General features: G+C 36.7%; 2 protein-coding genes and 3 pseudogenes across 2 annotated transcripts; 2 read left to right on the plus strand and 3 right to left on the minus strand.

Annotated features, from left to right (window-relative positions):
* Window positions 1-3,639: 3,639 nt before the first annotated feature.
* On the minus strand, window positions 3,640-4,566 carry Olfr624 (olfactory receptor 624). Its single transcript, NM_001011865.2, has one exon. The coding sequence runs from the start codon at window positions 4,564-4,566 to the stop codon at window positions 3,640-3,642; it is 927 nt and encodes a 308-aa protein (NP_001011865.2).
* On the plus strand, window positions 16,266-17,219 carry Olfr625-ps1 (olfactory receptor 625, pseudogene 1; annotated as a pseudogene).
* Window positions 25,109-25,654, minus strand: Olfr626-ps1 (olfactory receptor 626, pseudogene 1; annotated as a pseudogene).
* On the minus strand, window positions 33,113-33,835 carry Olfr260-ps1 (olfactory receptor 260, pseudogene 1; annotated as a pseudogene).
* On the plus strand, window positions 50,133-51,083 carry Olfr243 (olfactory receptor 243). Its single transcript, NM_001025386.1, has one exon. The coding sequence runs from the start codon at window positions 50,133-50,135 to the stop codon at window positions 51,081-51,083; it is 951 nt and encodes a 316-aa protein (NP_001020557.1).
* The last annotated feature ends 10,393 nt before the right edge of the window (window positions 51,084-61,476 follow it).

The following is a 61,476-nucleotide window of genomic DNA, read 5'->3' on the forward strand; positions in this document are numbered from 1 at the left end:
AACTGAGGCTGCACTTTCACCAATGGCCTCCCATGGCCTCTCACAGTGCCAAGCCTCCGCTGCTCTGCTCAACTCCTTCATGCCTTCAAAACCAGTACCACCTGGGTGACCCTTACACAGTACCAAGTCCAGCCACAGCACAATGTACAACTTTGGCTATATCTGGAACACAGCCACTGTGCTCTCAGAAAACACTTCCCAGAAGATGTCACCTCAATGATGCTGGTCTCTTCTTAATCACCGCTAATTTCTTAGCTCCAGCTAACCAGCATCAATAGTCCCAGTAATGCAAAGTTTTTGCTTTAGTAGTTCTGGTATCTTGTTAATCACAGCTGATTCTTCAGCCCCAGCTAACCAGAACTACAGAATCTTCACAATCAAAACAGGAATGGCCCTGAAAAGAGTCTTTAATTTTCCCTCTGAAATTTCACACACCAGAGCTCCATCTTCTGCAGTGTTCTCAACATTATCGTCCAAGCTCCTACACAACATCTGACAGAGCACTTAACACCGATCTTCTAGCCCAAAGTTCCAAAGTCCTTCCACAGTCCTCCCCAAAACATGGTCAGGTTGCACAGGAATACCCCACTTCTGGTACCAATTTGTCTTAGTCAGGGTTTCTATTCCTGCACAAACATCATGACCAAGAAGCAAGTTGGGGAGGAAAGGATTTATTCAGCTTACACTTCCATACTGCTGCTCATCACCAAAGGAAGTCAGGCCTGGAACTCAAGCAGGTCAGAAAGCAAGAACTGATGCAGAAGCCATGGAGGGATGTTCTTTACTGGCTTGCTTCACCTGGCTTGCTCAGCCTGCTCTCTTATAGAACTCAAGACTACCAGCCCAGAGATGGTCCCACCCACAAGGGGCCTTTCCCCCTTGATCACTAATTGAGAAAATGCCTTACAGTTGGATCTCATGGAGGCATTTCCTCAACTGAAGCTCCTTTCTCTGTGATAACTCCAGCTGTGTCAAGTTGACACAAAACTAGCCAGTACAATAAACTAAAGACATTTTCAAACAAGTTTTATTTTGAACTTCCAGTGAACTCATTGGGTATAACTAATCCCATCATGGGTCGGGATTGGTATTGATGCTCAGAGCACAGATGATCCTGGATCTCCAACCCCAACTTTAGCCACTACTTTGTGTTTTTCTAATAGATATAAAGATTCAATTCCATACAGATGCAGAGTTATCTCATTTTCTAAGTTTTGATTGTTGTTTTTCTTTTATTGAAAATAGTTTTTTCACAGATAATCTATCTTGATTACTCTTGCCACTTCCTCTCCTCCTCCCCATTACTTTGCATCTTCCCTACCATCCAAATACACCTGCTCTCGGTCTCTCATTAGAAATCAATCAGGTTTCTAAAGCAAAGTAATAAAAGAAAGTAAGATAAAATAAAAACTAACACATTAGAATGGGGAAAAGAGAAGCAGAAGTCAAAGTGCCCAAAGAAAAGCTCACTAGATCAACCTCACCTAATACTTGGGGCTGGGCAGTGTGCAGAGCTGAAGAAAATGGTTTACTTTCATATTTCCTCAGAGATACAGTGTTAAGGATATAAGTACACACTAAATAATGTATTCTCCCAACTAGGGAGAAAATTTTGCTCTTATGTCATTCAAAATTTTAACATATCCTTATTGAAAATCATAATGATAACAAAAATAACAAGGAGTACATAAAAGGAAATGGAGTTTTAAAATATAAAACAACACACTCAATATTTTAGAAAATGACTTCTTTAGTATTGTTGAGTAGAGTGTTGCTTGCAAGTAAAGCTAGCTGGTCGACTAATTTACACTTATGTGGTGCTTCACAATGTCAAACCACAGGATAGAAATGAGGGAGCTGGTGGTCAGGGGCTTGAGATCATTAGAGTTAATGAACCAAAATCACCAGCTTAAGAGGCTTAGACATTGGTAGAATATGCTAAATTTTCATTTTGGTAGCTAATGCGGCACGCAATGTGTCTTTCAAAGGTCACCACAACATGAATTCCATCTAACAAGGGTGAATCACAGTTGTTGATTGTGCTTTGATAATCATACTATCAATTAGCAATTAATCTGAGTGCATATATGTTAATAATATCCTAATAAAAGTAAAAACAGACTTTTGTGGGTTTTACGTTTTATGAACCATATGTTTTATTTAATTAGTATGGATTTTATTGTTTGTATGAGGATGTTTTCTTACATCTCTAAAAATGTGCCTCGTACATGGATGGTGCCCATAGAGGCCAGGGTATACCATTGGATACGCTGGACCTGGGGTGAAAAGATGTGAGGCATTGTGTCAGTGCTAGGAAACAAACCTAGGCCAACTGCAAGTGCAGCAACTGCCTTCTACTTTGGAGCCATCTCTCTGTTCTCTTTGCTCTTTACATTTTACATTGGTCACCTGTCCATTTAAAAATTCTGTTAAACAAGAACAATGGAAAGGAGGAAAGAACCATAGTTAACCTGATAATGAAACAGATATAAAATATTTTATAACATCGGACATTTTATGACACCTTCAGCACTTAGAAATCCAATTATACAAAACAAAATAGCATCTACATGAAAAACGCAGTAGAGATAGTATACTAGAGGCATATAAACATTTAAATATTTTCTATAACAGAACTTTGAGGGAGATGTTGTTAGGAACATATAAATATTCCTAATGAAGTATAATAAAGGTATTTATTTAATAGATAAATATAAAGGTGTTTATCTAAGTATACTCAAATTTGAAATGAAATAAGACAAAGATATGAATTATAGGTAAAAATTTTCAAGTCACCAAACTCTCTATTTATAGTCGCTATTACGTCATTATTCTATATTGGTAAAGCTGGTATCACAAATATCTACTGTGTCCTACTCTATCATTTAGTACAATTTAAGTAGAGGCTTCTGTTTCCAACTTCATTACTATTCGTATGATAGAATAAGGTAGATATTTCACTGAAGATATGCCAACATCAAGATTGAGTTTATTTTATTATGTTTTAAATTATTAAAAAGGACTCATGTCTAGCTATTCAGAACCTCCTATAAATCCAATTCAGATTCTAAAGACTCGACTATCAGGAGGCACCTTTATTTATATGAGCCTATTCTATCATACACATATATAAAATTATAAAGAAAATAATCTTTTTTATAAAAATCCCAACCTGTTCACCATACTCACATATTATAATGCCATTTGGATAAGCCACGAATCAGAGATAATGTGTATAAACTTCATATGGTGACTAGAGTAAGAAGAATCAAAAAATATAATTCAGTAATTTCATAAAGAATATATCCATAAAAATTACCTTTCTCCTAAAAGGAAGAAATAAATGTATCCTATATCCATTGACCATAATATGGAAAAGATTTTCCAGTAATTGAAACTCATCCACTCATACTTGTCAGCACATTATACACAAATAAGCATATATATATATATATATGAATTTTATATGAGTCAATATCAATTATTCATGATGGCTGTGGTAAAAAGTAGAAGAGAGTATTTGTAAAATGTAATTTGTCAATGAAAGATGAGTTAAATAGTTAAGTTTCAGTTCTTTGCAGTCCTCTTCTGAGAGTGCACTTCTTTACTTTTAAATACAATCACTATGGACCTGAGGACTTAGATTCCATTCAAGGAAAACAGTCTCTGAATTCTCACTCGGATCTGCTGAGTCTTGATACTGTATATAATGGGGTTCATCAAGGGTGGGAAAAGGATATAAATGTTGCCCATGAGGACCTGAACCAGAGGAGAGAGATGCTTCCCAAAGCGGTGAACCATAGTCAGACCAATAATGGGGATGTAGAAAACCAAAACAGCAGAGATGTGAGATACACATGTTTGCAAAGACTTGATTCTCTCCTCCCTGGATGCAATCGATAGAACTGTGTGCAGGATCATCACGTAGGAGGCAAGAATGAGCACTGCATCCAGTAACAGGGTGCAAATCACCAGAGACAGAGCATAGAAACTGTTAAAGCGGATATCTGAACAAGCCATTCGAATCAAGTCTTGGTGCAGGCAGAAAGAGTGGGAGAGGAAATGAGGCCTGCAGTAATTTAAGAACTTCAGGCGGATAATAACTGGAGGAATGAGCATAGAACTCCTACATAAGATGGCCACTCCGATTTTCAGGATTCTGTCATTGGTTAGGATGGAGGAATAGCGTAGAGGGTTGCAAATGGCAATGTAGCGATCAAAGGACATGGCGAGGAGGACAGAGGACTCCATGAAGGACAAACCATGGATGAAGTAAGACTGTGCAATGCAGGCATCAAGGCTGATCTCTTGAAGAAATCCCCAAAGAATTCCCAGCACCGTGTGCACAGTAGACAGCCCCATGCATAGGTCTGTGAGGGCTAACATGGCCAGGAAATAGAACATGGGCTGGTGCAGACTTGACTCTGTTCGGATTACATGAAGTATCATGCAGTTTCCCAGGAACACCATTGCATAGATGGTTGAGAAAGGAATGGCAAAGAAGTAGTAGACTTCCAGGCCAGGAAATCCAGTAAGAACAAATCTAGAGGTACTTAAGTTTGACATTAAGAAAACTGACTTGATAGAAAGTACAAAATATTTCTGGAGGGCTATTCTGCAGTACACATGCTATATTCTACTTTCTAATAATAACTATCTGTTTGAAAAAATATCAGTTTCCATAAACAGTGAAACTGAGACATGTTCCTTGGTTGTACATCATTGCAGAAACCTATGCGGACACAAACGTATTCAGACCTAGTGTTATAAGAAACAGGAAAGCAGGGAGTTTTATGTCAAAACAATAATGTCTATGGGCTCAGGGGATGTAGATTGTCTACTGCACTTCTAAGAGTCAGTCCTAGAGGACATGAATGCTTGGTCACAGTGATGTCATGGTTGGCACACTCCTCAGAAGAATGTGAAACCCATGGGCAATTTTTGTCATTTGTATTACAGAGGGACTTTTACTGCCTTCAAGTCTTAAATGATCCCTTTGGAAATAGACATCTGTTTTAGAATATAAACTACTATTGAAAAAAGAATCAAAGCAACTTTAGTTGAATCTGTACTTTTTGGTGAGCACTGTGGTGCTTAGCTTTTATCTAAATTATTCATTTATATAAATTATACTTTGTAGTTTTCTCAATCTATATGGTATATCTTTTATCAAATCACTTTATTGTTATTTTTATGCCCTCACTTGTAGCATAAAAAAAATCCACAAGGATTTTAAATTGGGTGGTTCAGAAAATGTATCGTATTTTTTCTCATTGGTGTGATGTCCATTTTGAATAAATTAGGCATTTGAGAATGTGGCACATGTTGGATGGTGCAACAATACAAAGAAAGCAAATCTGGGCATTGCATCTTATACGTCTAAGCCCATTACTGTATCTCTGAGAACATCCTACTTCGTACATAGTTAAAGAACCATCATTCCTGTCCAATCTGTCACTAACATGACTACCTAAATAGGAGTTGGAAAAACAATCACAAAAATAGACAACGGAAATGTCCATAGGAAAAGTCACAGACCACTTAAAAAAACTGCTGAGAACAGGAGAAATAGTTCTTCTCAGAGAGGAACATACTGCTGGCTAGTTAATTCCAAATGGTCAGAATAAAATAATAAATACAAGGCATGTTACATATACTGAAGAAGTTGTACTTAAATGAATATATATATAAATATATATCAATTAACACTAATAAATTAACACAACTACATCATATTTTAATGTTGTTTGGAATCCCAAAGTTATAAATATCTATAATGTTCAGTAAGACAGGAAGTCTCCCCACTTGCTGAGGGATTTTACTATGAGAGTCATCCATGTTAATTCCTGCTTAGGCTTTGGTTTGAATATCACATATAATTTCCTTGTTTTTCCATCAGATGAGTAGTTGAAATAGCAAATGTATCTCTATGAGTATATATATTTTCTGTACTTATACCTGCTATATTTATGGTTATAAAAGATATTCACCTTAGAAAAATTAGCCTCTACAATGGAAAAAATTAAAAATCAGATTTAAAGTATATAATTCAGTTTTAAAAGAAAGTATATAAAGTCTTGAAAGGAAGATGGGGCAGAGTATTATTCAGTCAATGTCATGTTTACCAAGAGCTATAGGTCTGGCAAGATAGCTAAGTTGAGGTAAGGACTTGTGGAGCAAGCCTGCCAACTTGAGTTTGACTTGTGGGTCTCATATTGGAACAGAACAGGCTCCCAAAAGTAGTCACCCTCTGACTCTCTCTCACATGTTTTGTGTCACACACACACACACACGCACACACCAATAAATAAATTTTAAATTTAATTGAGTTTCCAAGCATTTTGTTTTTACTTGAACAATATATATTCTATTATTATTCTTCGATAGAGTACTTGATAAATATTAATTAGCTTGTGTTGGCTAATTGTGTAGCTCAAAATAACATGCTTGTTGGTAATCAGGCTGCTTGTTCTCTTGAGAAGGCAGTACTGAGAAACAGAGTTGAATGATTCCCATAACTGTGGCTGTGTCTACTTCGTTTCTCTTGTATCAGCACTTGGGGAGATTTCCTCTAAGGAGAGTAGTTGTTTGGCTTGTAATGAAATGGCCCCTTCTTCCTTGTGAAATCACACAAAAACCCTGTCACACTTCTTAAATCTAACAATCCATTTTATATTAAACATGATCACTCTGAATTTGTTGTTGTTGTTGTTGTTGTCTTTAGGAGCCAGGAGGGGTAAACATTTTTTTCTATTCTCAATATTGTAAAAACCCATGCATGTTTTTACAATTAAAGGATATTTCTGTTAGGCAAGATAGAGTTTGTTTTTTTTTTTTAATTATTTAGACTGTTTATAATTGTCATCACTAATATAATTGCTTTACAAATGTGCTATTTTGTTAGCTTTCTATCTTTTTTCCCTTTCTTGGTTTTCATTACTCCACGTTACACACTTTATTAATTTACTAATTACACTTTTATTGTATAATGTTGTTAATCTACATAATATACATAGTCAACTTACCGACCTGCCTTTAACTTACACTATGATGACTCCCAAGTAGTTTTCTCTCATTTGCCTTCCAAGGCCTTTGTGTTATTTCTGGTTGAGTTTACATGTTTAATTCCAAGATATTTTATTATTTATAATTAAATAATTAATTGTATACACACCAGGATAATTTAAATAAAAATTTAAAAATGATACATAATATGAACTCTTTTTGCTGATTGAACCTAGAATCTCATGTGTTCCCAGACAAGCTTTGCATCATAGTTATGTCCCCAGGATTCTTCTCTTTAGAAGTATTTAAATGTCAGTGTTATGTGTGTGTGCATGTTCATGTATAATTGATGCCCATGGGCATCCCAGGACATAAGAGAATAACAGAGGACAACTTTGGGTTTTAGTCCTTTTCTACAACTTTTTAAAATGAGGCTATCTTGATGCTCACCACTGTGTACATAAGGTTATTTGGTCTACAAGACTTCAAACATTCTCCTATGTTCATCTCCTATGCTGCCACAAATGTACTCAAAACAAATACACACTGAAATCCCCTTACTATGTACAAAGCATTTTATCTATGTAGCCATATAACCAACTGCTATTTTTAGTACTTTTTGAACTCATATATTTTGATCATATTCCTTTCTTTATCCCGACAACTTGAAGATCCATACACACTGAACATTATTCCTTTTCATTTTGAATCCATCAAATACAGATTCTGCTGTGCATAAACTCTTGGATATAAGGCCCTAACCATAGAGTGGTCAACCTGCCAAGTACTGCACCTCTATGAAGACTGACCTTTCTTCTTTTGAAGCTATTAATTGCCAATGCCTCATTAGTTAATAATTAATAAATATTTTAAAATAATAACTTTAAGTATGGATTATCTCTTTTATTTAAAATTTAAATGTATTCAATTTATTTTATGTCTGACTATATTGCCTGCGTGTTTGAATATTCACTACATGTGCTTGATGCCCTCAGAGTTCCAAAGAGAGTGTTAGATAAAATGGTACTAGAATTATTATTGGTTGTGTGCCACTTCGTGGATGCTGGGAATCAAACCTAGATCCTCTGCAAGATCAACAGGTGCTCTGAACTGCTAAGTCAACAGTCCTGCCACTCTTTTAACTATTTATTAAGACAAGGTTTCACATATTGGCCCAGATTGACCTTGAACATACTGTAGCGCAAGCAGAACTTTAACTTGTGAACCTCCTATAGCCTACTCCCAAATAGCTGTATGACAGGTCCCAGTTTCATAGGATATTGTATGTTACATTTATCATTTATATATTTTCAAATTTGTTCTGGGATTTTCAGAATAGCATTATAATGGATTTGAATCAATTACTATAATGCAAAATTGTCGGGCATTCATCTATACCTCATAGACAGTAACAAATTGTTATTTAGGGAAAACAGAATTTCTTTCATTGCTTATTTTTACCATGTTGTCTGATTCGAAAAACGGAAAGTTTTTAAGGTACAAAGAGTTGAGTTTAAAGATAAATGCACAGTATGTGTTTCTTTCCCTACTAGGGCACACAGACAGTTCATTCTGTTTTACAATATTTTTATAAAAATATTTAAAAGTAAGACTGGAGTTTTAAAAAACAAATGGATTACTCCTACGGAGAACACAGCTTTTATTGTATTGTATACACTCTCATAATATACTTGTCTTCTAGGTATATTTAGACAATCTACTTTCACTGTGATTTTCCTTATAGTTGAATAATTATTAGCATATTTGAAATAAGATTCTATGCACTAATTTATTAATTTTCCCTTCCTCTCTTGTGTTTTCTGGAAATTTTTTTGCACATTTTAAAGCATTTTGCATTTGTTTCCCATTTTAACTCTAATTATTTAATGGTTGCACTGGAATTATTAATGTGCAGATAGAAAACATTTAAGTCCGTTGTCAGGTCCCAGTACACTATAGCACAGCAAGAGGCAGTAGGATGGATGTAGCATGAGCTCAACCTGCTGGAAGCACAGACCGGGTTAAATCCTTCAAACTACAGAGTCAAGGGAGGATGTCCTGGTTCACTTTGAGCTTTGTGGCAATTCTTTGACATTTGATTGATTCTTAAAATATTTCAATTTCTCATTATCTCATAGCTTTTGTATTGTTTTAAAACTGGCAATCTTAATTAAGGCAAACATCTGTTAGTGTTCCATATTATCAATTGGAAAATATATATATACACATATATTTTCACACACACACATATATATATACATATGTACACATACTTTTATTGTTATCTGATGTTCTTACTTTTAATCTATGTGTTTCAGTCGCATAATGGGCTATCAGGTTTCATCCATTTAGCATAATGAAAATCTATTGATAATAATTCAAGTAAACCTATACAAATTTTATAGGGTTTCATATAATACATACAATACAATATTATACTCAACACATTACAACTTCAAAGAACTACTTCTAATTATATTGATTACTCTAAATTTTTACTGTCAACAGTATCAACATGTATATACAATGGTATCTGAGACAGAAGCCCACACTTAATTTAAAGCTAGATGACTTGTTATTTGTGGAGATGAATTATTTGACTCAAATTTTTGAACTTTGATGTCATTAACTAACAAGTGGAAAACTAATATTAATGACAATATTTATGGGCTTAATTAATCATATATGAAATGTTATAATTGGTAAACCCTGAGGCTATAATTTTATAGATATAATGTGATGCTCAGATTTAACTTAGAAAGTCTTAACATTCCCTGAAGGTGAAATAGTGATTTGGAAAAAGGTTTGACCAACGTACCCAAGAAACTGGGTTTGAGTCTCAAAGAAAACAAACAATACTAAATTGTATCTTATGTCACCTCTGAAGACTCTGAGCTAATATTCAAAACATTCAATCCTAAGGAAGTTGCTGGTAAGATTAATCAGTGCCGAAGAGCAGTCCCTGTTCTTCTGGGGCTCCAAGTCTAGTTCGTAATGCTGACATCAGATTTCTCAGAGTCACTTTGTACTCCAGTCCTAAGGCCTTCAACATCTTTTTGAACTTCCAAGATACTTATACATATATTGCATGTACTCACACAGGTACACACACATACCCATGAAGTTTAAAATAAATTTAACAAGTCAAAGAAAAATATTTACATTAATTATATGTAAATGGCTAAGGAGTACACAGATAAGAATAAAGTGTAGGCCCATTAGCCCTAACAATAATATTATTTCTGCCAAAACAGTCATAATATACGTAGTTGGTTTTAATAGGATGTGGTTGAACCCTCAGAGTGGTCTCAGAAAGATGATCTTCCTGGAACTTTGATTATTTACTAGATCACTGGATTTTATATTTTTGGTTTTGTTTCCTTACCTAAGGACCTGGGCTTCAGAAGACTCCAAACATCTTCTCGATTTATCAACTCTACTGAGTCTTAGGTCTCTCAGGATTATGCCAGTCTTACCATGAGCAGTAGGACATAATTGATGAGAAACAACCCATCTTGCTGACCACCAGGGAGTCTGTATGTACAGATAGAGGGTGTAACACCGGACATTAGGAATAAGAGAATTCCTAGTGCTGTCTGCAGAAGTTGTCCTCTAAGAGTAAAAAGTTCTGATAGGAAAGGGACAGTGACAATTTTCCAGCCATTTCAGTTCCAGGTATAGTACTTGTCCAAACAGTGACTTTAGCTGTTTTAAGGTTGAAGATGGAATCAGGTGTTAGACTCATGAAATGTGTTAGAAATATTTGTAACTGAACATCAGATATAGTAGGGTATTACTATTTCAGTCCTAGAAGAACTCACTGATAAATAGATCATAACATTTGATAGGAAGTTATCATGTTGGAAATGTCTCTAGCATAGGAATTGCTTGTTTTCAAAAGTATTAATAAGACAGAAAGAAATAGGGCACTGTCAGCCTGATGTAGTCAATCACAAGTTAGGATCCCTATATGTGGAGAATAATCTATGATATGGTTTTAGATTCTACCTCACTGTGTTAAGTGCAACAGGAGTGTGCCTCACATCATTCGGTTTTTATTTCAAGACTCGTTCTCAACTCAAAACTTGTCACATCACACTGAATGACAACAACAACAACAGTGTAGTGGTGAAAACCCCCCACAACAGTTCTGTACAACAGAGCTATGTGAACTCTGTAATAAGATAAGAACATAATTACATCAAAATCCAGATGTAAGGCAATTTTACAGGTTATTGCTCTCTGAGTGGCAAATGAGGGGTTAGTTAGAAAGGGGTGAGCTGTGTTCTTGCCTTGTTAAATACTGGTTGTATGACTTAAGCAAGCTGCTTTTTCTGTTAATATCTCATTTTTATAATGTGTGGTGTATAAATCATACCAGTAATAATATTTTCATTAGTATGATGTCCAAAATATATTTTATGAGCTTTAAACTACAAAAATCATGGGGCAAAACTGATTGGGAAAGCCTTAAAATATTTAATTTAACAATATAAATAAGATAACATTTTCAAAGGCAACCTGTAGATTGATCAATCTAGACAGTTGATAGTTGATAGCTTATTCACTTGAAACACATTAGAAGTACCCATACAGTCTGTTATGTTATGTTTGAATGATTTTTTTAGTCTAGATGATGAATTATAATAGGACCAAAAACCCAAACCTGGTTCTTTTGATCTTTGAACTCCATATCTGTGATTGGGTTTTATATTTTGTTTCAAATCGAATGACAGTATGAGCTCTTTTAACTTCAGCTGTAACATTCATAAAGGTCAGAATATGGCAGTGTCTCAGCCAAGATCGTGGTGACTGTGAAGACCTGAAGTGAGAACTAAGAAATGTTCAGTTGTCTTTCTAGTGTCTTATGCACATTTGAAAAACTTTCAGATTGATTTACATATTTTTCTAGACATATAAAATACTTGACTTTCCTTTAAAGACAGAAGTGCAACTTACAAGACAGGCACTGTTATATTATTATATTATATTAATTATATATTATATTATATTATATTATATTATATTATATTATATTATTTACTTAGAAGGTTGTTTGTTTTCCAATGATGCATAAAGGGGATGAATCAAATTGGCAGGGAAGGTGGAGAGAAACTTGGAGGAGTAGAGGGATGATAAAACATAATCAAAATATACTATATATAAATATATTTTAATAAAGAAAATGAGTAGCTATTTATGCATTCTTAATAAATATATATTTCCTTGTCAAATTTTTAAAAGACAGATGGCAGACTGTTTCCAGTTCATATTTCCTCTAATCCTGGTGCTTGATGGCCTTTGTTTGTAGGGGAGTGTTGGGGGAGGGCATGTGGGACTTTTGGGATAGCATTTGAAATGTAAAATAAGAAAATACCTAATTTAAAAAAAAGCTAAGTCCATTGAGGTAATAGAGTTTGAATCTGAGCCCAGGTCTATATGGTTTCAATACTCAAGAGTTCAAATAAATAAATGGCCCATGGACTTACTATGGGGAAAAAAAAGATAGAACTATTCTCTAGGGTGATTTCTGAACACTAAAAATCACAAGTGATCTTACTTCTGATAAAACATGATAGAATGAAATCTGGCCCATGGGTTGGTTTCTTTCTTTATCTTAGATCGACTATGATGTGTTCATCAGTTATAGAATCATATCTGATATGATGAATGCATCAGTTATAGAATATATCTGCTATGATGCATCCATCAGTTACAGAAATGATTACTTGTTGAGTAACTGTGAGAGGCATTGTTCTGATTCCCTCATTTTATATACACAGCAGCCTAGTGAGATAACAATGGTCATTGACTCACTGTAATCCCCTCATATACACAGATGAGAAGTTGGACCCTGGAATTACTGTGTAGACAGAGTCTGAAGTCAGACTCTGGAACCCAATCCCTTACCAAACTGTCTTTTAATATTCTTCAGAGTGCAATACTTGTTCTACAGATAATGTGAACTCCATAAATATCTTTTAAAGAACAATTCACATGGGCAACTAATTACCATATATCACCCTAAAAGTGTAATTATTAATATTCTCATGAACGTGACAGCTTATAGAATGCAGAGATGCCTTTGTTTATCAACAAAAACTCAAGAAACCAAATAATTCGTTATATACTGTGGGTCAGGAATTTGAACAGACATGTGTAGCAATGAGAAATGGGAAACTGTGAGCATCCACTAGCAAGTCCCAGATGCCAGGAAAGCAAGAGGCTCCCTGGACCCAACAGGGATGAGATTAACTGAAGTGCCCAAAAAAAAAGGAGAGACATGTACAGACCATACCCAAGGTTAGGCAAGGCTCCCCGTTGGGGAATGAGGCCACAAAATCATCTCCAAATTTTTAACACAGAATGGCTCCTGTCTAAATTAAAAACAGGGACAAAGTGTGGAGCAGATACTGTAGGAAAGGCTATCCAGAGGCTGCCCCACCTAAGGATCCACCCCATATACAGACACCAAACCCAGACATTATTGCTGATGATAAGAAGTGCTTGTTGACAGGAGCATGTTAAAGCTGTCTCCTGAGAGGCTCTGCCAGACAGAGGAAGATGCTCAGTCCCATAGACAGAGGAAGATGCTCAGTCCCATGGACTGAGCACAGGGACCCCAATGGAGGAGTTAGAGAAAGAACTGAAGAAGCTGGAGGGGTTTGCAGTTCTATAGGAAGAACAACAATATCAATTCACCAGACCCCCCAGAGTTCCCAAGGACTAAACCACCAACCAAAGAGGACACACGGAGGGACTCATGGCTCCAGTCTCATCAGTAGCAGAATATGGCAATATCTGGCAACAATAGGAGGAGATGCCCTTGGTCCAGTGAAGGCTTGATTCTCCAATGTAGGGGAATTCTAGTGTGGTGAAGTGGGAGTGGGTAGGTAGGTGGGAGAGCATCCTCATAGAAGTAAGAAGGGTGATGGGAAAGGGGCGTTCTGAAAGGGGAAACCAGAAAAAGGGGATAACAGTTGATATGTAAATATATAAAATATCCAATATAAAGTAAATTATTTAAAAAATGTGCAATTTACTTTACAATATACTTCTTTATTTCTTGATTTTCTCTATGTTGATTAATGGCATCACTACATTTTTATCAAGCTATATCAAATAACTTGTGAACTTCGTTCATCACATATTATTCTCCGTGAAGAAATATCTATTTTATGCATTTATTTCTTTATGCACATATCTAACCAAACACAGTTTAGATGGTGGTGTCATTGTTCTATTTATGTTTCCGCTCTTGAGCCACCACTTTTTCCTAATGGGAGGCAAGAGCAGTAACTCTATCTTCTACTTTACTGGAATGATGTTTTACTCAATAAAAATTGGCTATGTAATATGCTGAAAACATACTCATAGCTATCATTGAATCTAAGATTAAATTAATGAAACAAAATATAAATTCTGTTGTTATGTAATACATCATTTTGTAACTGGAAGAGAACAAAAATAATCATCCCTATAAAATATTACTTTGAGATAACAAAGCATCATTTGTATGTATACATTGTGTATGAATATGAAAATGTGTGTATATTTATTTGCATACACATATATTTTATTTCCTGTAGACTTGATTAATTGTTCTTATTATCAAGGTTTTCCCCAAATGCAATAAATTCTGCTATGTAAATTTCAGAAGTTACAATATAAGTGTCCACTTTTATGTCTCATTTTGTTTAGACCTCAGTGTGCTAGTTAGTTGGAAGTACGTCCAGTTATGTTTTCCTTAGTTGAACTTTTAATTTAATTTTATTTAAAATTTTTTATTGGATAATTTCTATATTTACATTTCAAATGCTATCCCCTTTCCCGGTTCTACCCTCCCCCGGGAACCCCTATCCAACCCCCCTCACCCTGCTTATTCAAGGGTATTCCCCCACCCACCCACCTACCCACTCCTGCCTCCCTATCCTTTTTTGCCCCTCCCAAGGACAAGCTTTCCTTTGTGAGGTAAATATGTCTCTAATAAACAGGTTTAATGATAATAATTTCATGAATATTTATTCCTTTATAAATCTAGTTTCTACTATATTACTCACACATTGAATGTCTCCAAAAATTCCTATCCTGGCCTGTTCTGAGAGATAGCTGTGTGTTCATGATTTGAGTCCTCTGAAAGGAGTGAAATCTTCCAAATTGAATATATTTATGATCATTATCAGATTATCTTTAACATAGTAATACACTAGAGTGAATTTAAGATTTTTATCTTGTTTCTTGATTTGTTTACAATTCATTAATTTCTTCATTTTTATGTTTCCCTCCCCCCCCCCAGTGTCATTGAAATTTGTTCATAAAATGAATAAAGGAAAAAAAAGTAACCTGAAATATGAACAGAAACTAGAAGACGTATGTCACATATGTGAATAGAACCCAAGATAGGTGAAGATAGGGTAAGGAAGAGAATGTTTTTGTGTGAAAGATAAAGAGCATGTATGATGATTCCTAATAGTGTGGCATAAACACTCATTAGCTCAGTGGTGATCCTTGGTATGCCAGAACCATGATCCACAAGATGAAGATAGCCAAAAGCAGCAGTGAATGTGCTCCAATTACAGTTACAATCTTAAATAAAACATTGTCAGAGTTCTATATGCGATTTTATTCTAACTTCGTGAATAGTTCTCAGTCATAAACTCTGTAGATCACAACATAATCCAGAGAAGACAAAATGTTAGATGGCTGGTTAGTTGGAACATTGTTAACTACACTAATATCAAACGAACAAATAAACAAAAAATAGATCTAGTATCAAAATGCAAAACTGGTATGACATTCTTCAAAATAGGAAATACCTATATTTTTATATCAGTGATTTGTCAAATGAATTACTCAATTAAGGAAAAGGGCTTCTCTTTAACTATAAGTTTTATATTAAAATAGTTTATAGGTAATGGTTAACACTGACTCAATAGCTATGGTTACTCAAAAACAGCAGGTTTCTGACAACTACATCTCCAGATCTTGAAGAAGAGAACTGTGTTTGAACATCAGAAATGAATAGGGGAAATGAATGATCATAGGCAAAGCCTACCAGAGACTCTGAGGTCTAAAATAAAAGAAATACATATAAGACATGTAATGAAGGGTCCAGACTTAATCTTAGCCAACTGTGAGTATCACATTTAATCTAATAAAATAATCATACTATTGTCTTCTTTTTATTTTTGTATCATTGTTGTTGTTGTTGTTGTGCTTTGGCAGGCCCAGAACTAGTAGGCAAAATAAAGATGACAACATCTTCAAACACTTTAAATTATACCAATGTCAGAGATATCTGGTACACCATGATTGGGATCCCAGGATTGGAAGAATCACACATATGGATTTCCATCCCCATCTGTTCAATGTACATAGTGGCCATTGCAGGCAATGCACTGCTATTATTCCTGATCATCACTGAATGCAGCCTTCATGAACCCATGTACCTATTCCTGTCTATGTTGGCACTTGCTGATATCTTTCTGTCTACAGTCACAACACCAAAAATGTTAGCAATCTTCTGGTTCCAAGCTGCAGGCATCTCTTTTGCTAGCTGTGTATCTCAAATGTTTTTCCTCCACTTCATATTTGTGGCAGAATCTGCAATACTGCTGGCTATGGCATTTGACCGTTATGTGGCCATCTGTTATCCACTAAGATACACCACCATTCTAACCACATCTGTCATCATCAAAATGGGCATTGCAGCTGTGATTAGAAGCTTCTTCATCTGCTTCCCCCTGATCTTTCTTGTCTATAGGCTCACCTATTGTGGGAAGAGCATCATTCTTCACTCATACTGTGAACACATGGGCATTGCCAGGTTGGCCTGTGACAGCATCAAGGTCAATATTTACTATGGCATGATAGTGGCTCTATTTTCCATATGCCTAGATGCAGTGCTGATCATAGTCTCATATGCCCTTATCCTTTGTGCTGTGTTTAGAATTCCTTCTCGAGATGCCCGACTCAAGGCTCTAGGTACTTGTGGTTCCCATGTCTGTGTTATTCTTCTGTTCTATACACCAGCATTCTTTTCTTTCTTTGCTCATCGTTTTGGGGGTCACAGTATACCACTGCATGTGCACATTCTTCTTGCCAATCTGTATGTGGTAGTACCACCCTCTGTCAACCCCATTATTTATGGAGTGAGGACTAAACAAATTCAGGAGAGGATTATTCAAATGTTTTCTTTGGGCAAGTCATTTTGTTGATCTAAACCAAACAGATTGATTCTGTTCTTTATATTTTCTCAATAAAATATATAACTAAAGAGTATTTGAATTTACAATATAAATGTTAAGTCACCATTTCTGAGGGTGATTACAGCAATTTTGAGCATAAAAAAATGAGTAAATTATACTCAGAATGTATTTTGTTTATAACAAGAACACATTGCTTTATTGCTACTTTCATCTATTTTCATCTTTGTTTCAGCATATGTAATTCATACTATTTCAAAATTTTTCAATTTTATGTTTACACATAAAACAGGGGGAAATTGTTATAACCCTTGTTCATATATGAAACAAATTGATACAGAATCCTATATAATTTTGCCATTTTTTCTATTTTTTTCTAAAACTGGGGAATGAAGACTACTGAATGTCCAAAACATTTTTTTCAGGTTATCACATATATCAGTCACAGGGAATTTGGCTTCCAAGTGCTGGATTTGTATTAAAAATTTTGGGTTCAGGTTAAAAGTATTTGGTCTTCTTTCATTCTTATACATTCATCTCCAATTTTCTCTGATAGATGGGTAGATAGATAGACAGACAAACAAACAAAAGTATCCTACATAAAACTCCTAAACTAGTGCCAGGTATAAAATGACAATAATAACTTTGTTTATTGTTATTATTTTTAGTAATTTAAAATGAATATGAATCTGATAATACTAGAGATTTTTTATTGTGTTTTTTCTTTCACTGAAGATAATACTAGAGTATGCAAATGTTAAGTGTCTTCGCTATAAATATAGAAGAAAGACTGTCAGAGATAGATTTTAACCACATTACATTTTATATTAATTACAACAATCAAAATGGAATAAAGTCCCTAATTTTCTTTGTAATTAAATGTCATGGGAGCACGTAAACTCTTGGCCATTGTGTTATGGCACTGCAAACTGCAGAATTCTCATAGAGCAATACATGCAATTAGTGGTAAATGTACAATATTTATCAGAGAAAAAGTTTGATTGAATTTCAGAGAACATTTAAAGATTTTCCAACTGGTAATAAGGACACATGCTCTACTATGTTCATAGCAGCCTTATTTATAATATCCAGAAGCTGGAAAGAACCCAGATGTACCCCAACAGAGGAATGGATACAGAAAATGTGATACATTTACACAACGGAGTACTACTCAGCTATTAAAAACAATGAATTTATGAAATTCTTGGGCAGATGGATATATCTGGAGGATATCATTCTGAGTGAGGTAACCCAATCACAAAAGAAGTCACTGGATATGTACTCACTGATAAGTGGATATTAGCCCAGAAACTTAGAATACCCAAGATAAAATTTGCAAAACACAAGAAAAATCAAGAGAAGAAAGACCAACATGTGAATACTTCATTCCTCCTTAGAATAGGAAAAAAAAATACCCATGGAAGGAGTTACAGAGACAAAGTTTGGAGGTAAGATGAAAGGATGGACCATCCAGAGACTACCCTACCTGGGAATCCATCCCATAGTCAGCCACAAAACACAGACATTATTGAACATGCCAGCAAGATTTTGCTGAAAGGACCCTGATATAGCTGTCTTGTGAGAGGCTATGCAAGTGCCTGGCAAATAACAGAATTGGATGCTCATAATCATCTATTGGATGGAACACAGGGCCCTCAATGGAGGAACTAGAGAAAGTACACAAGTAGCTAAAGGGATTTGCAACCCTATAGTTGGAACAACAATATGAACTAACTAGTACCCCCAGAGCTCATTTCTCTAGCTGCATATGTGGCGGAAGATGGCCTAGTCAGCCTTCATTGGGAAAAGAAGGCCAAACTTGCAAACTTTATATGCCCCAGTACAGGGGAACGCCAGAGCCAAAAAGTGGGAGTGGGTGGGTAGGGGAGCAGGGCTGGGGGACGGTATAGGGAACCTTCAGAATAGCATTTGAAATGTAAATGATGAAAATATCTAATAAAAAATTGAAAAAATTCTAAGCAATTATATATAGAGGAGGCTCACATATTCACATGTACAAATCTGTTAGCTAATCCACTAACCTCTGTGTACTTGTTCACATCATGGAACATGAACATGAACTAGAACGATCATAAATGTTCATGAATAACTTGTTACAATACAACCCAAATTATAGGATAGTAAAACTGTTACAATATAAATCACAGTTAAGTATACACATGGAAATAGTATACTTTTTACAGAAAAAATCAAAAGAATATAAATAAAATTAGGTTTATGTAGGACTGTATATTTCCATCTAAAACAGTATGTTTACTTTGTTTACATAAAGTATGGAAGAATAAATAAGATTTCATTGCTAATCTAGAATTTTAAAGAAAACATTTTAGTGAAAAAAAAAATATGTTGAATACTTTAAGCTCCATGAAGTCTCTCCTTTTCAGAATGCATACCTAGGGCTACTGTTACTCTATCCCACTAGTCTGTAGATTTTCCTGTTATTTTCTTCATATGTTAGATTTTTATATACACTCATTGTCATGTGATGTCTTTCTTGATAAATTATCACCTAATAAATCATCCAAGATTCATATTTGCTTGATTTCTTGCATATTAAAATCATGTTTTAACTGTTTATTTGGTGTTGCTCCTCACTGAAGAGGCGACATTTGGGGATTATTGAATTTGTAAAAACAGACAGTGAGCATCAGCAACAGAATACAAGAGGTGGAAGAGAGAATCTCAGGTGCAGAAGATTCCATAGAGAACATCGGCACAACAATCAAAGAAAATGGAAAATGCAAAAAAATCCTAACTCAAAATATCCAGGAAATCCAGGACACAATAAGAAGACCAAACCTACGGATAATAGGAGTGGATGAGAATGAAGATTTTCAACTCAAAGGTCCAGCAAATATCTTCAACAAAATTATTGAAGAAAACTTCGCAAATCTAAAGAATGAGATGCCTATGAAAATACAAGAAGCCTACAGAACTCCAAATAGACTGGACCAGAAAAGAAATTCCTCCCGACACATAATAATCAGAACAACAAATGCACTAAAGAAAGATAGAATACTAAAAGCAGTAAGGGAAAAAGGTCAAGTAACATATAAAGGCAACCCTATCAGAATTACACCAGATTTTTCACCAGAGACTATGAAAGCCAGAAGAGCCTGGATAGATGTTATACAGACACTAAGAGAACACAAATTCCAGCCCAGGCTACTATACCCAGCCAAACTCTCAATTACCATAGATGGAGAAACCAAAGTATTCCACGACAAAACCAAATTCACATATTATCTCTCCACGAATCCAGCCCTTCAAAGGATAATAACAGAAAAAAACCAATACAAGAACGGGTACAACGCCCTAGAAAAAACAAGAAGATAATCCCTCAACAAACCTAAAAGAAGACAGCCACAAGAACAGAATGCCAACTATAACAACAAAAATAACAGGAACCAACAATTACTTTTCCTTAATCTCTCTTAACATCAATGGTCTCAACTCCCCAATAAAAAGACATAGACTAACAAACTGGCTACACAAACAAGACCCAACATTTTGCTGCTTACAGGAAACTCATCTCAGAGAAAAAGATAGACACTACCTCAGAATGAAAGGCTGGAAAACAATTTTCCAAGCAAATGGTATGAAGAAACAAGCTGGAGCAGCCATCCTAATATCTGAAAAGATTGAGTTCCAACCCAAAGTCATCAAAAAAGACAAGGAGGGACACTTCATTCTCATCAAAGGTAAAATCCTCCAAGAGGAACTCTCAATTCTGAATATCTATGCTCCAAATACAAGGGCAGCCACATTCACTAAAGAAACTTTAGTAAAGCTCAAAGCACACATTGCACCTCACACAATAATAGTGGGAGACTTCAACACACCACTTTCACCAATGGACAGATCATGGAAACAGAAACTAAACAGGGACACACTGAAACTAACAGAAGTGATGAAACAAATGGATCTGACAGATATCTACAGAACATTTTATCCTAAAACAAAAGGATATACCTTCTTCTCAGCACCTCATGGTACCTTCTCCAAAATTGACCACATAATAGGTCACAAAACAGGCCTCAACAGATTCAAAAATATTAAAATTGTCCCATGTATCCTATCAGATCACCATGCACTAAGGCTGATCTTCAATAACAAAATAAATAACAGAAAGCCAACATTCACGTGGAAAATGAACAACACTCTTCTCAATGATACCTTGGTCAAGGAAGGAATAAAGAAAGAAATTAAAGACTTTTTAGAGTTTAATGAAAATGAAGCCACAACGTACCCAAACCTTTGGGACACAATGAAAGCATTTCTAAGAGGGAAACTCATAGCTCTGAGTGCCTCCAAGAAGAAACGGGAGAGAGCACATACCACCAGCTTGACAACACATCTAAAAGCTCTAGAAAAAAAGGAAGCAAATTCACCCAAGAGGAGTAGACGGCAGGAAATAATCAAACTCAGGGGTGAAATCAACCAAGTGGAAACAAGAAGAACTAGTCAAAGAATTAACCAAACGAGGAGTTGGTTCTTTGAGAAAATCAACAAGATAAACCCTTAGCTAGACTCACTAGAGGGCACAGACACAAAATCCTAATTAACAAAATCAGAAATGAAAAGGGAGACATAACAACAGATCCTGAAGAAATCCAAAACACCATCAGATCCTTCTACAAAAGGCTATACTCAACAAAACTGGAAAACCTGGACAAAATGGACAAATTTCTGGACAGATACCAGGTACCAAAGTTGAATCAGGATCAATTTGACCTCCTAAACAGTCCCATATCCCCTAAAGAAATAGAAGCAGTTATTAATAGTCTCCCAGCCAAAAAAAGCCCAGGACCAGACAGGTTTAGTGCAGAGTTCTATCAGACCTTCAAAGAAGATCTAATTCCAGTTCTGCACAAACTTTTTCACAAGATAGAAGTAGAAGGTACTCTACCCAACTCATTTTATGAAGCCACTATTACTCTGATACCCAAACCACAGAAAGATCCAACATAGATTGAGAACTTCAGACCAATTTCTCTTATGAATATCAATGCAAAAATCCTTAATAAAATTCTCGCTAACCGAATCCAAGAACACATTAAAGCAATCATCCATTCTGACCAAGTAGGTTTTATTCCAGGGATGCAGGGATGGTTTAATATACGAAAATCCATCAATGTAATACATTATATAAACAAACTCAAAGACAAAAACCTCATGATCATCTCCTTAGATGCAGAAAAAGCATTTGACAAGATCCAACACCCATTCATGATAAAAGTTCTGGAAAGATCAGGAATTCTAAGCCAATACCTAAACATGATAAAAGCAATCTACAGCAAACCAGTAGCCAACATCAAAGTAAATGGAGAGAAGCTGGAAGCAATCCCACTAAAATCAGGGACTACACAAGGCTGCCCACTTTCTCCCTACCTTTTCAACATAGTACTTGAAGTATTAGCCAGAGCAATTCGACAACAAAAGGAGATCAAGGGGATACAAATTGGAAAAGAGGAAGTCAAAATATCACTTTTTGCAGATGATATGATAGTATATATAAGTGACCCTAAAAATTCCACCAGAGAACTCATAAACCTGATAAACAGCTTCGGTGGAGTAGCTGGATATAAAATTAACTCAAACAAGTCAATGGCCTTTCTCTACACAAAGAATAAACAGGCTGAGAAAGAAATTAGGGAAACAACACCCTTCTCAATAGTCACAAATAATATAAAATATCTCGGCGTGACTCTAACGAAGGAAGTGAAAGATCTGTATGATAAAAACTTCAAGTCCCTAAAGAAGATCTCAGAAGATGGAAAGATCTCCCATGCTCATGGATTGGCAGGAACAACATTGTAAAAATGGCTATCTTGCCAAAAGAAATCTACAGATTCAATGCAATCCCCATCAAAATTCCAACTCAATTCTTCAACAAATTAGAAGGAGCAATTTGTAAATTCATCTGGAATAACAAAAAACCTAGGATAGCAAAAACTCTTCTCAAGGATAAAAGAACCTCTGGTGGAATCACCATGCCTGACCTAAAGCTTTACTACAAAGCAATTGTGATAAAAACTGCATGGTACTGGTATAAAGACCAAAGTAGAATAGAATTGAAGACCCAGAAATGAACCCACACACCTATGGTCACTTGATCTTCGACAAGGGAGCCAAAACCATCCAGTTGAAGAAAGACAGCATTTTCAACAATTGGTGCTGGCACAACTGGTTGTTATCATGTAGAAGAATGCGAATCGATCCATACTTATCTCCTTGTACTAAGGTCAAATCTAAGTGGATCAAGGAACTTCACATAAAACCAGAGACACTGAAACTTATAGAGAAGAAAGTGGGGAAAAGCCTTGAAGATATGGGCACAGGGGAAAAATTCCTGAACAGAACAGCAATGGCTTGTGCTGTAAGATCTAGAATTGACAAATGGGACCTAATGAAACTCCAAAGTTTCTGCAAGGCAAAAGACACCGTCAATAAGACAAAAAGACCACCAACAGATTGGGAAAGGATCTTTACCTATCCTAAATCAGATAGGGGACTAATATCTAACATATATAAAGAACTCAAGAAGGTGGACTTCAGAAAATCAAATAACCCCATTGAAAAATGGGGCTCAGAACTGAACAAAGAATTCTCACCTGAGGAATACCGAATGGCAGAGAAGCACCTGAAAAAATGTTCAACATCCTTAATCATCAGGGAAATGCAAATCAAAACAACCCTGAGATTCCACCTCACACCAGTCAGAATGGCTAAGATCAAAAATTCAGGTGACAGCAGATGTTGGCATGGATGTGGAGAAAGAGGAACACTCCTCCATTGTTGGTGGGATTGCAGGCTTGTACAACCACTCTGGAAATCAGTCTGGCGGTTCCTCAGAAAATTGGACATAGTACTACCAGAGGATCCAGCAATACCTCTCCTGGGCATATATCCAGAAGATGCCCCAACTGGTAAGAAGGACACATGCTCCACTATGTTCATAGCAGCCTTACTTATAATAGCCAGAAGCTGGAAGTAACCCAGATGTCCCTCAACAGAGGAATGGATACAGAAAATGTGGTACATCTACACAATGGAGTACTACTCAACTATTAAAAAGAATGAATTTATGAAATTCCTAGCCAAATGGATGGACCTGGAGGGCATCATCCTGAGTGAGGTAACACATTCACAAAGGAACTCACACAATATGTACTCACTGATAAGTGGATATTAGCCCAAAACCTAGGATACCCAAGATATAAGATACAATTTCCTAAATACATAAAACTCAAGACAAATGAAGACTGAAGTGAGGACATATGCCCCTCCTTAGAAGTGGGAACAAAACACCCTTGGAAGGAGTTACAGAGACAAAGTTTGGAGCTGAGATGAAAGGATGGACCATGTAGAGACTGCCATATCCAGGGATCCACCCCATAATCAGCTTCCAAACGCTGACACCATTGCATACACTAGCAAGATTTTGCTGAAAGGACCCAGATATAGCTGTCTCATGTGAGACTATGCTGGGGCCTAGCAAACACAGAAGTGGATGCTCACAGTCAGCTAATGGATGGATCACTGGGCTCCCAATGGAGGAGCTAGAGAAAGTACCCAAGGAGCTAAAGGGATCTGCAACCCTATAGGTGGATCAAGATTATGAACTAACCAGTACCCCGGAGCTCTTGACTCTAGCTGCATATGTATCAAAAGATGGCCTAGTCGGCCATCACTGGCAAGAGAGGCCCATTGGACATGCAAACTTTATATGCCCCAGTACAGGGGAATGCCAGTGCCAAAAAGGGGGAGTGGGTGGGTAGGGGAGTGGGGGTGGGTGGGTATGGGGAACTTTTGGTATAGCATTGGAAATGTAAATGAGCTAAATACCTAATAAAAAATGAAAAAAAAAAAAGACAGAATGCTCTTGTGGATTACATTTATTGTCAGTTTATTGTCAATGATGAGAAAACAAAATGCATTTATCTCTACAGAAATATTAATTGTTATTTAACAACTTATTTTTCTTAATTCAAGTTTCATCTATACCAAATATTTTCCAACATTTCTTAAAAAAAGATTTTATCTTTTACAGACTGAGAATAAGGTTTGAAGTTGATGTTTACAAACACAAATTTCTGACAACCATTACCTTTACTGTAGTAAATGCAGGCATCAAGGCTGATCTCTTGAAGGAAGCCCCCCAAAATTCCCAGCACCGTGTTCACAGTAGACAGCCCCATGCATAGGTCTGTGAGGGCTAACATTCCCAGGAATTAGAACATGGGCTGGTGTAGGCTTGGCTCTGTTTGGATCACATGAAGTGTCATGCAGTTTCCTGGGAACACCATTGCATAGATGGTTGAGAAAGGAATGGCAAACAAGATGTAGTAGACTTCCAGGCCAGGAAATTTAGTAAGAACAAATCTAGAGGTACTTAAGTTTGACATTAAGAAAACTGACATTGATATAAAGTACAAAATATTTCTGGAGGGCTATTCTGCATTACACATGCTATATTCTACTTTCTATGTATCTGTTAGAAAAATTCAAATTCCATCAGCAGGGAAACTTAGACATAATCCTTGGTTGTGCATCATTGCAGAAACATCCTGTGTAGATAAAACCATACACCATGCTGACCTAGTGTTAAAAGATAGCCAGAAAGCAGGGAGTTTTATGCCAAAACAATAATGTCTGTAGACTCAGTGGATGTAAATTGTCTAAAGTACTTCTGAGAATCAATCCTAGAGGACACGAATGTTCATAGTGACGTCATGGTTGGTAGAGTCCTCAGAAGAATGTGAAACACATAGGCAATTCTCCTCATTAGTGCTACAGAGCGACTTTTCACTGCCTTTGAATCTTAAATGATAACTATGGAAATAGGCAAGCTGAAATAACACATCAGTTTAGAATATGAACTACTATTGAAAAGAAATCAAAGAAATCTTAGCTGAGTCTGTACTTTTTGGTGATCACCATGGTGCTTAGCACTTGTCTGAATTATTCATCTATATAAATTATACTTGGTAGTTTTTCTCAATCTATAGAAGCCTTTTACAAAAGAATATTATTGTTAATTTTTATGCCCTCACTTGTAGCATAAAATAATTCAGAAGGATTTTAAAGTAGGTGGTTCTGAAAAATATATTATTTTTCTAATTGGTGTGATGTTCCTTTTAAATTAATTGGGTATTTGAGAATGTAGCACATGTTGAATTTTACAATAGTAATAAAGAAAGCAAATCTATGCCCACTATTATATCTCTAAGAACTTCCTACTTAGTACATAGTTAAAGAACCATCCATCCTGTGCAATCTGTCACTAACATGGCTCCCTCAATAGGAGTTGAAAAACAACCACAAAATAGACATGGGGAAAGTCCAGAGGGTCTCAACCCTGCCAAAGAAACACAGATCATTTAAAAAGTGCGGAAAGAAGGAGAAATAGTATTCCCCAGAGAGGAACATAGTGATGGTTATTCAATAAGAAATTATGCTTGCTGAAAGGAGCCTGATATAGCTTCTTCTAAGAGGCTTTGCCAGAGTTCTACAATACAGAGGTAGATGTTTGCAGTCAACCATTGGCTTGAGCATGGAGTCCCCAATAAAGTAGTTAGAGAAAGGACTGAAGGAGCTGAAGGGGTTTGCAACCCCTTAGGAACAACAACAATATCAACCAACCAGAGCTCTCAGAGCTCCCAGGTACTAAACCACCAACCAAAGAGTATACATGGAGGGCCCCATGGTTCCAGTCACATATGTTCCCTTGTAGGACATCAATGGGAGGAGAGGCTCTTGTTCCTGCGAAAGCTTGAAGCTCCAGTGTAGGGGAATGCCAGGATGGGGAGGTGGGAGTGGGTGGGTGGAGAAAGACCCTCATATAAGCAGGGGGAGGGGGAAGGGATAGGGGGTTAATGGGGAGGGGGAAACCAGGAAAGGGGATATCATTTGAAATTTAAATAAAGAAAACTTCTTCCTTCTGGTGTGAGCTGGTAGCCTGAGAAGACCTTGAGCACTTGCTCTGCACCCAATCCCACAACACCCAGAGGAACCTGGACTCCCAGGAGCTCTAACACACCAAGGATCATAGGTGAAGAGGCCACTAGGACCCCCAGCAATCCAGGGAGATAGGAACCCCCTCCTGGACAGTGTCATGGGCTCCTTCTGGTCTGAAGTAGTACACTGAGCAGACCTTGGGTGCTAGCTCTGCACCCAATCCCACAACACCCAGACAAACCCTTAGCCCAACTAACCAGAGGGCACAGAGACAGTATCCAAATTAACAAAATCAGGAATGAAACAGGAGACATAACAACAGAAACTGAGGAAATTCAAAAAATTATCAGATGCTACTACAAAAGTCTACGCTCAACAAAACTAGAAAACCTGGATGAAATTTATGATTTTGTAGACAGATATCAGGTACCAAAGTTAATTTGGGATCATATAAACCATCTAAACAGCCCCATAACACCAAAGGAAATAGATGCAGTCATTAAAAATCTCCCAACCAAAAAGAGCTCAGGGCCTGATGGTTTTATTACAGAATTCTATCAGACCTTCAAAGAAGATATAATACCAATACTCTTCAAATTATTCCACAAAATAGAAACAGAAGGAATACTACCCAATTCTTTCTATGAAGCCACAGTTACATTGATACCTAAACCACAAAAAAACCAACAAAGAAAGAGAACTTCAGACCAATTTCCCTTATGAATATCAATGCTAAAAGAAGCATCCACTTATCAGTAAGTGCATGTCATGTGTCTTCTTTTGTGATTGGGTTACCTCACTCAGGATGATATATCATCCAGATCCATTCATTTGTCTAAGAATTTCACAAATTCATTATTTTTAATAGCTGGGTAGTACTTAATTGTATAAATGTACCACATTTTCTGTATTCATTCCTCTGTTGAGGGACATCTGAGTTTTTTTCCAACTTCTGCCTATTATAAAGAAGGCTGCTATGAGCATAATGAAGCATGGAACACAATGGATATTTGACAAAGGACCTAAAATCATCCAGTGGGAAAAAGACAGCCTTTTCAACAAATGGTGCTGGTTCAACTGGCAGTGAGCATGTTGAAGAATGCAAATCGATCCATTCTTAACTCCTTGTACAAAGCGCAAGTCCAAGTGGATCAAGGATCTCCATATAAAACCAGATACACTGAAACTAATAGAAAAGAAAGTGGGGGAAAGCCATGGACACAGGGAAAATTTTCCTGAACAGAACACCAATACCTTATGCTCTAAGAATTGACAAATGTTACCTCATGAAATCGCAAAACTTCTGTAAGGCAAATGTATCTTTATGAGTATATATATTTTCTGTACTTACGGCTGCTATATTTATAATTATAAAAGATGCTCAAATTTGCTTATACAGTGGAAAAATAAGATTGAATGCTTATAATCCAATTTTAAGAGAAAGTATACAAAGTTTTGAAAGGGAAGTCAGGGTAGACTATTACTTGGTTGACTTCATGTTTATGAAGAGCTATAGGTGAGTTTTCAGCTCTAACAAGATAAAATTGCAGACTAGAACATTGTCTTAAAGCGTTGTTTCAAAGCAGTAAGTGGATTTTAAAATTTCTCTCTCTCTCTCTCTCTCTCTCTGTCTGTCTTTCTTAGTAGGAAATACTGGGAGGAATTGGAAGAAAGGAAAACATGATGAAAATATATTGCATGAAAAATATTTAAATTATGCACATAATATTAACTGGAGAAAGTATGCAAAAGAAAATGTAAAATCAAAACAGAAAAATCAATTTCTTAGGCTGGAAAGATAGCTAAGTCAGGGTAAGAACTTGTGGAGCAAGCCTGCCAACCTGAGTTTGATTTGTGGGTCTCATGTTGGAAGAGAACAAGCTCCCAAAATTCATCCTCTGACTCTCACATGATTTGTGACACACACACACACACACACACACACACACACACACACACACACATCCCAATAAAAAAATGTAACATTTAATTGAGATTCTAAATACTTTGTGCTTTCTTGAACAATATATATTCTATTATTCATGGAGACAGCATTTGATAAATATTAATTAGCTTATGTTGGCTAATTGTGATGCTCAAAGTAACATGCTTGGTAATCAGGCTGCTTGTTCTCTCAAGTGCTGAGAAAGCTGAGATAAAATGATTCTCATAACTGTGGCTGCATCTATTTCTTTTCTCTTGAAGCAGCACTTGGGGAGATTTTCTTTAAGGAGAGCAGTTGTTTGGATTGTAATGAAATGGTCCCTTCTTCATTGTGAAATTGCACAAAAACCCTGTCACACTTCTTTAATCTAAAAATCCATTTTATATTAAAAATGATAACTCTGAATTTGTTGTTGTTGTTCTTGTTGATGTCTTTAGGAGTTAGGAGGGGTAAATATTTTTTCTATTCTCAATATCTTAAAAACTCATGTGGGGTTTTACAACTAAAGGGCATTTCTTTTAAGGAAAAGTTTGGTTTGTATTCAATTATTTAGACTGTTTATAATGGTCATCATTATTATAATTACTTTACAAATATGCTATTTTGTTATATTCAATCTTTTGTTCCCTTTCTTGGCTTTCATTGTTTCATGGTACACACTTTAATAATTTACTAATTACACCTTTGTTGTCTAATGTTGTTAGTCTACATAATATACTTAGTCAACTTACCAGCCTGTCTTTAACTTACACTATAATGAATCCCAAGTAGTAGTCTCTCATTTGCCTTCCAAGCCCTCTGTGTTATTTCTGGTTGAGTTTACATATTAAATTCCAAGGTATTTTATTATTTAGAATTAAATAATTAATTGTACACACACCATTGAGATTTAAATAATAATAATATTATGACACATAATACAAACTATTTTTGCTGATTGAACCTAGAATCTTATGTGTCCCCAGCCAAGATTTGCATCATAGTTATGTCTCCAGGCTTCTCCTCTTTAGAAGTTTTTTAATGTCAGTGTTATGTGTGTGTGCATGTTCATGTGTAATTGGTGCCCATGAACATCCCAGGACAACAGAGGAAAGCCTTGGGTTTTAGTATGTTTGTACCACTTTTTTGAATGAGGGTCTTTTGCTGCTTTCTGCTGTCTACATAAGGCTAACTAGTCTACAAGAATCCAGACATTATTCTATGTTCATCTCCTATCCAGCCACAAATGTACTCAAAACAAATACACACTGAAATCCCCTTACTATGTACAAAGCATTTTATCTATGTAGCCATGTAATCACCCCCTCTACTAGTATTTTTCGTACTTTTAGAACTCATACAATGTATTTTGATCATATTCCTTACTTTATCCCAACAACTTGAAGATCCATACACTCTGAATATTATTCCTTTTCATTTTGAATTCGTCCAATACAGATTCTGCTGTGCATAAACCCTTGGATATATGGCCTTAACCAGAGAGTGGTCAACCTGTCAAGAACTACACCTTTATGAAGACTGACTTTTCTTCTCTTGAAGCTATTAATTGCCAATATCTCATTAGCTAATAATTAACATTTTAAAATAATAACTCTATGTATTGATGATCTCTTCTACTTAAAAATTTAAATGTATTCATTTTATTTTGTGTCTCATTATATTGCTTGCATGTAGAGGTTCAAAGAAAGTGTCAGATGAAATGGTACTAGAATTATTAATGGTTGTGTGCCATTTTGTGGATGCTGGGAATCAAACCTAAATCCTCTGCAATATCAACAAGTGCTCTGAACTGCTAAGTCAACAGTCCTGCCACTCTTTTAACTGTTTATTGAGACAAGGTTTCACTCATTTGCCCAGGCTGGTCTTGAACACATTGTAGCCCAAGCAGATCTTTAACTTGTGAATCTCCTATCTCCTACTCCCAAATAGCTGCATGATAGATCCCAGATTCATAGGTTACTTTATGCTACATTTATCATATATTCTTTTTAAATTTGTTCTGGGATTTTCAGATTAGTATTATAATTGATTTTAATTCATTACTATAACGCAAAATTGTAGAGCATTCATCTTCACATCTGTTGTAAACATTAACAAATTGATTTTTAGGGAAAGCAGAATTTCTTTCATTGCTTACCTTTTTGCCATGTTGATTTGATTTTGAAAGTGGAAATTTTTTTAAGAGACCAAGAGTTGATTTTAATGATAAATGCACAGGATGTGTATCCTTCCCTACTAGGGCACACACGCAGTTCATTAGGTTTTACAATAGTTTCATAAAAATATTTAAAAGTAAAACTAGAGTTTTCAAAAGCAAATGGATTCTTCCTACAAACTATACATCTTTTTTTTCATTTTTTATTAGGTATTTAGCTCATTTACATTTCCAATGCTATACCAAAAGTCCCCCATACCCACCCTCCCCCACTCCCCTACCCACCCACTCCCCCTTTTTGGCCCTGGCATTCCCCTGTACTGGGGCATATAAAGTTTGCATGTCCAATGGGCCTCTCTTGCCAGTGATGGCCGACTAGGCCATCTTTTGATACATATGCAGCTAGAGTCAAGAGCTCCGGGGTACTGGTTAGTTCATAATGTTGTTCCACCTATAGGGTTGCAGATCCCTTTAGCTCCTTGGGTACTTTCTCTAGCTCCTCCATTGGGAGCCCAGTGATCCATCCATTAGCTGACTGTGAGCATCCACTTCTGTGTTTGCTAGGCCCCAGCATAGTCTCACATGAGACAGCTATATCTGGGTCCTTTCAGCAAAATCTTGCTAGTGTATGCAATGGTGTCAGCGTTTGGAAGCTGATTATGGGGTGGATCCCTGGATATGGCAGTCTCTACATGGTCCATCCTTTCATCTCAGCTCCAAACTTTGTCTCTGTAACTCTTTCCAAGGATGTTTTGTTCCCACTTCTAAGGAGGGGCATAGTGTCCACACTTCAGTCTTCATTTTTCTTGAGTTTCATGTGTTTAGGAAATTGTATCTTATATCTTGGGTATCCTAGGTTTTGGCAAACTATACATCTTGTATTGTATTTTATACACTCTGAAAATATACTTGTCTTTTAAGTATATTTAGACAACTCACTTTCACTGTGATTTCCCTTATAGTTGAATCATTATTAGCATTACATTAGAAACACGATTCTATGCACTAATTTATTAATTTTTACTTCCTCATTTGTGTTTTTGTTGGATTTTTTTGCACATTTTAAAGCATTTTAGCATTTGTTTTCCATTTTAACCTTTAATTATTTAATTGTTGCCATGGAATTATTAACATGCAGATAAAAAATCATTTAAGTACATTGTCAAATACCAGCACACTATAGCACAGGGAGAAGTGATACCATGATTAGGCATGCTTTGAATAATGTTTTATTCTAAATAAAAATAAGAAAAATTACATATTTTATCTCTACTTAGACTATTTTTATTTTATTCTTAACAGAACATGGGTCCACATTTTTGAAACCTACATTTCCTTACATAATAAACAGGTTTGTAACATTTATGCAACAAAACATTCAGCTTCAGGTCTGTCTGCCTTCAGTCATATTTTGTAGTAGCAATATGAAATATAATTTTTCTGATAAATTAAACAAACATAATTAGCTTTAGATATTTTTCTAACTGATTAGTTGACTTTAAGAATAGGAGTAATGATTACAATACATATTATATAATGCAAATAAAAATAAAATGCTGCATGTATCTTGTCAGGAAAACTTTTAAAAAGACCTGAATATTCCTATAAAGAAGGTCAGATATAAAAATAGTATGGAAAGTATATTGTTCGAAAGAAATTTAAGCTAAAACTATAAAACATGTTAAATTTGTTAAATAAATTATATACTGCTCTAAAGGTTTTGTGTAAAATAAAATTGACTAAATCTACCAGCATATTATATCATAAGATATGTCCTATAAAAATACTAGTTAAAGCAGAACAAAATTTTAAAAACAGAAGTTACCTGATGTGAACGCTTGGAGGCACATTCTTGCCAATGCGGTGAGTTAGGAAGCTAAACAGTGCAGGTGTATAGGAGACAAGGATAGTGCAGACATGCGCAGCACAGGTGCCCAGGGCTTTAGTGTGGGCATTCTGGGAAGAGAGCCAAAACACTGACTGGAGGATTTTTACATAGAATGTTCCTATTAGTTCTACATCCACTATTATAATTGAGAGAGCCACTGAGATTCTGTATACTCTGTTAATAAGAGTGTTGGCACTTGCCAATTTCACCACCGCCATGTGCTCACAGTAGGCATGAGAGATAACATATTCTGTATAGTAAGGCAGCCTCTTAATCAGAAAAGGACATGGCAAAATCAAAATCACACCTCTGATTAGGCAAACAAGACCCAGTTTAGTCATGATAGATGTTGTCAGGATTTATGTATAATTCAGTGGGATGCAAATGACCACAAGCGGATCAAATGCCATGGCTACTAGAGGGCTGATTCCATGATGCACAGTGTATGGATAAAATACATTTGAGTTAGACAGACATCAAAGTTGATCCAGCGTGCATCAAACCAGAAGATGCCAAGCATCTTCAGAAGAGGAAAGACACATGTCATTCATTGCCAGCATTCAAAGGAAGAAATACATAGGCTGGTGGAGACTTGGCTCCAGCTTGACAGTAGCAAGGATTATGCTGTTCCCCAGCAGGGTCAGTGCAAACAGTGTCGCGTCCGCTCTCGACTAGCAAGAACGACACGACTACCAGTCCTTCTAACAGCAGTTTATTTAGTCCTGATTCTTCTTGTTTATATCTCCCCCAACCCTGGGCCTCTCACTCCTTTTATACTCTCTCTCATCCACACACAGCAGGCCACGCCCCCTCGCCAGTCACTAGGCTTCAGCTAATCAGGGCAGCAGGGGCAAATCTCCACCAAATTCGATTCACCTGTATCTTGGTACACCTGCGCAGCACTCAAGATGTTTGTGTCTTATATGAGGAAGTCAGGTACAAGTCATATGACTTAGCTGCAGTCCCTGGCACCTTTGGGACTGCCGCCACACCCGCTCCCCACAAAACAGAAGACAGACAGGAATGCCAATCCAGCAGTGAAAGTTTTCCAACCCAGGAATACCAACCAGGAAGAAAGATGTAATGTATTGGCACGTAGCATTTCCTGCCATTTAAAAACCCAATGGGCTGTATGTTTAGTGGAAAATACCAATGGTAATATTCTGTAAACAGAAAATAGCATTGAAAATTCTTCCATGGATGAGGATGAAAACACTTTCACACGCTGGGGCCTAGCAAACACAGAAGTGGATGCTCACAGTCAGCTATTGGATGGATCACAGGGCCCCCAGTGGACGAGCTAGAGAAAATACCCAAGGATCTAAAGGGATCTGCAACCCTATAGGTGGAACAACAATATGAACTAACCAGTACCCCCGGAGCCCGTGTCTCTAGCAGCATATGTATCAAAAGATGGCCTAGTCGGTCATCAGTGGAAAGAGAGGCCCATTGGTCGTGCAAACTTTATATGCCTCAGTACAGGGGAACGCCAGGGCCAAGAAGTGGGAGTGGGTGGGTAGGGGAGTGGGGGGAGGGTATGGGGGACTTTTGGGATAGCATTGGAAATGTAAATGAGGAAAATACCTAATAAAATTTTTAAAAAAAAAAAAAAAAAAACACTTTCACAGAAGTGCTGACTCTATCAAACCTCTGAAAATACTAAGACAAATGAATTTGGCTTTAAAAGTCAGCATTTTATTCTGGAAAAAAAAAAACATTTATTCATTACTTTTTCTAAGGTTGAAAGCTTACTTCAATTTTAGTCATTTTCCTTATACAGTAGTAGGTCTGTAATAAAATAGTATATATCTTCATTGGTGGTGGCGATTTTCATCTCAAGATATGAAATAAAAGACAGAAATTGATAATGAAATGCTAAAAATGCACCTTATTTAGTACATGTAAGAATCTTCAATTACTGTAAAATTATAATTTTATCTTTAGTATAACTAAATTCATAGACATTCCAATATGATCTAATAAGAACAAAAATGTAAATTATAGACAGGAGTTCTCTACCAATATTTTAAAAATAAATATAAGCATATTTCTTATTGACAAAAGAAAAACAATACATTTTTTCCATTTCAAAATCATGAGACTCTTTAGTTTATAAATAGAAAAAAATCTCTTGAACAAAAGAGTTTGATGGAAAAGGGCTTAAAGGCAGTGGGCGGGGTGGGGAGAAGGTATAGAATGTGGAACAGTCAGAGGGTGGACTGAGAGGGAGATAAAATCTGAAATAAAAAAAAGACTAAATTAAATAAAAATTTTTTAAAAAGGGAAAAAAAGCACATATGAAGGAAACAAAGTCAGGTTCTCATTTCAAATTTGCTTTTCCTGGAAGGTGGCAACAGAGAGACAGCTCAATAGAATAATTATGGAGTACCCCCCATCAGTTACACATTATCTTACTTGTATAAATATCCTGGCATTGAAATTGTCCCATTTGGGAAATTTTATAGATATTTGTTAACAAACAATGCTCTCCTATCATTTCTATTTGCCAAGATTAAGTTTTTTAAAAGGATGGTTTGATGGACAGGTAAGTACACAGAAAATGATAAAATGATGAAATGGAAAGAATACACAGCCAAATATTTAAAAGTGTTACTTGTAAGCCTCTGATTCAAATACACCCAGTCAACTTGGAGAACCGTATCTCTATAGATTTAGCCTTTCCTCTAATATACCCAACCTGCCTAGTTAGGGGAAGGATGAAAGACTCAACAATTCAGGGTTTTCATATCAGCACCAAACCTAGGTTTTTAGTGTTTCCCCTCTCATTATATCCTTTAGAGTTCACAATTATCCTGAATCATTTTTCTTGGAATCTAGTTTCAACCTCACAACAAAATTTGGGTTTTTATCTGAACCTTTAGTACACAGTTTTATTCACATATTACTCTGGAAAGTCTTCCTAAGTGTTTTAGTTGGATCTGAAGTGACAAACTATTTTCTTACTTGTCCTTAAAAACTGCTATTCTGGAGTGATACAAATGTATTTCTAAAATGTTCTTAATCATAAACCTCAATTGTTTCTAGTATCAGGGGAAATCATAGCTTATATTCTTACATATTGGTAAGAATTTATTAATTCGGTTGTAATGTAGAGCTGAAATTACTGCGCACCAATGAAGACTATAGCCTTAGGAGTACTAAGTTAAGGCAAAAATGTATGCATTAAACTTTCAATGACAGAAGGGTTTTATGTATTCAAACAATATCTGCTATTTTAACTTTTCAAATGACTTAGAAGGAGCATTAATCAAAGTTTTATATTTTTATCTGATTCTCAAAGAATTAACCTTCTAAAGCCTTATTGAAGTTTACAGGATACCATGTTAACCAGAAAGTTATAACTGTAAGATCACTTAGAATTTAGCAACGGAGCTTTTCCAAAGGGTATGAGTAAAATTCTTCCTAGTAATTAAAATCTTACTGTTTTCTTTTAGGTAAGTTATTTTCATGAAGACAGCCTACAAAACAAGAAAATATTCTCCCTCTATGAAAAGCTTCAAGGCAGAGCCTGGGAAGCATGGAGTTGCCTACAAAATTGAGACTGTGATCTGCTTATCCCTTTGACCCATAAATAGCATCTCTCCCTCAGACTCACTTTGAATGGAACTCCCTGCACTATAGTCTTCAGCACACAGGCAGTGTCAGAACTACTCTGATGTTTACCTTCCGATGACAGAATTTCCATCTTTCTAAACTCAGGAAGTACTGATTCTCTCATAGAGCCTGAGCAATGATATTATTTGTTTCTGAACCCCTGGGCACAGTCTGTTGCCTAGAACTCTCACCTTGAGAGAAGATGACTCACATGAAAGACTGGGGAACTTAGATGCTTTCTTTTAAATACTACCTATTTTATCTTATTTGCTATGATAACACTCATGAAGATACTGCAAAATAGACTTATTTTAACGACAACATTTTTGTTCTCAACTTTGTGTCTGGTGTTAGTCTCATTCATTAGAAATTAAGAAATTACATACAAAAAGCATGTATAAAATTCCAATAAAGAGAAAATAATTTCGTCTTCAATCTCATAAGCATTTGAGAGATTTTTCCACTCTGTGTCTAAACTAGTCTTTCCACGGGTGATGATTTACTCAAAGGTATTTCAATCTCCATTGATTTCAATTTCCTCAATGTACTTGATTTTTGTTCAAATTATTTCTGCAATGATTTGCACAACAAGATTACTCCTGCAACAAAATGGCCAATGTTCTTCCTTGAGGAAAAATTATTCCACAATATTTGTGTCCTCAGTACCAAATCAATTTAATCAAATCTTACTTGATTCATCTAGATGTGTAATACAACTAAAATCTATATGGATCTTCCTTTCTCTTTTGATTTTTTATCTCTTTAACTCTAATATTGTCTTATATTCTATGAGACCAAGTTATTTCATGCAGATGAGAGCATATGATCAAGTTGCTGGCTATGGCTATTAATGTGTTAGTCCAATACTCAGGAGACCCAAGATTCAGAGGTAGATGAGCCCCTTGTGAGATGTAATATTATGGTAAAAAGAGGATTGGGACAGCCTGAAAAACACAACAATGCAAGGTCCCTCAGCACTACCATGTTAACCCTGCACACTTCACAGATATGGTATAGTTTAAGAGTTTGTCTTCCCCTAAGCAATATTGTCAGTTGAGACAAATCACATAACTGAAATGGAAGCAAATGTGGCCTCTGGGGAAATCTGTGAAATGACTAAGAATAAGTCAAGTTAGCTTTGGAGTTCTTTCTATTATATATTTTATGCTGTTTGAGAATTTCATATATAAGGTATTCTGATAAAATTCAGGCCCCTATTTCCTCTCCCTCAGTGCTTCCCCTAATCTGACCCCTTCCCTTACCAACTCCATATACTTAGTTTATAAATCATGGATTCCATTTAGTGCTGTCTCTGTGTGCACTGATATAAGACAATTTTCTAGAACATAATTTCTCTTATACCACATCTCTGAAGGAAACTGACTCCCACTTAGATAGAGATGGTATTGCTTGAACCTCTACCTCATCCATGTTTGAATGCTCAGTCGCTTTATTTTGTGCGTGTCTTACATAGTCAGTCCCTACCACTGTGAGTTCATATTGGAGTGGCCCTGTCATGCCTAACAAATAGTTTTACTGCTCATTTCTACTACTTTGCAATATTTCCTTCCCCTCTTTCATCATGGTGCCTGAGCCTTGGTAAAGGAGTATAATATAGATGCCCATCTAATGCTGAAAATTCCATAGTCACTTTATTTTTTATCTCTTGACAATTCACTGGCTCTATAGCAATTGACATGCACTGCAAAACAACACACACACACACACACACACACACACACACACACACACACACACACACAAACACCAAAAACTTCTCTGATGAAGGAAGAGACAATAATATATAGTCATAAAAAATATTAAATTAGAGAACAGTTTTATGATAAATGTACATAGTTAAAAGCAGAATAATAGAGATAGAAGAGAGAATCTCAGAGCCAGAAGATACAATACAAGACATAGACATAATAGTCAAGGAAAATACCAAAATCAAAGAGTTCCTATCTCAAAACATTCAAGAAAATCCAGGACACAATGAAAAGACCCAACCTGAGAATAATAGGTATAGAAGAGAGTGAAAATTCTGAACTCAAAGGGCCAGCAAACATCTTTAACAAAATTATAGATGAAAACTTTCCAAACCTAAAAAAAGAACTGCCCATAACCATACAAGAAGCCTACAGAACAACAAACAGATGGTACCAGAAAAGAAATTCCTCTGATCATATAATAATTAAAACACCAAATGCACAGAACAAAGAATTAATATTGACCACAATAAGGGAAAAATGTCAAGTAACATATAAAGGCAGACCTATCAGAATTACACAAGATTTCTCACCAGAGACTATAAAATCCAGAAGTTCCTGGTCAAATGTCATACAGACCTAAGAGATTAAACATGCCATCCCAGACTACTATAACCTGCAAAACCCACGATTACCATAGATGAAGAAACCAAAGTTTTCCAAGACAAAATGAAATTTAAACAATATCTTTCTACTAATCCAGCTCTACAGAGGATAATAGAAAGAAAAGTGCAATACAAGGAGAGAAACTACACCCAAGAAAAAGCAAGGAATAAATCTTTTCACAACAAACCCAGAAGAAGAGAAACACACAAATGTAATTCCAACTCTAACAACAAAAATCACAGGAATCAATGATCATTGGTCCCAAATATCTCTTAGCATCAATGGACTCAATTCCCCAACAAAAAGACATAGGCTAATAGACTAGATCCATAAGCAGGATCCAGCATTTTGATGCATACAGGAAACACACTTCAGTGACAAAGACAGACACTACCTCAGAGTAAAAGGTTGGAAAACAATTTTCCAAGTAAATGGTCCCAAGGCACAAGCTGGAATAGCTATTCTAATATCCAACAAAATAGACTTTCAACAAAAATTTTCAAAAAAGATGGGGAAGTGTGAGGAACAGGTGTGGCAGCAGTCCCAAGATGGCGCCCAGGACTGCAGCCAAGTCTTATGACTTGCACCTGACTTCCTCATACACCTGCAAATAAGCCATGGCCATCATGAGAACTGCGCAGGTGCACCATGATGCAAGATCAGACCATATGATGAGTGATGATTCTGGCCAATGGACTGCTGTTACGTGGACTGGGCTGATGGGGCGTGGTTGAGAGGTTATATAAGGGATTGTGATTAGGGGCGGGAGAGACATATAAGAAAGAGATTCCTAGAGAGATTGATTTCTGGAGAGAGACTCCTGCATGCATGTTGAAAGGTTCCTGAATAAACTGCTTTGAGAAGAACGTAGTGTCGTCATTCCTTTCTGCTGGTCAGAATCGGAGGTGACAGGGAAGGTCACTACACACTTATAAAAGGAAAAATCCACCAGAATAAACTCTCAATTCTGAATATCTTTGCCTCACATTCAAGGGTGCCCACATTTGTAAAGGAAATGCTCCTAAAGCTCAAAACACACATTGAACCTCACCCAATAATAGTAGGAGATTTCAACATACTATAGACAGATCATGGAAACAGAAACTAAACAGAGTCACAGTGAAACTAAAAATTTATGAGCCAAATGGACATAATATACATCTACAAAACTTTTCACCCTAAAACAAAAGAATATGCCTTCTTCTCACCACCTCATGGTACCTTCTCAAAAGGTGACCACATACTCAGTCAAAAACAAAACTCAACAGATATAAGAATATTGAATTAATCCCATGAATTCTATCAGACCACCACAGACTAAGACTGGCCTTCAATAGCAACAAAAACAACAGAAAGCCCACATAAACATGGAAACTAAACAACTATCTACTCAATGATAACTTGATCAGGGAAGAAATAATGAAAGACTTTTTAGAGTTTAATGAAAATGAAGCCACAACATACCCAAACTTATGAGACACAATGAAAGCAGTGCTAAGAGGAATACTCATAGCTCTGTATGCCTCCAAGAAGAAACTAGAGGGAGCATATACTAGCAGGTTAACAGCTCCTCTGAGAGCTCTAGAACAAAAAGAAGCAAATACACACAAGAGGAGTAGAAGGCAGGAAATAATCAAACTCAAGGCTGAAATCAACCAAGTAGAAACAAAAAGAACTATACAAAGAATCAACAAAACTGGGAGGTGTTTTTTTGGGGGGGGGGGAATTAACAAGATAGAAAAAAACCTTAACTAACCAGAGGGCACAGAGAAAGTATCAAAATTAACAAAATCAAGGATGAAAAGGGAAACATAACAACAGAAACCGAGGACATTCAGGAAATTATCAGATCCTACTACAAAAGTCTACACTCAACAAAACTAGAAAACCTGGTTGAAATGAATGATTTTCTAGACAGATATCAGGTACCGAAGTTAAATCAGGATAAATTATGTAAACAGCCCCATAACACCAAAGGAAATAGATGCAGTTATTAAAAGTTTCCCAACAAAAAGAGACAAGGACCAGATGGTTTTAGTGCAGAATTCTTTTTGTTGTTGTTTGGTTTGGTTTGGTTTTGTTTTGTTTTGTTTTGTTTTGTTTTTTTCGAGACAGGGTTTTTCTGTATAGCCCTGGGTGTCCTGGAGCTCACTTTGTAGACCAGGCTGGCCTCGAACTCAGAAAGCCACCTGCTTCTGCCTCCCGAGTGCTGGGATTAAGGGCATGTGCCACCACCAATTCTTCACTAACGCCCGGCATTAGTGAAGAATTCTATCAGACCTTCAAAGAAGATCTAATACCAATACTCTTCAAACTATTCCACAAAACAGAAACAGAAGGAACACTACCCAATTCTTTCTATGAAGCCACAGTCACACTGATACCTAAACCACAAAAAGACCCAATAAAAAAAGGGAACTACAGACCAATTTTCCTTATAAATATCGATGCAAAAATTCTCGGTAAAGTTCTTGCAAACTGAATCTAAGGAAGCATAAAAATGATCATCCACCATGATCAAGTAGGCTTAATCCCAGAGACGCGGGGATGGTTCAATATACAGAAATCAATCAATGTAATGCACTATATAAACAAACTCAAAGAAAAAAACATATGATCATTTCATTAGGTGCAAAAATCCTTTGACAAAATACAATACCCATTCATGTTAAAAGTATTGGAGAGATCAGGAATTCAAAGTGCTTACCTAAATATAGTAAAATCAATATACAGCAAAACAATAGCCAACATCAAACTAAAAGCAATCCCTTTAAAATCAGGGACTAGATAATGCTGCATACCTATTCAGTATCATACTCGAAATTCTAGCCAGAGCAATTAGACAACAAAAAGAGATCAAAAGGATATAAATTGGGAAGGAGGAAGTTATCATTATTTGCAGATGATATGATAGTATATTTAAGTGACCCAAAAAATTCTACCAGCAACCAACTACAGCTAATAAATAACTTCAGCAAAGTGGCTGGGTATAAAATTAATTCAAACAAATCAGTAACCTTCCTATACTCAAAGAATAAAAGGATGAGAAAGAAATTAAGGAAACAACACCTTTCTCAATAGTCACAAACTATATCAAATAACTTGGTGTGACTTTAACCCAGCAAGTGAAAGATCTGTATAAGAACTTCAAGTCTCTAAAGAGAGAAATCGAAGAAGATCTCTGAAGATTTAAAGATCTGCCATGCTCATGGATTCACAGGATTAATACAGTAAAATGGTCTTCTGGCTGAATGTAATCTATGGATTCAATGTAATCCCATCAACATTCCAACTCAATTCCAACATTTCTTCATAGACTTAGGAAAAGCAGTTCTCAAATTCATTTTAAATAACAAAAAACTAAGGATAGCAAAAACTATTCTCAGCAATAAAAGAACTTCTTGGGGAATTACCATCCCTAACTTCAAGCTCTACTATAGAGCAATAGTGATAAAATTGCATGGTATTGATACAGAAACAGGCAAGTAGATCAATGGAATAAAATTTAAGACCCAGAAATGAAACTACACACCTATGGTCACTTGATCTTTGACAAAGAAGCTAAAACCATTCAGTGGAAAAAAAGACAGCATTTTCAACAAATTGATCCATACCTATCTCCTTGCACAAAGCTCAAGTCCAAGTTAATCAACGACGTCAACATAAAACCAGGTACACTGAATCTAATAGAAGAGGAAGGATCCTGCAATACCTCTCCTGGGCATATATCTAGAAAATGTTCCAACCGGTAAGAAGGACACATGCTCCACTATGTTCAAAGCAGCATTATTTATAATAGCCAGATGCTGGAAAGAACCCAGATGCCCCTCAACAGAGGAATGGATACAGAAAATGTGGTACATATACACAATGGAGTACTACTCAGCTATTAAAAAGAATGAATTTATGAAATTCCTAGGCAAATGGATGGACCTGGAGGGTATCATCCTGAGTGAGGTAACCCAATCACAAAGGAACTCACACAGTATGTACTCACTAATAAGTGGATATTAGCCCAGAAACTTAGGATACCCAAGATATAAGATACAATTTGCTAAACGCATGAAACTCAAGAAGAACGAAGACCAAAATGTGGACACTTTACCCCTTCTTAGAATTGGGAACAAAACACTCATGGAAGGAGTTACAGAGACAAAGTTTGGAGATGTGTCAAAAGGATGGACCGTCTAGAGCCTGCCATATCCATGGTTCCATCCCATAATCAGCTTCCAAACGCTGACACCATTGCATATAATAGCAAGATTTTGCTGAAAGTACAAAAATATAGCTGTCTTCTGTGAGACTAGGCCAAGGCCTAGCAAACACATAAGTGGATGCTCACAGTCAGCTAATGGATGGATCACAGGGCCCCCAATGGAGGAGCTAGAGAAAGTACCCAAGGAGCTAAAGGGATCTGCAACCCTATAGGTAGAACAACATTATGAACTAACCAGTACCCCGGAGCTCTTGAGTCTAGCTGCATATGTATCAAAAGATGGCCTAGTCGGCCATCACTGGCAAGAGAGGCCCATTGGACTTGCAAACTTTATATGCGCCAGTACAGGGGAACACCAGGGCCAAAATGTGGGAGTGGGTGGGTAGGGGAGTGGGTGGGAGGGTATGGGGGACTTTTGGGATAGCATTGGAAATGTAAATGAGAAAAATACCTAATAAAAAGTATTTTAAAAAAGGGAAAAAATAAAAAACAAAAATAAAAACATAAAAAAATTTAAAAAAAGAAGAGGAAGTGGCGAAGAGCCTCGAACACATGGGCACAGGGCTAAACTTCCTGAGCAACCCCGATCTCTTATGCTCTAAATCAACAGTCAACAAATGGGATCTCATAAATTTGCAAAACTTCTGTAAGGCAAAGGACGCTATCAATAGTACAAAACGATAACACCCAGATTGTGAAAAGATCTTTACCAACTCTACATTTAATAGAGGGCTAATATCCAATTTAAAAAAAAAAAAACATTCAAGAAGGCAGACTCCAGAGAAACAAATAGCCTTATTAAAAATTTGAGTACAAAGTAGAAACTTAATATTTGTATAAAATATTGTAATATTGTTTTGCGAATAATTAAAATAAAATTCTTTGTTAAACACATATATTTTAAAAGAATAATGAAGTACAAAGCTAAATAGAGAATTCTCTGTGACAGGATTTTCCCTATCCAATCACATTAAAATATTGGTGCAGCAGGGGGCCTGTGATTGGACAGGGAAAACGGAGGTGGTGCTAAGAGTTGCAGAGACAGAGTCTCGAGAGAAAGAAAAAGAAGCCAAGATGGACGCAGATGGACAGGAAGAAGAACCCGAACCAGTGTGGTTTTAAATAGCCACAGGTAGTTATGATATTACAAAGGATAAAATAATTGGAATAATTTGTCAAATCTAGTTGGGCAGCTTTTATCATTATCAAATGGTTCTGAAATTATTGTATTAGAATTTTGTGAAGTGAGAATTTATTGACACATAAATATGACTTGTTAATTATAAGCTTCTAGAATTTTGTTTCTTCTAGGTAAATGAGTGTTGTGTTGGCTGACCGAGGGGTAGACAGTTGTTTGCATGGGGTTGGTGTACCAACGAAGGGAACTCAGGAACTCCAGCCCCACCAAAGTGTATGCTGGCAGATAGAATAGCCAGGCAGGATCATGCCAGTCTGAGAGTTGCAGTAGCACCAGAAAGCCTGCCGGTTATTTTTAATATTTTCCACAACAATTCTCAACCAAGGAATCTTAAATGACTGATAAATATCCTTAGTCACCAGTGAAATGCAAATCAAAACAACACTGAGATTCCATCTCACACTAGTCAGAATGACTAAGATCAAAAACACAGGTAAGAACAGATGCTGGTGAGGATGTGGAGAAAAAGGAACACTCCTCCATTGTTGGTGGGATTGCAAGCTGGTACAACCACTCTGGATATCAGTTTGTCAACTCCTCAGAAAATTGGACATAGTATTACCTGAGGACCCAACCATACCACTCCTGGGCATATACCCAAATGATGCTCCACCATGTAACAAGGACACATGCTCCATTATGTTCACAGCAGCCTTATTTGTAATAGACCAGATGGAAACAACCCAAATGTCCTTCAACAGAAGAATGGATACAGAAATGTGGTACATATACATAGTGGAGTAGTACACAGTGATTAAAAAGAATGACTACATGAAATTTCCAAGCAAATGGATGGAATTAGAAAATATCATCCTGAATGAGGTAACCCAGTCACAAAAGAACACACATGGTAGGTACTAAGTAGATACTAACCCCAAAGTTCACAATGCCTATGATACAACCTACAGACCATATGGAGGGTAGAAGAAAGGAAGATCAGGGGTGGATGCTTCAGTCTTGCATTGAGGGGGAAACTGGACAATTGTGGGAGATGGAAGGAGAAGGGGACAAGGGAGGGGGAAAGGAAGAGGAGAAAATAAGGATGGCAGTATCAGAACCTGGAGGAGACATGAGAGAGGTACAGAACGTCAAGAAATCTAATAAAAATAGGTAGCAGGGGGAATGAGGAACTGGGGATAGCCACTAGAGGGTGCCAGACACCAGAGAAATGTGAGGCTCCCAGGACCCAATGGGAATGACTTTACCCATAATGCACAAAGAAGGGAGAGCTAGAACCTGTGGAGACTACCTCCAGCAGATTAGCACAGTCTCTAGTCAAGGGATGGAGCCACTCACACATCTCAAAGTTTTCTTAACCCAGAAACGTTCCTGTCCAAATTAAGAACTGGAACAAAAAATGGAACAGAGACTGAAGGAAGGTCCAACCAGGGAATGGACATACCTGGGAATATATCATGTCTTCAAGCACCAAACCCAACAGTGTCGCAGTGGTCAAGAGGGACTTGCGGTCAAAAATCAAGTATGGCAGTTCCTGGGGAGGTCTGGCCAGCAACTGACCAATGCAAAGGAGGACACTTGGAGCCATCCATCAGGCTGAACTCAGGGAACCCAGTGGGGAGCTGGCAAAAGGACTAGAGGAGCAGACAGAGATTGCAACACCATCAGAAGAACAACATAGGTTGGCCTGACCACCCAGTTCTCCTAGACACTATACTACCAGCCAAGAGTATAGATAAAGGGATCTTTGGCTCCAAATACATATGTAGCAGAGGATGGCCTTGCCCAACAACAATGGGAGGGGAAGCCTTTGGTCCTGGGGAGGTTTGATGCCCCAAAGTAGGGGGATGCTGGAGCGGTGGGGCAGGAGAGTGTGAGTGGGTGGAGGTGCACTCTCATGTAGACAAAAGGGAGGGGGAAAGACAGATGTAGAATGTGGGTTGATGAAGGAGTAACCAGGAAGTGAGATATTATTTGAGATGTAAACAAATGGAATGATTAATAATAATAAAATAAAATATTAAAAAACATTCATTTGTTTTCTCAGGTGGTATTAGCAATTATGATTAACATGAAAAATTGTATTTAAAATTAATGAGAATGTAAAACGTTGTGCAATCAGTCCCATTCGGCAACTCTTTCTTTCACAGTTGAGCATCTTTACATATTCTGTTACACTCCTGACTTAGAGGGTTTGGGGCAGACTTTCACCCATAGTCATGTGAAGGTTCTGCTATTTTCACAACAGCATTTTCTTGAATTGTAATCCTTTTATATTCACCAATAGGCATATTTAAGGCTATGCTCATTATGATATTGTGATCAAGAGTAGAAAGTTACAGTAATAAAGAGTTGCAAATTCAAAAACTTATTCTCATTTTCTTAGCAAAACAAAACCCAAAGAATGGAAAATAAGGTGTATATTTGTCTCTGAGTGTATACAGTTGTCAAGAGCACTTTGGATATCAGAAATACAGAGAAATAGATACATGTTAATTACCCATTCATTAGAGTTTTGCCTTTAAGAAAATTGCAATGAATTTAGAGATTCGTATTCATAGTATTAGTTTTAAATAGGTAATAATAACCATTCATTTTGTGGACATATTCCTTCACAAATTAGAATGAACTATTTATGTATTAAAAATCTTTTCTATGTAGAACATTAACTGCTACACTACATTCCCCAATCTTTTATGCATCAAAATATCATAATGAACATAGCTTTAAATATGCACATTGGGTAATATAAAAGGATTGTAATTTGGAGAAATGCTATTGTGAAAAAAATTACACTTATTGATTATGTATGCAGTGTAAATGCCTCTATGACATGAGCCAGCCCATTTGGAAAAGCTGATTGATTACACTTACTTGGGACTGCCTAACATCAGACAGTCAATGTCCATGACCACCAGAGATGTTTTCTAGATGTAATTGGCAGTAAGTTTTGCAAAAGCAAATGGGCATAGCTTTATGTCTCTATGATATTTAGACAGCTGCTGTTAAAGTCATTCTCAGCTTTGTAAAGTAAGATTGAGAATTCCTGCATGTATAGGCACTGTGGTAGTAGAAATAGATCAGTTTGCTCCTGGTGTTGATGTATTAAATCTTAGGAGGCATTTAAACACAAAAATTACTTTGTGGATATTTTTTATGTTATCTGTAGACAATTTTGTCCATCAATTGTTGAGACTGAAGTTTATGCTTTAAAACTGATATGGACATTACAGGAGTCACCAGGATTTAACAGAAGAGTACTGGTGGACCACTGTAGTGCTTCATAGATGCAAGAACTGTATAAGTATGAAGACAGGGATTGATTAACATTGGACCTTGTATTAAAGATTAGTTGGTTACTCATTCGTGCCATGAGAATTGCACTATACTCCTTGCTTGGATGCTGAACATGAATCATGTTCTTTAGTAGCCTCTGAAATGCTACAATATCATTAATATGTGAGCCCATACAAAGAGGTTGGAAATTAAACATGTTTGTGTTCCCATGTGAGTCTCTGAACTTCCAAAAGAAACACTAAGGTAATATGTGAAGAGACTATGGGAATTGCACCTGCACATATGAAGTGACTTCTAATTATATTTCAGCTCAGACATTATATAAAGGAAGGAAATATGTCCATAGAACTTGACCTAAATGTGCAGAGTGTTAACAGGAAATGCTGATTTTTTTTTCTAAGACTAGAAGGTATTTTTCCCATCTTTTATTGTAGTCATTTATGGATACAGGTATGTAAGCCACTTTTAGTCATTATATTAGCAGCAAGTGGTAATTAAAAGCACACAATGCTTATACTAAAAGACACTAAGATTTTTAACATTTTTGGTATTGGTCGTTTCCTTTTCCTAATCCTAGCCTCCAGTTATCTCTGCATGTGCACAACTGGCAATAATGTAGATCTGTATTTAAAAAAATATTATTTCAAAACTTAACCAATTGAAATGAAAGTACGCTACAATTAACTTGGAGGTTTCTAAAAGATTATAATCATTAAATATTCCCTCAATAAGAAAACAGATAAATACTAACTTTTTAATAATTTAACTTATAATTAAAGACAAAGAGAATTCAAAGAGTAGATGTTTAATCTGGGAGTTAAATAAGAAACAAATATGTTAGGAAAACTACAAAAGAAGTGCAAGACAGCAATAATACATCTTTTACTCTGGATATAATGTAGAATTAAAAAACAGATTCTCCAAATACTAAAAGAATGTAAGAGTGATTATAGTAATGACATCTGTAATATTAAGATTATTTTTGTATAGTAGTTTTATTTAAGTGGTTAAATCTTAATTACAAAATTCTTCTTTCATCTTTAGTAAATTCAGATATCATTTCTACAAAAAAATTTTACCCAACGTGGTCTTATTCTAGAATTTAAAGACAATTTACTTCATCATATTGAGACAAAATATATAATGTTGCAGGCTAAAAATAACAATCATATTAATAGAAAGCATATATTATTGAGAATAGACATATATAACACACACATTTTGTATATATTTAAACATGTTAAAGCAGAAGGTGATCAAGGTGGAGAAAAGAGGACTTTTAGAGAGAGGAGAAAGAGAAGACTATCTATGTCATGAAATACTAAGATATAGTAAACTTCTTCATAATTCATTATTTATTCAGTGCTTACTGATACTACTGTATCAGTAAAGAGTGAAAATACATTTCATTGCCCTTTTTCTCACATCTTTGTTAAATGGAGAATTGCTTCTTGAAAAAGATGTAACAACAAATGCTTATATGCATATATATATATCACATGCAACCAAATCTCATTTTCAATTAAATACTTTCATAAGTATACAGACTTGTCTTCTTTCTGGAATATACATAATAAGCTTTTATTTGGAGAGTGTGTGTCTCTTGTGTATGTTTATTGTGTATGTTTGTGATGAGATAGACATGGAAAGAGATAAATATGAGGGAGATGAGTTGAGCCCGAGGACCCCAATAGAGGAGTCACAGAAAGGATTAAAGGAGTTAAAGGGATTTGCAGCCCAATAAGAACAACAATATCATCAACCAGACACCCCAGAGCTCCCAGGGACTAAACCACCAATAAAAGAGTACACATGGAGTGACCAATGGCTCCAGCCACATATGTAGCAGAAAATAGCCTTGTCTGTGATCAATGGGAGGCCCTTGGTCCTTTGAAGGCTCAATGCCCCAGTATAGGGGAAATGCCAGAGTGGTGAAGTGGGAATGGGTGGGTGGGCACCCTAATAAAAGCAGGGGCAAGGGGATAGTCTAGGGGGGTTGTGGAAAAAAAACAAGGAAAGAGGATAACATTTGAAATGTAAATAAATGAAATATCCACTAATAAAAAAAACTGAACTCTGAAATAAAACAATCACACCTAGAGAAGATATGTAGAGATTCTTGGATCTACATAAAACAGTCTTGTCAGTAAAATTCTGTATCTGAAAAATGCCATGTGAAATCCCATTCAGTCTCTGATTGTGTCAATCTAGGTGAGAGCATAACACAGAAGGAATATTCTCAGCACCAGCTGCCAGTCTAATTGAGAAGCCATATGTCTACAGGCTGAGGCAGCATGCCCCATCTCAACAGCACCATCTTCAGGCCTTCAGTGCTGACTCTGACTGGGATTCCTGGCTTGGAGTCTGTGCAGTTCTGGATTGGGATTCCTTTCTGTATCATGTACATCATTGCACTTTTGGGGAATTCTCTACTCCTAGTTGTCATCAAAGTTGAGCGAAGCCTCCATGAACCCATGTACCTCTTCCTAGCAATGCTTGGAGCAACAGACATTGCCATCAGTACTTGCATCTTACCAAAAATGTTAGGAATATTCTGGTTTCACCTTCCAACCATATACTTTGATGTCTGCCTCTTACAGATGTGGCTGATTCACACATTCCAATGTATTGAGTCAGGCATCTTGTTTGCCATGGCAATGGACCGTTATGTGGCAATCTGTGATCCTCTAAGACATGCATCCATCTTTACCCAGCGACTCCTCACTCAAATAGGAGTAGGAGTCACACTCAGAGCAGCCCTGTTTGTAGCTCCATGTCTCATTCTCATCAAATGCAGGTTGAAATTCTACTGGACCACTGTTGTTTCCCATTCATACTGTGAGCACATGGCCATTGTGAAGCTGGCAGCAGAAGATGTTCATGTCAACAAGATCTATGGTCTGTTTGTGGCCTTCAGTATTCTTGGACTAGACATAATTTTCATCACACTTTCCTACATTAGAATATTTATAACGGTCTTCAAGCTCCCTCAAAAGGAAGCAAGACTCAAAGCCTTTAATACATGTATTGCCCATATTTGTGTCTTCTTGGAGTTTTACCTTCTGGCCTTCTTCTCCTTCTTTACACATAGGTTTGGCTACCATGTTCCATCTTACATTCACATTCTCCTGTCCAACCTTTACCTACTTGTCCCACCTTTGCTCAATCCTATTGTTTATGGTGTGAAGACCAAACAGATTCGAGATCAAGTGTCCAAAATTTTGTATTGTAATTATTCTTATTGATGTTTCATTTATTTACTTTTGTTTCAAATAGCAAATCTCACTCAACACTCTTATTTTGCTTACAGACTCTCTCTCTCTCTCTCTCTCTCTCTCTCTCTCTCTCTCTCTCTCTCTCTGTCTCGGTCTCTTTGTGTGTGTGTTTGAGAGAGAGGGAGAGAGAAAGAGAGAGAAAGAGAAAAAAGAGATAGAAAGTGAAAAAGGAAGAGGAGAAGAAGGAGAAAGAAAGAGAAAGAGGAAGAAGAAGAAGAAGAAGAAGAAGAAGAAGAAGAAGAAGAAGAAGAAGAAGAAGAAGAAGAAGAAGAAGAAGAAGAAGAAGAAGAAGAAGAAGAAGAAAAGGAAGAGAAAGAGAGAGAGAGAGAGAGAGTGTTTGCAGGTGCATATGAAAGCCAGATATATTCCATTTTGTTACCTTGGCTTTTGTTGTCTTTGTTTTGTGTTGTTGTTGTTGTTGTTGTTGTTGTTGTTGTTGTTGTTGTTTGTGAGTGGCCTCTTATGACGTGGTGCTCACACTTTTATTGTTCTGGCATGGAAGTATTCTTTTACCTTTCCAACCAATGAGCTAAAACATGTGCCATCAGACTCAGCTTTTTACATAGATTCCAAGGAATTGAATTCAAGTTTGAACAGCAAGAGCTTAACAACTGAGCTGTCTTGACAACCCAAACCTTTGCTCCTGATGAATGTTTAATCTATTTCTCTTTGAAGAGGTACTAAGTCTTAGTTTTAATTTCTTCTCATACATGATAACATTTTCAGCTTCTTAATTAGTTCTCTACCTGCTATAGATGAAATTAAAACAATTCTAAACAGATTTAGTCTTAATTTACTATAAAAGACAGTTATATTTCTGTATAAATTAAAGTTTTATTAATGAACACTTTTCAAAAAGTAACGCTACATATTAAATATTTGAAATTCTATTTAAAAGTATAAAGTAGCATTGATACCACTATGTGTGAACTTCATCTGAATGTACTTATATTATAAATAAAGGTAGTCATTTGTTTTATAATTTGTAATCACATTCAGCATCACTATAGAGATGATTAAATATAACTATTTGTATCCTTGTGAATTGAGAACTAATTTGACAATGAAAATTTAAGTGTATGTTAATATTTAATTGTCGTTTCTTCTATTCAAGATCATATGTGGTAATCTTAAGACAAATTTTTATAACAAATTATTAATATAAAATTATACATTAAACTGATAGTTCACAGATAAATAAGAGATCCTCAAAGTCAGATATGTTTTATGTTCATGTTTATGATTTCTTCATTGTTTTACATTTTTATAGATCTAATATCTGGAACAATTACCACACTTGCATAAATGAGTAGAACATTTGTGTGTTTGCTAGATGATTTTTTTTCCTTAGAGTGAGATTTGCTGTAAATATCTATGATAGAATAATGGATATTGGATACAATCAAAATACCTGGCTTATTAGTAAAAGACATGAGGACATGAGTAAACAGATCAAAGATGATAATCTAATTAAACAGCCAATGATGTATTTATAAAAAGATAAAGGGGGTGTATGTTTTATGGAGGTGTGGTGAGGTATGGTGGAAGGAGATGCCTTAGCCGGCTATCTCTTCCCCCTGAGGGGCCAGTCACCTGACAAGTTAGTATAGAATAGAGTTTTTTCAGTGCATGGGGAGGGGAGTCAAGATGGTAGTAGTGGCAGAGAAAGGCACAAAGAGAGAGAGAGAGAGAGAGACAGACAGACAGACAGACAGACAGACAGACAGACAGACAGACACACAGACACACAGACACACAGACACACAGACACACAGACACACAGACACACAGACACACAGACAGAGAGAGGAGATAAGAACTAGAGGGAGTAGAAGCTGGCCATGAACCCATAGAGAGATGGGAGAAGGGAATGGGGAGAGATGGGAAACAGGAAGCAGAGAAAGAGCAAGAGAGGAACAAGAGAGCAAGAGTAGGCAAGCAGTCCCTTTTACACTGAGTTAGGCATACCTGGCTGTTGCCAGGTAACTGTGGAGTGGAGTTTACCTGTCTGTAGCAAGGTAATTGTGGGGTGAAGCTTAGATAGAATGCTAACAGTCAACTAGTAGCAAGTTCAGGCACATGGGGTATTTAATATGTGAATTAGAGAAGCCCTCATTCTGTGCTTCCTTGTTATAATATGTTTATGGTATGTATTTGATATTCTTTTGTAACGCTTATGTTCAAAGTAATTGATACAAAATATCTGATTCCAGATACCTCCATACAAAATGTACACTTTCCATGTTATAGAAGATAATGAGTTTAAACTATTCTTTTAATTTATTTCATTTTAATTTTTATAAATTTATTTATTTTATGTGAGTGTTTTGCATGCATGCATGTTTGTGCACCTTACTAGTATCTGGTGCCACATAGAGATCAGTTTAAGCCAGTTTTAAGCCACCATTAGGTGCTAGAACTTGAAACTGGGTCCTCTTCAGCCCTGAGAACTATTGTTCTTACATGCAATCATGTTACTCTGACCTCCCCAATTTATTTTTTGCTTCAGAATTACTGTGAAACTGTCTTTAAATCCAATAAAAATCTAGTGGCCTCAATAAAAAGCTGTTCTCTATTTGGGCATCATCTGAAAGTGGTGTTCTTTTAGGGAAGAGTTTCTAGATGATTATTTTCCACTCACTGTCACATGGTGTGTCCTCTGCCAGAAATTCCTGACCCTGATGTGATATCAGTGAAATGTTCTTGTTCTTTAAGACTAGATGTTTAGTTTCTTTAAGTTATCTTTTTTTAATTACTTTATTTGTATGCATGTTTAGTGTGTACATTCATGTCTGTGTACCACATACATGTCTGGTGCCCACAGAAGTCAGAAGCAGGAGTCAGAGTCCTTGGAACTAGAATTACAGACTATTGATAACTACAATACCTGTGCTGGGCTATGAACACAAGTCCTCTGTGAGAGAAAAGAGATAGTATCTCTGGTTACCTATATTTTTATTTATGTTGTGATTTCTCCTAGGCTGTATCTTTTTGAGCTCTGTTTTTTCTTCAAGATCTGTTGTTTTCCATACTGGAGTCAAGCTATATTATATCAAAATTATGTGCAATTTTGTAATCTGAAGAAATCCAAGTACATAAAGCATTATAATTTAGTGCCACCCACTTTTTCTCTCATAAGTGTTACAATAAATAATGCTTTGGATTAACTTTTTCATGCTTGTTTTAGTTGTTCTCTACTTAGCCATCACTGAGAAAAGAAATTTAAGTATGACATCTTTGGAATCATAGATAGATAAAATCTACCTGTACTGCTGATAAAATGACTATTTAAGAAAAATAAAATTCTTTGCATATCCACTTGACATTTGTAAAATGAGTAAGGGAAATCAGGTAGCAATTCTTCACTGTCTCAGGCTCTTAGTTCCTGAGGAAATCTAGGATAAAAGTCTAACTGACCTATTATCATATCAAAGGAGATGCTAGTTTCTCCCAGCATCTGCCAGCATTGCAAGTACCTATCAAAGCATCTTGGCTCTTCTCAGCACTTCTCTTCCCAGCGTGCTACCATAAACTTCACCAGCTCCTGAGCTTCATGCCCTTCCCCAACTGCTCTTCCCTATAAAATCCAGCCATTCCAAAATGGACCTAGTCTTCAGAATAGAAGTCAAGACATCAAATAGGACAACCTGCAGCTGAGGATTAACGTCCAAGAAGATATCAATGAATACTCAAGGTTTTGAGAATTAATTAACACCTAAGAAAATAAACCCAGATATGCTGTATGTATGGTGAGCATTACTGTGTGTATGAATCGCTAAAATTGTGGACTCCCAAGCTTACCATCCTTTCTGACCAGATTCCTTTACAGCTTTGCAAATAAGATGCCCCATCCTCCTCTATTATGTAGTCAACATTATGGTGAAGAAGAAACCTCAACTCTGAATCCTCTACTCAAAGTCCACTTCAGGGACTTTGAATATATTATACAGGCTACTTTCAATTTTAGATGTAAGGCCTTCATATTACATGCGCTTAAACTATTTTATGGCTTTATCCTTCAGCAAATAGGCCTTTGAAGTCAGATGTAGCTCATCAGGGCATTTCCACTGATTTAGGATCTGTGAAAATATAATGAAAAGCCATCATGAATTGACTCTACATACATTGGAAGTTGATACAAGAATTTGATTCATAATATATCACTGTATCTGGATTACAACACTTAGGATTAAGTTTTCTAGTTCTATACATTTGCCTGCAAATTTCATGATGTCCTTGTTTTAAAAGATGAGTAATATTCTATTCTATAAATATATTACAAATTCACTCTTAATGCAGTTCTCTCAGAAGACCTGAGGTAGCCAGGGTCATAGATCTCCCAGGAGATCCGCTGGAACATAGAGACACAGGAGGCAAGCTCTAGACAGAGACACTCCCAGACAAAATGCTAACCCCCTAGGGCAGCTAACCCTAGAGATAACCAGATAGCAAGAGGCAGGTGCAAGATCATAAATAACAGTAGTCAATATACTTTGGCACCATCAGAACCCAGCTCTCCCACCACAACAAGCCCTGGATACCCCAACATACCTGAAAAGCATGATACTGTACTAAAATTTCATCTCATGAAGATAATAGAGACCTTTAGGGATGACATAAATGTTGGTATTAGGACCTCTGAAACCCGTGACATCACATAGGTGGGACCTGCACATCTGTTGCCAAGGCAACCACCACCATATTCCCAGAATCCACTTAAGCTCACCTCCCATCTTTACCTGTTATTATGTCATCATCCATATATAAAGAAAGCCTCCCTGGTTTGTCTCTCTCCCTCTCTCCTCTCTCCTCTCTCTCCTCTCTCTCTCTTCTCCTCTTCTCTTTCTGCTGCCACCTTGCCCCTCTCTCAATAAACCTCATGTGGAACTGTTTGGCCTGGTATAGTCCTTCTGAAACTGTATTATGATCAAGATCATAATAATAAATAACTCCCTTAAAGAAATAAAGGAAAATACAGTCAAACAGGTAGAAGCCCTTAAAGAAAAAACAAATAAATCACTCCAAGAAATATAGGAAAACACAAACAGGTGGAGGAATTGAAAAAAGCAGTCCAAGACCTAAAAATGGAAATAGAAACAGTAAAGAAATCACAAGTGGAGGATTGTGATTTAGAAATGGAAAACCTAAAAAAGAGGTCACAGACTACATATGTGAACATGACCAACAGAATACAAGAGATAGAAGACTCTCAGGCATAAAATATACCATAGAGGATTTTTTTTTGACATAGTGGTCAAAAAAATTGTAAAGTATAAAAAGCTACTAACCCAAAACATCCAAGAAATCCAGGAGACAACTAACAATAATAAGTTTAGAACATAGCAAAGATTCCCAGCTCAAAGGTCCAGAAAACATCAACAAAATCATAGAAGAAAACTTCCCAACCTAAAGAGATGGCCATTCAAGTATAAGAAGCCTACAGAATACAAAATACAATGGACAAGAAAAGAAAATCTTCCTGTCCCATGATAATCAAGCACTAAATACACAGAACAAAAAAAAAAAAAAAAGAATATTATGTTATAAGGGGAAAAGGCCAAGAAACATATAAAGGCAGTCCTTCTCAACAGAGACTCTAAAAGGCAGAATATCCTGGACAGAGGTCATACAGATCCTAAGAGAATATAAATAAATGCCAGGCCAGGCTAGTATATCCAGCAAAATCCTCACTCATTATAGATGGAAAAAAAACAACATATTCCATGACAAAACCAAATTTAAACAATATATAATTACTACAGAGGATCCTAGAAGGAAAACTCTACACAAGGAGAGTATCTACACCAAATTAAAAATAAAAAATTAATCATCTCACAACAAACCCAAAAGGAGAGGATCATATACACACAATGGCACCTTCAACAACAAATGTCACAGGAACTAACAAAATCATCTCTCTTTAATATCTCTCATCAATGAACTCAATTCCCCAATTAAAACACAAAAGGTAACTCACTAGATACACAAGCAGGATTCAACATTCTGCTGCATACAAGAAATAGCTGTATTGTAAATTTAAAAAGAAAGAATACCAAATACTGAAGAAAAAAAGACTGCTGATCATTTCTCCATGAGCCTCCCAGCTATTAGAGCTTCCTCTGTTGAGAATTCTTTGATTAGAACTGTACCTCATTTTTAATTGGGTTATGTGGTTTGTTGGTTTTGAATTTCTTGATTCTTTATGTATTTTGAATATTTGGCTTCTGTCAGATGTAGAGTTTGTAAAGACCTTATACAATTTTGTAGACTGCAGTTTGTCCTATTGATGGTATCCTTTGCTTTCCAGAAGCTTTTCAGTTTCATATGGTCCAATTTATTAATTGTTTATCTTAGTGCCTGAGCAACAGGTGTTCTGTTCAGGAAGTTGTCTCCAGTGCCAATGAATTCAAGGCTATTTCCCACTTTCTGTTCTATCCAATTTAATGTACTGGTTTTATGTTGAGGTCTTGATCACTTGGACTTGAGTTTTTAACAGAGTGGTAGACAAAAATTATCCTGAGTGAGCTAACCCAAACCCAGGAAGACAAACATAATATGTACTCACTTATAAGAGATAGTAGCCATAAAGTACAGGACAACCATGCTGATAGACACAGACCCAAAGAAGCTAAGTAACATGGAGGGTCCAAGAAAGAATGTTTAAATTTCAGTGAGAAGGGGAAATTAAATAGACATCAGTGGTGGATGGAATGAGGGACAGTGCTGGAGAGGGCATGGGGAGAGATCAGGAGGGTTAATGTCTTAGAAGGATGGGTAGAGAGAATAACTAGGGGAGAAAACTGAAATTGATGGGGTGAGGGCATCTCTGGGATGATCTAGAAATGTAGGACAATGGAAACTCCCAGGGTTCTATGAGGATGACACTAACTAAGACTACTAAGAGTAGGGGATATAGAATATGAATGGCCACCTCCTGTAACCAGGCAAGACTTCCAATCCAGCCAAATAACCTTCAACCCATAATTTGTCCTGCATCCAAGTTGTGCAATGATAAAGAGAGAGCAGAAATTGAGGCAATAACCAGCCAATGAGTGGTCGAATACATGCCATGAGAGAGAACCAAGCCCTGACACTATTAGCTATATTCTACTATACTTGTAGAGAGAATCATACTATAACTCACCTGAAAGGCTTTGCTCAGCAGCAGATAGAAAAGGATAAAGAGATGTACAGCCAAAAATTAGGTAGACTTCTAGTAAAAGGGATAATGGAGGTGATAGAAGGAGCCAGAAATCAAGGACATCACAAACAAACAAACAAACAAACAAACAAAAACAAAAACAAAAACAAAAACAAAAACAAAACCCTACGGAATTAACTATTCTGGGCCCACAGAGGCTTGCAGAGACTGAACCACCAACCAGTGAGCATTCATAGGATGGATCTAGGCATCCTACACATATATAATAATTGTGCAGCTTAGTCTTCATGTGGGTCATCTAACATCAGGAGCAAAGGCTGTCTCTTACTCTGCTGCCTGCCTTTGGATGCCTTTTCCCTAATTGGGCTGCCTTTGTCTAGCCTCAGTAGAAGATCAGCCTAGTCCTACTGCAACTCCATATACCCCAAAAGATTGGTAACCATGGGAGGCCTCCTCTTCTCTGAAGAGAAAGGAAAGAGGGTATGGGAGATAGGAGGGACATGGAGGAGAGAAGGGAGCTGAAGCTGTAGTATGGATGTAATATAAGTAAATAAAGTAACAGAAAATTAAAATTAATGAAAGGAGAGACAATGATATTTGCTTGTTTGTTTGTTTTGGTAATGTTTCTTGTCACATAGATGGACACCCATCTAAGAGTAATGGTGAGAACTAAAGATGACTATTTGTTTGTTTGTTTGTTTGTTTATTCATTCATTCATTTACACTCTAAATTTTATTACTCTCCAGTTCCACCCTCTGACTGTTCCACATCTCATACCGCCTCCTCACCACCACCTCCACTAGGAGATCCTCACCCCCACCCCACCAGACCTCTAAACTCCCTGGGGCCTCCAGTCTCTTGAGGGTTAGTTGTATCTTCTCTGATTGAACCTGAACCCAGCAGTTCTCTGCTGTATATGCATTGGGGGCCTCATATCAGCTGGTGTGTGCTTCCTGGTTGGTGGTTCATTGTCTGAGAGATATGGGGGTTACAGGTTAATTGAGACTGCTGCTTCTCCTACAGGATCGCCCTTCTCCTCAGCTTCTTTCAGCCTTCCCTAATTCAATAACAGGGGCCAGCTGTTTCTGTCCATTGGGTGGGTGCAAATATCTGGATCTGACTCTTCCAGCTGCTTGTTGGGTCTTCTTGAGTGCAGTCATGCTAGGTCCCTTTTTGTGAGTGCTTTACAGCCTCAGCAATAGTGTCAGGCCTTGGGACCTCCCCTTGAGCTGGATCCCACTTTGAGCCTGTCTCTGGACCTTCTTTTCCTCAGGTTCCTCTCCATTTCCATCCCTGCAGTTCTTTCAGACAGGAAAAATTATGGGTCAGAGTTTGACTGTGGGATGGCAACCCCCTTCCTCACTTGATGTTCTGTCTTTCTGCATGAGGTGGGCTCTATAGGTTCCCTCTCCCTGCTGTCATGCATTTCGTCTAAGGTCCCTCCCTTTGAGTCCTGAGAGTCTCTCACCTCCTAGGTCTCTGGTTCATTCTGGAGGGTCCCCCAACCTCCTACCTCCTGAGGTTACCTGTTTCCATTCTTTCCGTTGTCTCTCAGGGCTTCATCCTTTTTCCCTCACCCAATACCAGATCATGTTCCCCTCTTCCCCTTGCTCCCCTGTCCACTTTACCTCCTAGGTCTCTACTTTTCTCTCACATTGTGATTGCTTTCTTCTCCCTCCCAAGTGGAACTGATGCATCCTCACTTGGGTCCTTCAGCTTGTTGACCTTTTTGAGTTCTGTGGACTGTATCTTGGGTATTCTGTACATCTTCTTTTCTTTCCTTTTCTTTTCTTTCTCTCTTTCTTTCTTTCTTTCTTTCTTTCTTTTTCTTTTTTTTTTTTTTGCTAATATCCACTTATTAGTGAGTACATACCATGCATGTCCTTTCCTTTTGGGTCTGAGTTACCTCCCTCAGGATATTTTCTAGTTTCATCCATTTGCCTGCAAAATTTGGGATGACCTCGTTTTTAATAGCTGAGCAGTATTCCAATGTGTAAATGAACCACATTTTCTTCACCCATTCTTTTGTTGTGGAACATCTGTGTTGTTTCCAGCTTCTGACTATCACAAACAAGGCCACTATGAACAAAATGGAACACGTGGCCCTATGACTTGGTAGGGCATCTTTTGGGTATATTCCCAAGAGTGATATTGCTGGATTTTCAGGTATATCTATTTTTAATTTTCTGAGGAACCTCCAGATTAACTTCCAGAGTGGTTGTACCAGTTTTCAATCCCACCAGCAATGAAGGAGTGCTCCTCTTTCTCCACATCCTGTCCAACATGTGTTGTCATCTGAGGTTTTTATCTTAGCCATTCCAATTGTTATAATGTGGAATCTCAGGATCTTTTTGATTTGCATTCCTCTGATCACTAAGGACTTTGTACATTTCTTTAGGTGCTTCTCAGCCACTCCAGATTACTCAGTTGTGAATTCTAGGTTTAGTTCTTGTTTTGTTTTATTTTGTTTTGTTTTGTTTTGTTTTGTTTTGTTTTGGTTTGGTTTGGTTTGGTTTGGTTTGGTTTGGTTTGGTTTGGTTTGGTTTGGTTTGGTTTTAGTTTTGGTTTTGGTTTTTCAAAAACAATTTTATTAGATATTTTCTTCATTTACATTTCAAATGCTATCTCAAAAGTCCCCTATACCTTCTCCCCACCATCATTGGGAGGAGAAGCCGTTGGTCTTGCAAAATTTATATGTTTCAGTTTAGTTCTGTTCCCCACTTTTTCATTGAGTTGTTCTGTTCTTTTGGTGGTTAGCTTCTTGAGTTCTTTACATATTTTGGGTAATAGCCCTCTATCAGATGTGGAGTTAGTGAAGATTTTTTTTCCCAATCTTTAGGTTGCTGATTTGTCTTACTATGTCCTTTGCCTTACAGTAGCTTTCCAGTTTCATGAGGTCACATTTACCAATGTTTGATCTTAGATCTTGAGTCAATGGAGTTCTGTTTAGGAAATTTTCCTGGTGCCAATGAGTTCAAGGCTCTTTTCCACTTTCTCTTGAAAAAAGATTAGATTCAGTGTATCTGGGTTTATGTTGAGGTCCTTGATCCACTTGGACTTGAGCTTTGTGCAAGGTGACAAATGTGAGTCTATTTTCATTATTCTTTCTTTTTAATTTATTAGATATTTTCTTTATTTACATTTCAAATGCTATCCTGAAAGTTCCCTATACCCTCTCCCTGCCCTGCTCCCCTACCCAC

The sequence above is a fragment of the Mus musculus genome, chromosome 7 (assembly GCF_000001635.26).
Source record: "Mus musculus strain C57BL/6J chromosome 7, GRCm38.p6 C57BL/6J".
In the NCBI taxonomy this organism is placed as follows: domain Eukaryota; kingdom Metazoa; phylum Chordata; class Mammalia; order Rodentia; family Muridae; genus Mus; species Mus musculus.

Coding starts and splice junctions, on each gene's coding strand:
- Olfr624 (NM_001011865.2), bottom strand. CDS start 4,566: ATGTCAAACTTAAGTACCTCTAGATTTGTTCTTACTGGATTTCCTGGC.
- Olfr243 (NM_001025386.1), top strand. CDS start 50,133: ATGCCCCATCTCAACAGCACCATCTTCAGGCCTTCAGTGCTGACTCTG.